This window comes from Zalophus californianus, chromosome 2, assembly GCF_009762305.2.
Source record: "Zalophus californianus isolate mZalCal1 chromosome 2, mZalCal1.pri.v2, whole genome shotgun sequence".
NCBI lineage: Eukaryota > Metazoa > Chordata > Mammalia > Carnivora > Otariidae > Zalophus > Zalophus californianus.
This window is the reverse complement of record NC_045596.1, coordinates 554,132-623,946: the sequence shown is the minus strand read 5'-3', so window position 1 is coordinate 623,946 and position 69,815 is coordinate 554,132. Positions and strand designations below refer to the sequence as shown.

The 69,815-nt window shown below is 56.2% G+C and overlaps 1 protein-coding gene across 4 annotated transcripts; it reads left to right on the top strand.

Moving 5' to 3' along the window:
- The first annotated feature begins 38,258 nt into the window (after positions 1-38,258).
- Positions 38,259-66,688, top strand: CTBP1 (C-terminal binding protein 1). Of its 4 annotated transcripts, none has more exons than XM_027599673.2 (10): positions 38,301-38,454; positions 49,021-49,216; positions 50,827-50,981; positions 59,046-59,190; positions 60,678-60,884; positions 62,719-62,933; positions 63,955-64,085; positions 64,674-64,801; positions 65,316-65,433; positions 65,738-66,688. In XM_027599673.2, exons 2-10 carry the CDS (start codon positions 49,210-49,212, stop codon positions 65,922-65,924), a joined length of 1,293 nt encoding a protein of 430 aa, XP_027455474.1. In that variant the 5' UTR covers positions 38,301-38,454; positions 49,021-49,209; the 3' UTR covers positions 65,925-66,688. The 4 variants fall into 4 exon arrangements, with proteins under 4 accessions (XP_027455473.1, XP_027455472.1, XP_027455474.1 ...); XM_027599674.2 differs by lacking the exon at positions 38,301-38,454 and adding an exon at positions 38,693-38,709; XM_027599672.2 differs by lacking the exon at positions 49,021-49,216 and having other exon boundaries at positions 38,259-38,454; positions 65,741-66,688.
- The last annotated feature ends 3,127 nt before the right edge of the window (positions 66,689-69,815 follow it).

The following is a 69,815-nucleotide window of genomic DNA, read 5'->3' as shown; positions in this document are numbered from 1 at the left end:
ATGCATTGGCCATAATAGCTGGCAAAAAGCAGGGCAAACCGGGGTGTATAAGAAAACTCTGAAATGCTATTCGAGGTTCCCAATTCCTAATAGAAGTGTACCAAGTTAATGCTCTTGCAGTAATAGGGAACTCTTTGGTTTGTTTTCTAGACAGTTACACACAGAAAAACTACTCAATAGGAAGTTTGAATAATTTATAATTTTGGTCTGGTTCCTGAAAGGTCCAGAGAAAAAGTGAGTGACATTTCTTCTGTTTTGGATTTTCTCTGATCTAAGAGTTTAAACTAGTGTCTGCTTTGGTAGAGAAACAAGCAGTTAAATCAGTTTCATGTCTTAGGACAGTGCAAGAAGCTACAGAATACTGAAACTCAAAGCATTAAAGTTCAGATGCACTCCATCTACCTTTTGTCTTAAAGATATAGATTATGTTGTATGTTAACTGTGTGACTAAAACATGTAATTAAAGTTATTGTATTTTTTTTATTTGAGAGAGAGCACCAGTGAGAGGGGCAGGGGGAGAGGGAGAAGCAAAATCCCTGCTGAGCGCAGAGACTGACTTGGGGCTCCATCCCAGGACCCATGAGATCAAGACCTGAGCCAAAACCAAGAGTCAGATGCTTAACTGCCTGTGCCACCAGGTGCCCTTAAAGTTCTTGTATTTTTAAGAGTATTTCAGTAATCACTTTTAGGTCAAAAGTCTGTGAACATTAATAAAGGCAAACAACTAAAACTGGAGTCAGGAGGCCAGAGACAACTCTCCTGCCTGCCACTCCACATCAATCACAGGAAAAACCATCAGTTACAGGCCTCACAGAAGAACCTTCACCAGGAAAGACTCACCAGCTACAGGCCCTCCTACAAGAAACCCATCACCCCTGCAGCTCAGCCAGTGAGAACCCTCATCACCCTGAACCCCTACTTTTCTCCAGTGGACCTTCCTTCAAACAGCACTTCCCAACATCCTCCGTCTCCAAGAAATAATGTTCCTCTCCTTTGTTTCTCGGACTTGCCTATGGTTTTGTTGCCACTTGCTTGTCCCAGATTGCAATTATCTCCTATTCCCAAATAAACCCATTTTGCTGGTAAAATAACTGTATGTTTTATTATTAATGTTAACATAACCAAATTGTCCACTCTAAGTGCATGTCAATTGTGAATAAAACATAGCAAAAGGAGACATTGGCTATTTATAGATATTAATGTCAAGTTAAACATTTCCAAGTCCAACCTAGGATAGACAATTGATGCTTCCTAGTACTTCATGGGGCCACTATTTGCTATTTTTGTGGAAGTACCACAGAAAGATCACAATGAGACTACTTTAGACTGTATGTGTTGCAGGTCATGATTTACCTTTGTAGAGTATCTGTTAGGGGAAGTAATTTTCTGTACTGGGGGAAAAGCAGTATTACCGCATATGATCTCTCGACCCCCAGCTTCCCATCAGCTACTCTTCTTGCTGCATGCACCTGTCCACACGGTTAACTTTTAACAGGTACATTTTTTACACTATGTGAATTCTTAATCAGCCTGTCTTGTTCAGATTGTGTATGTCATTATATCTGACATTCTTGTAACTCCTGTGTGATATTTCTATAAGAAATACTGCTTTAAAAGAAAAGGATTTTGTGTATTTATTTAGAGAGAGAGCATGTGTGAGTGGGGGGAGGGCCAGAGGGAGAGGGAGAGAGAGAGACTCCCAAGCAGACTCCCCGCTGAGCAGGGAGCCCAACACAGGGCCAATCCCACGACCCTGAGATCATGACCTGAGCCAGAATCAAGAGTCAGACGCTCAACTGACTAAGCCACCCAGGCACCCCAGAAATACTGCTTTAAAAAAAAATACCACACTGAAAGGGGTAACATATCCCACATTTTAGTGGGTGATCAGTTTATATACAGGATCTTTAGGAGTGCTTTTTTAGGAGAGAATTCTGGAAAGATGGCAGAGTAGGAAGCACCTGTAAGTAAGAAACTGCCTCCCCACCTGGACCACATTTGCAGGGGCAGAAACCGTCTGATGCAATAGCCGTTTTGAACTCAGGAGTCTGTTGAAGGCTTTCAGATTCCAAACTTGGAAGGTAAACTGTGGCTACTTTTGGTCGATTTCAGCTCTTAGCACAGTAGCAGTGGCCCATCCCCATCTTGCACCCCCAGCCACACAGCAGGCAATTGTCCACCTGTTTCTGGAACACTGTGCAAAAGCCAGGGTGGGCAAAAAGACCCTGTCCTCCAAATGGTAGGGATCTGGGCTCTGACTACTGCTTCTAATAACACAGGTGCAGACAAATAGGCAGGCAGTCATCGTTGTGGCCCCTCTCCCCAGTGTTGTAAGACCCTCTCCCTCCAGCTGAAAAGACTTCCAGGGGAATTAAAGGGCCAGCTCCCTTCCCACTACTTCACTTTTTCTTTTTTTTTTTCAGAGCCAGATATTAAAAACAACTGCATATGGGGGGGAAATTAGAAAGTGACCATGCACGTCCAGGAAAGGGCTCAAAAAAGACCTGAGAAGACCTTAAGTTACACCTCTGTCTGGTCCTCAGCACAACAATCAAAGCAAAATAAAAACAATAACAAAAAAGAGCACACCTTAGGGTAGGGGAGAATTTGTTTTCCAGAGAAATCACATTATTAAATCCAAATGTTCAGTCTTCAACGTTCAACAGAAAATCACAAGGCGTACAAAGAAATTGGAAAGTATGGCCCATTCAGAGGAAAGAATATATCAACAGAAACTTTATGAAGAAGACCACTAGAACCTAAGGGACCTGTGGGACGCTATCGAGCAGATCAGCACACCCCTTGTGGGCATTGCAGACAAAGACAAAGAGAATCTCAAAAACAGCAAGAGACAAGCAACTCATCACATACAATGGCTCTTGAATAAGATTATCAACAGATTTTTTCATTAGAAATTTTGGAGGTCAGAAGATAGTGGGTCAACATATTCAAAGTGCTAAGAGGGAAAAAAAAACCTGTCAACCAAGAATCCTATATCCAACAAAACATTCCCAGATAAACAAAAGCTAAAGGTTTTCATGACCACCTAGACCTGCCCTGGAGGAAATGCTAAAGGGAGTCCTGCAGGGTGAAATGGAAGGACACTAGACAGTAACTTGAAGCTGTATGGAGAAATAAATATCTCAATAAAAGTAAATACATGAATAGTTATAAAGTATCATAACATTGGTTTGTAACTGCACTTTTTGTTTCCTACGTGATTTAAGAGACTAATTCATTTTTTAAAAATTATTAGTTTAAAAGCTAGTACTGTAACTTTGTTTTATAATTCTAAATCTTCTTTTCTGCATAATTTAAGAGAATGATGCATTTAAAAGTATGTTTAATTTATGTTTCTGTGCACACAATATACAAAGGTGTAATTTTGTGACATTGACAATTGAAAGGGGAGGGAATAGAGCTATAAAGGAGCAGAGGTTTTATTGTTTTTTGAGTTAATCTGATATAAATTATATAAATTCAAATTAGACTATTATAACTTTGGTATTTTAAATATGATCCCCATGGTAACCACAAATAAAACAGCTATGGAATCTGCAGAAGAGGAAAAGAGAAAGGAATTTAAATATTTCACTACAAAAAATCAACTAAGCACAAAAAAAGACAGCAATGCAGGAAATGAGGGACAAAAAATTTTAACACACATAGAAAATAGTACAATGACAGAACTAAATCCTTCCTTTTCAGCAAGATCGTAAATGTAAATGAACCAAACTCTCCAATAAAAAAACAGAGATTGGCAGAATGGGAAAAATACATAACCCAACCATAGGTTGTCTATAAGAGACTCACTTGAGATCCAAAGACACAAATAGATTGAAAGTGAAGGGATGGAAAAACATACTCCATGCAAATAGTGACCAGAGGAGAGCAGGGGTGGCCATACTAATATCAGACAAAATAGACTTTAAATTAATAAGGACATTATATAGTAATAACAAGTTCAATACAGTAAATTCAATGCAATAAGAAATACAAACATTTACATACCTGACAACTGACCATCAAAATATGAGGCAAAAACAACAAAATTGAAGGGAGAAATAGCCAGTTTTACAATAACAGTTGGAAATTTGATTATCCCACCCACAATAATAGGTAAAGAACCAAAAAAAAAAAAAGATAAATAAGGAAACAGAGGACTTAACACAATAAACCAACCAGATCCAACAGACATATAGAACACTGTCCACCAACAACCACGCACCCATTCTTCACAAGCACACACCGGGTATCTTCCAGGTTGGACCATATGTGAGGCTACCAGTTTAAGTCTCAGTGGATTTCAAAAGATAGATATTGGGGCGCCTGGGTGGCTCAGTCAGTTGGGTGTCCAACTCTTGATCTTGGCTTGTCTTGGTGTCAGGGTCGTGAGTTCAAGCCCCATATCGGGCTCCACACTGGGAGTGGAGCCTAGTTTAAAAAAAAGATAGATATCATACAAAGTATCTTCTCTGATCACAATGGGATGAGGCTAGAAATCAATAATGGAAGAAAAAGTAGAAAATTCACAAAATTGTGGAAATCAAAAAAAGCCCTTTTATTTTTTATTGTTATATATATACATATTTAATTTTAATACAAACTCAGATTTTAGAAGTTGTATAAAGCAAGCTGAAAACACTTCACATATTCATGTAGCTTTAATACTTAATCTTTCATTTTACTGTACTGACTTAAAATGTTTACATTTACTGAGGAGGACCAAGCATGACCACCACCATCTGAGCAGCTTGCAGGGGATTGTGACTTCTTCCATGTTCTCTCTTCTCAAAAATCAACTGTTTTAAGTCTTGAAGCTATTCTACTTCTCACAGGTATTTCTGGAATAAAAGGAATGCTTATCAAAGAATTCTTCTGTTTATATTTTCAACATTCATTTTATGTTTAGAAGCTGTAAGTTTGTAGAGACTATAACTATGGTCAACAACTTTGGACCTACTTTGAACATCAGAGGCTCAATCTGTTGTCCAAACAGCACACTCTTAAACAACCAATGAATCAAAGAATAAATTGTGAAGAAAATTAGAAAATAATTAGAGATGAATGAAAAAGAAAACACAACTTACCAAAAACTAATGAATTCATTGACAGTGGTGCTTAGGAGAAATTTATAGTTATAAACACATTTAAAAACAAGAGTGATTTCAAGTCAATGACCTAACTTTACAACTTCAGGAATTAGAGAAAGAAGAACAGACTAAACCCAAAGCTTGCAGTAGGAAGAAAATAATAAAGATGAGAGCAGAGAAAAACAGTGGAGAATAGAAAAACAACAGAGAAAATCAATGAAACCAAAAGTTGGTTCTTTGAAAAGATCAACGTAATTGACAAAAGTGTAGCTGGATGGGCTGAGAAAAAAAGACAAGTCACTAAAATCAGAAATCAAAGTGGAAATGTTCAAACAAATGTGACAGAAATAAAAAGGATTATAAGACAGTACTATGAATAAATGTATACCAAAAAAATTGGATAACCTAGATGAAATGTACAGATTCTTAGAAACACAAAACCCACCAAGACTAAATCATGAAAAAATAGAAAATCTTTAATAGACTTGTAACTAGTAAATCGAATGAATAATAAAAAAAATATCTTGACAAAGAAAAGCCCCAGAATTGATGGTTTCACCTAGAACTGTAGGAAACGACAAAAATGTTCTACCAAACATCTGAAGAACTAATGCTAATTATTTTCAAAGTTTCAATTTCAAAAAATTGAAAATGAGGGAACACTTAACTAACTCATTCTATGAGGTCAGCATTACCTGAGCAAAGCCAGGCAAAGGTTACAAGAAAAGAAACTACAGAGTAGTATCACTTAGGAACATTGATGCAAAAATCCTCAAGGAAATGCTAGCAAACAATTCAGCAGCACGTTACAAGGATTACACACCACGACCAAGTGGGATTTATCTCTGGCGTGCAAGGATGGTTCAACGTAGGAAAAATTAATGTAATACACCACATTAACAGCATGAAGGGGGAAAAAAAACCCACACGGTCATTTCAATTGATACAGAAAAAAGTATTTGAAAGAATTCAACACTCTTCCATGAAAAAAAAAACTTTAAAAAGAGTAGAAGTACCGCAACATAATAAAAGCCTTATATGATAAAAGCCCTGGTGCCCATCAAACTCAACGGTCAAAGACTTAAAGCTTTTCTCCTACAATCAAGAATAAGGTAAGGATGCCCACGTTTACCACTTCTATTAAACGTAGGACTGGAAATTCTAGCCAGAACAACTAGGCAAGATAGGGCCGCCTGGCTGGGTTAGTCGGTAGAGCATGTGACTCTTGACCTTAGGGTCGTGAGTTCAAGCCCCATGGAAGCCTACTTAAAAAGAATAATAATTGGGACACCTGGGTGGCTCAGTTGTTGAGCGTCTGCCTTTGGCTCAGGTCATGGTCCCAGGGTCCTGGGATCCAGCCCCGCATCGGGCTCCCTGCTCGGCAGGGAGCCTGCTTCTCCCTCTCCCTCTGCTGCTCCCCCTGCTTTGCGCTCTCTGTGTCAAAATCTTTTTAAAAATGGTTAAGATGGTAAGTTTCATGTGATTTGTAATACATATTACAACTTAAAAATTGGGGGAGGAGAAGAGGCAGGCACAATGGGTGAAGGGGAGTGGGAGGTCCGGGCCTCCAGCTATGGGGTCGGTCAAAGGGATGAAGGGTACAACACACAGAACACAGTGGCAGGAAGCGGTCACCCTTGTGCGCATAGTGTAACAGAGAGTCGTCCAACCACCACGCTATACACCTGGAACTCACCACGTCACATCGTGTGTCAGGTACACTTCAGTTTTAACTAAATGAGAGAAGAAAAGGGAGTCTCTGTCTTCCTGGGATCTGAGCTCTGGTGAGACTTTGCAGGTCCCTGGGCTCTACAGCTGACCACCTGTGGGATCTCTTTCTCTGCCTGGCAGCCCCACTGCCCACTGTCTGGGCAGCACTCCCTGCTCTCCATGTCAGGATGTCCCTCTCTGCCCTTTATGCTGTCCCCAACATCAGAAGCTGCTGCCGGCACGCAGCAAAGGTCCCTGTCTGGGAGGGTGTCCCCCAGGCCTCCGCTCTGCCCACCTGCTCAGCAAGCCCTGCGGGGGAGCAGGGAGGGGTTCAGACCCCACTTGGGGGGCAGGTTCCCTCCGTGCTGATCACCACGCCAGCCACATGCTGTCCTGACCGGCCCACTGGAGGCTCTGCCAGGGTCTTCCTGCCCCCGACCATGCATGGCGTTCTCCCCACCCAGCACTCTGCAGAAGAGAAAGCAGCAGTACCCTCTCCTCTCCCAGGACGGGCATGCTACTCTGGAATTTACCTTATCCTGACATTCCGAGCTTTCTCATGAAGTTCCAAACAAGCACACAGCGAACTCTCAAAGGCAGAGACAGGGTGATGGCCTGGCAACCATGTATACACCTTGTGTGGGGGTAGACGTCCTCTCGGAAGGTCGGGGTGGGTGCCCAGAGAGAGACAGGGAGACGTGGTCAAAACCGTGATCTCATCTGCCGAGTACGGTGATGGCATATCTGGTCCCTGCCCAACACATTAAGAATATTCTGCTGATTCATCCAGCTCATTAGGATTTACTAACTTCTACTACAATAAAAGTAGACTTGTCATCATCGCCAGCCAAGAGCCCCTTTGCTTTCTAAGGGTAATTCTAGATTTTCCACATTTTACATGGTTGCTCTCTGAATTCTTTTTTCTTTTTCTTTTAGAGGAGGAGGAGATGGGAGAGAGAAAATCTTGAGCAGACTCCATGCCTGGTGCAGAACCTGAAGCCGGGCTCGACCCCACGACCCTGAGACCATGACCTGAGCCAAAATCAAGAGTCAGATGCTTAACTGACTGAGCCACCCCGGCACCCCCCGCTCTTTGAATTCTGATTTTATTTTCATGCTAAATTGCTGATGCACCTTGACAGGTTTATTTTATTCACTTAAGCTCATAGGCAGAATTTTGATTAGGCAACCCTTTTAGAGCACTAATAGTAATTTTAAATTCTTTTGTAGAAAATACATTGAAACAAAGAAAGAGTCAGGTTGACAAGATCACTTCCCAGGATCCTCTCCCCTGTGGAGGTGTGAACGCTCATACATTTGTGGTTAACATTTTCATGTATGGAGTGTCCATCTGCAGTGCCAAAAGGAGGTATGCCAGAGGCAGGACCTCCCTGGGTGTCCATCCCAGGTTATGCTTGTCCCCATGGACAGGAGTCTTTAGGGCCAAGGGGACATGCCCATCCATGCACCCTCTCCCTTTCTAGAACCTGCTCCATATGCTTGCAGCCTCAGAGTTCCCACTAACCAGTCTGGAGCCTGCTCCTGGGGCCCCTGAGGGCTGACTCTGACCTGCTTACCTGGGTTGGACAGCACAGTGAGTGTGCATACTCAAGTTTGAGAGGTGGCTAAGGGTCAGGAGTTGGAGAAGTGCTGTGGCCAAGGTAAGCAGAACTGAGGGAAAGGATGCACAGGTCCTGGACATCAGTGTGGACACCGCCACATGGGCAGAGCACATAGAGACCAAGGTGCAGCATCAGACAAGTGACAAGTGAGGACAGAGAGGCCAGGGCAAAACGGCACTCCAGGGATCTAAGCCTCAGTTTGGTAACAGATTCCTAGATGTGACACCAAAATCACTAGTAACAGAAGAAGAATCATATTTCATCAAAATTAAAAACTTTTGTGCATCAAAGGGCATTATCAAGAAAATGAAAAGACAACCTACAGAACGGGAAAGAATATTTGCAAACCATTTATCTGATACGGATATAGAAAGAACTCTTACAACTCAATGACAAAAGGACAGCCCCATTTAGAAGTGGACAAAGCATGTGCACAGACATTTCTCCAAAGAAGACATACAAATGGCTGCTAAGTACATGGAAAGATGCTCAAGATCACTAGTGAAGCAGCTCGGGATGCACCGCTCCAAAATACGTCGTGTTGGCATATCGGTTGTTTGCTTGAAAGAGAGCAGGTGCAAGAAAGGCTCTGACCTCCCAACACCAACTTTTCTCCCTGAAATCAAAAGCTGGAACTCCCACATGGAAGAGAGTCCCCTGTACTGAAGGAAAGAAACATTCTGGTCACCAGAGACAAGGAGTCGGGCCGAGGGGATTCTGTGCAGGCAGACCTTGGTAAAATAGCTTCCCTCTGCCTTCACCCTCCCTGTGCGTTTTAGTTATGGTTCCTGGTTATCTCTCCTTGTTCACCTGCTTTATAAACACCTAGACCTCATCACTCCTTTGGGTCTTTGTTTTCCTGTGAGGACTCCCACATATATACTTATGCCAGTCCTAGCCAGAAACCCTAAGAGGGTCAAGGGAAAGTTTTACCTCCCCGTACCTTAGACAACCGGGGGGGGGGGGGAATGCAAATCAAAACCACAATAAGATACCACCTCACACCCACTAGGACAGCCATAATCCCCAAACAGCAAATAAGAAAATAACTCAAAACCAGAAAACAAGTGTTAGTGAGGGAGTGGAAAGTGGGACTCTCCTACTTTGCTGGTAGGAATGAAAAATGGTGCAGCTATTGTGGAAAAGAGTCTGGACGACCCTCAAAATTTCAAACATGGAATTACCATATGATCCAGCGGTTCCACACTTAAGTATAAACCCAAGAGAATTGAAAAAGAGATGTTCATACCAAAAAATGTACCCACCTGTTCAGAACAGCACTACAGACAATAGCCGAAAAGTGGAAACAACCCAAATGTCATCAACTGATGGGTAAGCAAAATGTGGTCCATCCCTACAACGGGAAATTTTTCAGCCACGAGAAGGAACTAAGGACTGACACGCAGCATGGATGAACCTTGAAAACATGCTGAGTGGAAGAGACCAGACTCAAAAGGTTACATATTATATGGTTCCATTTATATGAAATGTCAGGAATAGGCAAATCCATAGAGACAGAAAATAGATTACTGGAAAGCACAAGTTTAGGTTACTGATGTAGACATTTATAGAACACTCCACCCAACAACAGCAAAGTTCAAGTTGCTTTCACATGCCCACAGAGCAAATGACAAGATGGGCCATATCTTTGGTCACAAGACAAATCTCAACAAATTTAAAATAACTGAAATCATACAGAGTATGTTTCTCCAACCACAATAGAATCATACTAAGAAATAATAGAAAGATTACAAGAAAATCTCCAAGTTGGAAACTGAACAACACACTTCTGATAATCCATGGGTCAAAAAGAAAGTCTCTGGAGAAATTAAATTTAATGAATTAAATTATAATAAAATACAAGATATTAAGATTTGTGGGACACAGTTAAAGCGGTGCCATTTACAACATTAAATGCTTACATTAAAAAAGAGGAAGTCTTAAACCAATCATCCAAACTTGCACCTTAAGAAACTAGGAAAAAGAAGAGCAAAATAAACCCAAGACAAGCAGAAGGAAGCAATAAAAATACGCAGAAATCAATAAAATTGAAAAAAGAAACAGAGAAAATCAATTAAACAGCAGGCCATAAAATTGACAAACCTCTAGCAAAATTGATAAAGTAAAAGAGAAGACACATATGATCAATATCAGGGAGGAACCACGGGCGTCAGCTCAGACTCTGCAGACAGAAAAGAATGAGGAGGAAATACTCTCCTACACAAATTTGACACCTTAGGTGAAATGGACCAAGTTCTCAAAAGAGCACAAACTAACACAGGTCCTCCATTTGGAATAAATATTTTGAATACCCCTATAACTACCAAAGAAATTCAATATATAACTTTTATCCTCCAAAAAACATATCTCCAGGCCTAGGTTGTTTCACTGGAGAATTCTTCCAAACATTTAAAGAAGAATTAACATCAATTTTACATAATATTTTCCAGGAAATAGAAAACAAGGGAGCACTTCCTGATTTATTTGATGAAGCCAGTATCACCCTTATACTCAACTTGAGAAAGATAGTATAGAAAACTGCAGACTAATATCCCTTATTAACAGAGGTGCCAAAATCCACATCAGGACATTATCAAATAGAACTCATCACTGTATAAAAACAATCGTACATCATGACCACACGGGGTTTATTCCAGAGATCTGAGACAGGTTTGATGCTTGAAAATCAATCAATATTAATCCATTCTATCAACAGTCACCCAAGCACACATCAGTTGATGCAGAAAGAGCATTTCTTTTGATTCAAAATTCAATGCCCACTTACGGTAAAAACTCAGAAAACATCAAAATAGAGGGAATTCTCTAACTTGATGAAGAACCTCATAAAAAGCCTCCAGCTACAGAATACAGAATAGTGGAAGACTGATGCTTTCCTCCTAAGATCAGGAACAAGGCAAGGAAGTCTTCCCTCACCACTCTTACTCAACATAGAGCTCCAAGTGCAGTGATGCAAGGCAAGGGGTCGGGGAGGCATGCGGTTTGGAAAGGGAAAATTAAACTGTCTCTCTTTGTAGATAGCATGACTGTCTATGCAGAAGATTCCAGTGAATCTAAAAAGTGCACAAACAAACAAAAAAATCCCAAACCAAAAACAGCTTTAGAACTAATACACGAGTTTGGGATACAAGATGAACATACAAACATCAACTTTATTCTTTGTGTAGCAATAAACACATGGAAACCAAAATTAAAAAAATACATAATCACAATTTTTAATCACCTGGGTACAAATCTAAAAAACATGTCCAAGACTTGTGTGCTGAAATTTACACAGCAGTGATGAAAAAAAATCAAACACCCAAATGAATGCCAGACACAGGGGCATGGATTGGAAGATGCAACAGAGTTAATGATGTCCAGTCTCCCCAGACTGATATCCTGGCTTCACAAGTTTCCTAAAGAAATTCCATCAGTCTTTATTTTGTAGATATAGGCAAGATTATTCTAAAGTTTATGCAGAAATGCAAGGAACTAGGAGAGCTAAAACACTTTTAAAAAGGAATAAAATGAGGGAATCAGTCTGCTCCATCTCAAGACTATGGTGTCCGTGGAAGGAAAGACATGGGTTTAGCAGAGGAGAGGACCCAGGAGTAGACCTACATCAGCATGACTCACTGAGCTTTTTTTCAGGGAGAGAGTGTGGGAGTGAGCAGGGGGTGGGGGGAGAGAGGGAGAGAGAGAATCTTAAGCAGACTCCAGGCCCCGCTTGGAGCCCAACGTGGGGTTTGATCTCACAGCCTTGAGATCGTGACCTGAGCTGAAATCAAGAGTCAGATGTTCAACCAACTGAGCCACCCAGGCGCCCCTGACTCACTGATTTTTGACAAAAGTGAAGAATCCACTTTATGAGAAGGATAGGCTTTTCAACAAATGGTGCCAGAACCACTGGATGTCCATCAGCAAAGAAACAAAAACAAAACGAATAAAAATACCTCGACCTAAACTTCACTCCTTATACAAATGTGAGCTCAAACTGATCAAAGTAAAGTGTGAAACCATAATGCTTTCAGAAGGAAGCACAGGAGACAATCTTTAGGATCGGTGGGTTCTAAACATGGCACCAGAAGCATGATCCATAAAAGAAAACACTTGATAAACTGGACTTTACCAAAATGTAAAACTTTGCTCTAGTAAAGATCCTGCTAGGAGGGTGGAAAGACAAGCTACAGACTAGGAGAACATTGTTTGCAAACCACTATCTGACAAAGAACTTGTATCTAGAATGTATACAGAACGCTCAAAAGTCAGCAGGAAAAAAAACCCCAAACTAGCCAAATAGAAAATGGACAAAAGACACAGACATTTCACCAAAGAGAATGTACAGATGGCAACTAAACACACAGGAAACATTCAACATCACCAGCCATTAGGGAAACACACACAAAATCCTGAATGAGGTATCACTGCCCACCTGCTAAAGAGGTGGGTAAAATAAGTGAAAACCTCAAACGTTGGGAAGATGTGGCTCTCTCCTACATTGCTGGTGGGAACGTAAATGCACAGTCACTCTGGGAAGACAGTTTGAGCTAAACAGAAACCCTACACCCAGCAATCACGCTCATGGACCTTTATCCCAGAGCGCTGTGCACAAATGTTCACTGTGGGTTTGTTTGGAATAGCCAAGACGGGAAACTCGAAAGGTGACCGGATGCACAAACTGTGGTCCATCCACACTACAGAGCCCTACTCAGTGATAGAGAAGCCAAAAAGTCGTGGCATGTACAATTTGGACGGATCTCAGGGGCATTGAGTGGAAACAAAAACCACCAGCCAACCTCAAAGGGTCCCAGCTATAGGGATACCCCCATGTAACACTCTCCAAATGGCAAGCTCCCAAGTTGGAGAACACACTGGTGACTGCCGGGGGTGAGACACCGGGGCAGGTGTGGAGCAGGAAGGGGCACGGCGTGCCCATGGAGCAGTCCCACACCTGCACTGTGCTGTGGTTTCCTGACTGTACGTGATAAACCTGCAGAACCAGATCTGCCCGTCGCGCCATGTTGGTTTCCAGCACCAGCACTGTCTGCAGGGATGGAAGATGCTATGCTGGGGCGAAATGGGTAAAGGGTGCCTTTCTGAATTACCTGCAGCTTCCTGTGGATCTATAAATGTATCAAATTATGTAATGAGTGGCACACCTGTCGACACATCCCAGAACAGTTCCTGAGGCTAGCAGCCCCATCCCTGCTCCTGGAGCCCCAAACATCCCCGTGGGCCCCTGGGGCCCTGACCTGTGGGTGCCCAGCAATGTGGAGGAAGCAGGGGTAGTCTGGGGCGGGACTGTGGCCTGCGACCAAGAGGGCGGAGCAGGCAGGTGTGGGATAGAGGCGGCACCCAGGGTGCTCCCCTCCCAGAGCTGATGCTCTGCCTGAAGGAAGGAAGGGCGAGGACCCTCCCTCCGTCCCTCCTGCCTGGGGTCTCCCTCTGTGCCCTGCCCCTGCCAATCTCCTCCCCAGCCCTGCCCTCTCCTGCCTTCCTGCCCCCCATCCTGAGTTGTCTGCATTTTACAGACGAGGGAACTGGGTACTCCAGGGGTGAACTGCTCTGGATCACACCCCCAAAGTGAGGTGCCAGCCCTCCAGGAGCCTGCTGTGTCCACGACCTGGGCTACGGTGAGTGGGGTCTGAGCAGCTGAGCACAGGAAGTCCCCAGCCTTGGGATCACAGCAAGGACCCACTTTCCTCTCAGGTCCAAGTGACCTGGACTCCACCGGCCTCCCCACTGGCTCCAGAAACCAGCAGCTCCCAAATCAGCTCAGACACCATCCATCCTAGAGACGCAAGCCTCTCTCTTCCCATGTACCCCTGGAGTTCACCTTACCCCAGACAACTGGCTTCCTTATGGCTCCCATCAGTTTATGCCCAGGTACCATGAGCACACACCCCGAGCTCTGTCCAGGGGCCACAGAGCTAGGCTCTCCTCCACCTTGGCTGGGGTCCCAGGCAGGCCCCAGCCCACGGGGATCTGCACCTCACCTGAGCTCCCACCCCACATCCCTGGAGCTAAGAGGGACCATCTCCCAGGAGGGGCCGAGCCTGGACCATTACCTACCCCCTTCCTTCTGTCCAATTCATCACAGGTTCTTAGCTCTGGCTTTTGGAAGCGACCGCCCATCTTCCATGTCCACAGACACCCCACAGTCTCCAAGATGCACCTGCTCCCACCCGTCACCTGCTTTGCCTGACTCTGTCCACGCAGCCCTGCACCTAAAGCAGCCAGCGTGACCCCCACGGTGCCCCCCAAACCCTGCAGTGCTTCTCTGGTCAGAGCAGAGCCCACACTCTGGCACCTCACTCCAGTCTCTGCCCGCTGCCTCGACCCCGCACCACTCTGGGGCTGGTGCCAGGTCTTTGGTCTCTTTCCATGTGGTCTTCCCACATCCCGTTTGCTCTTCCAAGGCCTGCATCAGGCAAGATCCTGCAGTTGAGAAGCACCTGCTGTTGTGGCCAGTTTGCAGCCGTTAACGTCTGGGTCCAAACCCAAGCTTTGCCACAGTCCAGCTGGGAGGTGTTGGGCCAGAAATGGTTTACACAGAAATACCTGCTTTGCTTTGCTTTTCTATCAGAATGGTGCCGACCTCAGTGGCTGGCCTTGTGTGAAGCCAACGTGGGAAATGTTGATGGGACAGAAGGGTGGGCTCAGGTCAGCCACCCGCACACTTTCTCAGGGCCGCAGAGGCCCCTGTCCAACATCTGGAGAGGGTCGCACGAGGTGTGGCGGTGACTGCTACTAGGCCATGCCTCACACTCACCCTGGGAATGTTTAACTTATTTTGAAGTGATCACTTATTCAAAACATATAAACCCTGAAACTCTTGCCACCCCCACTCCCACAGGCGGCCCCCACCCAGCCCCAGCTCCCACTCAATCCTTCCTGGATGGGTGTATGCAGGGACAGTGCCCCTCTGCAAAGGTTGCCTGGAAGGCAGATGCTTCCAGCCGAAGCAGCTCTCCAGCTCAGGGACCGGGGCCTGCCTCTGAGCCCGCTGCCTGGCCTGGCCGCGAAGACCCCCTCCCGGCCCCAGGAGGGAGCACCTCTGCTCCGCTGAGCAGCTCAGCCAGGGCCTGGGGCTCTCCACAGCTTGCTCCCAGCCCCCTCCTCATCTCGTGCCGTGTCTGTGGAGGCCTGGAGCTCTGGAAAGGTCTTTAAATTGTGTCCTCCTTGTGACACCGAGTGACAAAGCAGATTTCTCAACCTTTGATCTTCACACATGGGAGAGCAAAACCTCTAGCTTAGACACTTTCTTAAAGAGATGTATTCCTTTCCCCGCTCGTGTTAAAAGCTGCTTTCATAAATTCCAACTTTCTGCCGGACTCGGTCCAAGATTTACCCACGAGCTCATTCCCGGTCCATCTCTCAGTTTAAGGCCCGGCGCTCTTTGCCCCCTCTGAAGACAACTCCCTGAAAGATAAAGGTTCCCAAATGGCATGCCACCAGGTTGAAGTTGGTCCCAAGCCAGGGGACTGCAGGCCATGTGCCCACCAGCATGTCCGCACGGGGACCCAGCATGGGGAGGAACCCCTGCCTTCACCTCTGCCCTCACCCCTCCACTGGAAGACACATGTCCGGGGGACTCCTGCGCCCTGCACTAAGCCGTGTCAAAGGGCTCCCGGTTGGCCAGGTGTCCAGGGAAATCTCTGCTGAGCTGGGCTGAATTCCCGGTCCGTGGGGCGTCTGGGGGACGCAGGTGCCCCGTGCTGAGCTGGGTCAGAGGGCTCTCAGCCAGCCAGGTGTCCTGCGGATGCATTCGCCCCGCGCCGGGCTGGGCCTGCCCGTGGGCTGAGCTTCCAGGGACTCGGCTGCCCCGTGCTGGCGGGAGGGCCCGGGCCACAGGGCTCCCCGTCAGCCTTGTTGCCGCGGCACTTGCTCGAGCTGAGCCGCGCTGGGTCAGAGCGCGCCTGGCCACAGCCGGAGACTTGCGCGCCTCGGGCGCGGGGGCTCTCCCGCTCCGGGCTGACCTGCGCAGGGGGGCTCCCGGTCAGCGGCGCGTCTGGGGGAGTCCCTTCCCGGCTGAGCCCGGCTGTGGCCCTGCAAGTCCGGGAGGGGCTCTCCCCGGCTGGGCGAGGCTCCCTATCCCGCCTGCGGAGGCCGGCCAGCCCCACGTCGGGCTCGGGTCCGGGAGGCGCCAGGCGCAGGCATGCGGGACGGCAAGGGGGCGCGGAGGCGGGCGCCAACCTCGGGGTGCAGCGCGGGGCGCTGGGGAGAGGCCCAGGCCAGGAGGAGTGGGAGGGGGCCTCGCCGTCTGCGGGCACAGGGACGGAGAACGGGAGGAGCGAGGGAGCTGCGGCGAAGGGGCCACCTCCCCTCTCGGCGCGGCCTCGCCGGCCACTGCCTTCAGAACAGTCGGGGCATCACGCCGCCTCCGCCTGACGTCACCGCCGCACCCCTCCCCCAGTCACCAGGAGTCCCGCTCCCAGGCCCTCCTGACGTCATCCTGACGTCATCCTGGACGCCCTAGCAGCCGGACCAGCGCCCGCTCCGGCCCCTCCGCCCGGGAACCGCCCCCCACCTCCCGGCGCAGAGCCTCCACGCCACAGGGGAGCAACTGGGGGTGGGGCAGGGACTTGCCCCTGCGAAAATTAACAAGAAGCTTCGTTTAGGACAGAGTCTGGAGGCAGGTAGGGGGAGCTCCGGCCACTCCCGGTCAACTGCAGACCCAACTGGAAAAGAGGCACCTCGCTCCCGGATGCTGCCATAGCTACACTCAGCTATCCCAGCAAGAAGAAAGAAGATTTCCTCCTCCCCCAGCAACAGCCCAGCCAATGAGAGACGGCCACAGCCCGGCCAATGAGAGACAGTCACAGCCCGGCCAATGAGAGACGGCCACAGCCCGGCCAATGAGAGACTGCCACAGCCCGGCCAATGAGAAGCTACTGCGGTTCCCGCGCTCAGTTTCCCCGAGCGGACTTTGTGCCGCGGGCGCCCTCCCCGCCCCCCTTCCTCCCCTGCTTAGCTCGGCCGGCAGCCCTGCGCGTTGGTTCCGGTTTGTCCGCAGCGGCGCGCAGTTTGGCCGAAGTCGCTGGAGCTGTGCTGTTAGGTTCCCAGCACGCGGGGCAGCGGGGGCCGAGCGGGCCGGGCGATGGGTCCGTACCGCGGGGCCGGTGTGTCCGGGAGAGTCCGGCGTCAGATGGCGGGACGCGGTGGTCGCTGCCTGTGCCCTGGCAGCGTGACGCCCGGCGCAGAGCCTGCGCTTCCCGGCTGGAGGGACCCCTCGTCGGGGCGACCGCGGGCGCCGGCCCCGAACAGAGATTCTGTTACCCGGAGTTGGAATCACCGCAGCGGATCCTTTCCATGCTTGGAGAAGGGCTCGGGAAGCCCCCTCACCCTCTCCCCTGCTGCACAGGTGGCGTGCGCGCGCGCCGGCCGGAGCCCCGCAGGTGCACCTCCGGGGCGGAAGCCTCCGGAAGGCGATGAGCAGAACGACGGAGACAAAGCCCTAATCTGGGCATATGGGCAACGCAGACCCGTTTACACGGGCGGGAATGTCGTTTTCTCTTGACATTTTGTTCTCTGCAGATTCCCTGATTCCCCGCTGATCCAGGGTCCCTGCCGCACTGCACAGCCCCCAGGGGAAGGGACCTCCCCATCAGCTGTTGCCAACCCAGGACTGCGCTCCTGCCTCCCGGCCGAATACCTACACAGCTCCCTTGTCTTCGGCTGCGCTGACTTTTCCCCGGTTCCCGAACTGCCGTTTCCTGAGGGTGCCCTCCTGGCCCCCGCTGGCCTGGACCCCCTGACTTCTCAGTCGCCTTCCCGTGTCCGCGCTCCCCTGTGTCCGCACGGCCGTGCCAGGCGGAGGCGCTGACCTCAGCCGGAGCGCCCAACCCCTTTCCGCTGCGTAGCTTCAGGCAGGTGCCCGGTGCAGCCGGAAAGCAGGTATGATGGGAGACACGGCTCCCGGAGCGGCGGGGAGGACCCCGCTAAGAGCGCATGAAATGCTGTGCGCCCTGCCTGGCACGGGCCACCTCCTCAGCCATCACGGCCCCAGGTGGGTACACAAGGAAGCCCCGACTCTCTCTGGCCTCGTCCTGGCTGGCGTGAGGACGTTCTTCCACGTCATTCTTGGAGGTGGCTGAGGAAAGTTTGCAGGGCCGTCCGCCAGTGTCCAGTGTCCAGCAGGGGCTCGGGGGCGCACACAGGACCGCCCACCTTCCTGTGTGCTGGCTGGAGAAGCTTATCCCCCTCGAGAAGACGCAGGTGGAGATCTGTGGGGCTGGAGCCCGCTGGGTGAGGTTGTCGGGGAGGCTGGGGGGGGCGGTGACGGAAGGGCGGAGGGACAGAGGGCCAGTGGGGAGGGTGGCGAGGTGAGGAGTAAGTTCGGGGGGGGGGACAGACTGTGGGCACAGTCTGAGGAGGTGCAGACCCGCACACCAGGAGGGGTCTGAGCTCGGCCCCAGTGGGGGTTGGTCGGTGGTTCCTAGATGCTCCTGGGTAGACCCTGGGGGGGGGCGCCCTGGGGCCTGATGGGTGAGGGTGTGGGCTGGGTTCTCCGTGGTATCCCAGGCTCTCTGTGTCTGGCCCCAAGGACTCTTGCTGACCTTGGACGCTTCCGTGCTGACAGCCCTCCGGGCCCTGCACTCTCCCAGCGCGTCAGCTGGTCCTGTTCAGCCTGTCGGCCTCGCAGGCTCAAGTCACCACGTTTTCTCCACCACTGCCCCACTCCCTGGCCACACGGAAAGAGGCGTGGTCACAAGGCCCGTTTCCCTCGACCCCTCACCCTCCCAGCCCAGGGAGAGAAGTCCAAACCTCCAGCGGGTCGCTGTTACAACCTACGCTTCTCACCCTCCCACGGGCTCTGGGAAGGGCTGTCAGGGAGCTCACTACCTTCCCTGCCAACCGGCCACGAAGAAGGCGCTGACACGTGTCCGTGTCCTCTGGGTTCTCTTCCGCCTGACAACCCCCGGAGGTAATCTGCGCTTTCCATCCGTGAGCTCCCAGGGGATGGCAAGGTGCACACCCACCTAGTCCAGCCGGCCGGCCCCATGCGGGGTCTTGGGATCGCAAAGTCCCAGGACCCGGCACACCCCTGTCTCCTCCCCGTCAGTCTGCTATGCTCTGCCAATAATTTGGGGGGAAGAGGTTGTCATAATCTCCACTTCCCATCAACTGATTTCAGCCCCCCAATCACCCAAGGGAAACGCATGTCAGTACCACCCCCCCCCCGCAGAAGGCATGGGGGACGCGGAGCATAGTCCACGCTTCACATCAGTTCTCTTGGTCTCCAGCGACCGGTGCAGAAGGTGCCGTGTACCCTCCCAGGCTCCATCCCCAGGTGAGGAGGAGCAGGTGCAGAGTCAGGCCCCCGGCCTCCAGCACCGGGCTCTGGGGTCTGTGCTCCGCAGCCTCCTGGGAGCTCTGCATAGGACCCTCAAGGAGGGTACACGTGTGCTGCCGGAAATGCCTAATAATCACCTGGAAAAAAGTGGGAAATTATCTGAGCAAATCCTGGAGCTGGGGGTGGGAGCGGAAATGGGAGGTAACCATTTTAAGGACCTCCTGGTGGCATGAGGACATGCGGAGGACAGAGCGCTCCGAGGATGTCATCCGGACAGGATATGAGGCCATGGGCGCCACGGTGGACACCAGGGCTGGCTGCAGCCCTCCCCCCCACCGTTGTCATGGTGAAGAAAGGACCCCCTGACTATGCAGGACGAATGGAACTAGAGCAAAGGGAACAGGGACAGATCCCACCGACAACGGGGTGCCGGGAGCCCCCCCCCGGGCTCCAACCACTTGTGCACGGCCCTGTGCTCATGCCATTCAGGGCTCCCCTTGGAGGATCCCTCCTGTATCGCTAGGTGTCCTGGCACCTCCCCTGCATCTTTCTCCATGGTGCTGTCACTGCACGCAGCTGGTTTGGCTCCCCTGTGCCGACGCAGGTCACGTCCGTGAGCAGGGCTTTGCCTGTCCTGTTCATGGCCACATGTGCAGCGCCTGGACACATCCATACGGCAGGTGCCAAAAATACATACGTTTTAAGTAGGCGCTGGGGCCCAACGCAGGGCTTGAATGCACGACCGTGAGGTCATGACCTGAACTGGGTTCAAGAGTCAGACGCTTAACCGACTCAGCCACCCAGGCACCCAAAAATATTTTTTAATGAGTGAATTGTTGATACATATTCAACCTAAAAACCTGGACATCAAAGTTCCGTGGCCCACAAGTGAGCAGTAATGGCGCTGACGGCAGACTTCTCCCCAGCAGCGCTGCGCACCGGGGAGCAGGGTTCCTGCGCAGAGGGAAGAGCGTTGCTGGGGCTCTGTGCCCACCAAAGGACCCTTCAAGACCGGAGACAAACAGTTCCCCACGTGCACAGATTCTAGGAGCTTAAACTCACGCTATGAAAAGATCGTGAAATCGTGCACATGGGAAGGAGAAAACGGAATCCACACAAAGCAGTGGGGAGCAATCACTCATTGGAAGGTTTTAAAAATAAGCTTTTTAAAACAATCATCTGAAACTTTAATGGTAATGATTTTGATTTTCATAATAATGATTTTAAATGATAACAATATAGAACAGGCCTGTGAGCAAAGGTCTTTGGGGGCACCCTCTCTGCAGCACACAAGGAGCCTCACAGTGGCAGAGACATATCCCCTTTCGTGACCCTTGCTGTGGCAGGGTGACCCGAAGGGCCCAGTCAGTGCCCACCTGCTAGGGGCCTCCTGCCCTCCCCACCAGCTCTGCCAGAGAGCTCTGGAGGGAGATTGGTGAGCTTTGGGGACTGGATTGTGTCCCACAGAAAGTAAGACATGTCGACATTATGACTCCCAGGATCTCAATGACCTTAATTGGAGATAGGGTCGTGGCAGGTGTAATTAGTTAAGATGAGGCCACGCTGGTACAGGGCGGGCCCTTAGTCCATCATGACTCGTGTCCTTATAAGATGAGCCACAGGAGGAGAGGAGGCCGCATGGGGACGGACGCAGAGGCTGGAGGCCGACGCACCCGGGAGCACCTGGTCCCCAGAGGGAGCGCCGCCCTGTGGACAGCTGGTCTCAGGCTCCAGTCCTCGTAACTGTGAGACAATCCATTTCTGCTGTCTGAAGACCCCTGGCTTGTCACGGAAAACCTAGGAAACCAATACACCGGGTAAAGGTGGTTTTCTGTCAAGATTCTTGACTCAAAGAAATGTGACAAAATAACACCTACCCGCGAATGCTCGACCACCCTCTGCCGGTCCCTGCTCCACGCGGCAGCCCCCCAGGGTCCCACTCAAGTTCTTTAAATCTGCTAAAACGGCACTGTTTTTATAAAAATGTGCAATATTACGATAACCCAAGACATATAGAGAAGTACAAACAACTGTAAAAGCAGGAAAGCATTCACTGTCCCACATCTGTCGCAGGCCAAGCTGGTGACCGTCTGTGGGACACACTCAAGGCACACACTCAGGGACCGGTGATGAGGGAAGCAGAGGAGCGGTGGGCACGTTACGTTAACAGAAGAAGCAGAAACGGGTGAACTGCGAAGGACGGAGGACAGGCATTCGGGGGTTTGTACTGCAGGAGATGCTTGTTCCCGAGAAGTCCCTCCACATGAAGGAAGGAGGTTATGACCGCCAGTAAGAGGTCCCGGTCCACGTTCGCCTCCCGTGGCGACCAGAGCCACGTACCAGCCCCGGGCTGGCTTCAAACCACAGAAACTTACCTCTCCGTCCTGGAGGCCAGAAGTCTGAGGTCCAGGGGTCCCGCGCGCTGCCCCACCAAGTCTCTCGGGGATGGTCCCCCCGGCCCCTTCCAGCTGCTGGAGTTGCAGAAGGTGCCTGGCTGGCCTGGGCTTGACCTGTCACTCCTCTCTCTGCCTCCCCAATCGCGTGGCCGACCCCCTGTGTCTGTGCCCAAATGTCCCTCCTCCCTGTTGGGTTCGGGCTCATCCTAACAACCCGAACAAGGTTGCATTCTGGGAGCTAGGACCTGAACAAGTCCTCCCCGGGGACATGGTTGAACCTACTGCAGAGTCATTCTGGGCTTTTCTGAGACAAGTTTCTGTTATGGACGGCTGTGAGGGAGCACCTTCCCACACCCTTGTGGGGTGTGCTCCTTCTAATCTGTCAACTTCCGTGGCAGCCGGGACTTCGCGGCTCTGTGGCTCGGGTTCCAATCTGCGGACTTGGTTGTACCACTCTGTTCTCCGTGACTCCTGGGCCGCGGAGACCCTGAGCCGGCTGGGGCCTCGGATCCAGGCCTGGGGGGCACGCTGCTTTTTGCGGGTCTGAGGGATTCCTGGGTGCGTGCGGTCGGGAGAGGACTTTTGGGGGGTGTGCCACGAGAGGCTGAGCGCCCAAGCACCCGGACTCTGCTGGCTCTGAGAAGGGGAACCTTCCGTCCTCTGAGGTGGCCACAGCCCGATTTCCTTTCATAGATTGCCCAAAATATCTCTGCTGAGCTGTTTTGTCCTCCGGTGGAGGCAGTAAATTGTTGCCGTGGTGATGGTTCTCTTTCCCCGTTCCTGGTTCGTCTGCCCCCCAGGGGTTTGCTGCTCTTTGACCTCCACCCTGCAGGCAGAGCCCATTGGGGAGTTGGTTAGATTGTTTCCAGAGACAGATGCCGGGGAGCTCTTACACCCCAAACACCCGCCACAGGGGGAGTGGGGAGGAGGCAGGAGCGGGGGAGCAAGTGACCGTTAGGGTTTTCAGCCCTTGGGACTTGGCTCCAGCTTCCATCTGTTTTCTTTCTGGTGCCAGGCTATTTGTCCTGGACTTGAGTGACCCTTTGGGGGTCAAGACCTGACATCAAATGATTGAGGAGGGGCACCAGATGCCCCCCTCTCTGTCCTCCCTGACCTGCCCGTGGCCCCGGAGCACCTCTGGCTGAGCTGGACCCATAGGACCCTCTCAGGCATGAGGTGAGGTAGTCCTGCTGTGTTCTCTTGGGCCGGCAGGTCCTCATACTCCGACGAGGACCCGAGCCTCCGCTCTGTCCCGGCAGCTCCCCTCCAGTTGTGGGAACGGCTCCCTGCTTCCCCCACTCCCTCACAGGCCCCATATGTTGCTCATGTGGTGAAGGTCATTTTCCAGTGATAAATGGTAATCGTTAGGCCAGGTTCTGCTGTGGTCACCAAAGCCCCAAACAGGAATGGCCCCAAACCAAAGCACAGTCCTGCTCCTGCTCTTGCAGACCCACAGTACACGCTGTGGGGCACCGTGGCCAGTACCCCCATCTGTCACCACAGCACGTGGCCACAGACTCAGTGGCTTAACACAACACATATTTTGGCACGTGATTCCGACCATTTCCGTGGGTTGGGAATCGACCTGGCTGGGTTGTCCTCTGAGGCCAGCCCAGAAAGGATCCATTTCCAAGCTTAGTGGCCATGGCAGTGTTCCGCTCTTTGCAGGTGGCAGGACTGAGAGTCTCAGTTTCTTGCTGGCTATCGGCTGGAAGCCATCCTCAGCAACTTGCCACACGGATCCTCCCCAAGCCAGCAAGGGGGAGAGTCGTTTGGCTCGGTGGGCATTAAAATCTCATCAAAATGATGATCGTGGAAGTGACATCCCATTATGGTTGCATGTTCTACTGGTTAAAACATATTGCAAGGTCCCACTTGTGCTCAGAGGGGACCCCACGGGGCATGAGCACGGAGACAGGAGGGGGTACCTGGAGTCTGGTGGCCACAAGAGAGTGGCCCCATGACTAACTCAGTGGAAGAGAGCACTGGAGGGCTTTGCCCCAGCAGTTCTGTGTTTCGCTTCAGGACTGACAAGTGCCTCCTGCCCAATTCTCTGTTCTGGACTGATCTCTTGGGCTGACCCCAGTGCAAGAGGCCTGTAGAACTGTACTCCTCCATGTGATGGAAAGAGGAGCAGAACCAGACATAGGTCATTACAGAGGTCCTGCCTGCTGTATCTCTAGTCAAAAGATTACTTTTCTGGGGCGCCTGGGTGGCTCAGATGGTTAAGCATCTGCCTTCGGCTCAGGTCACGGTCCCAGGGTCCCGGGATCGAGTCGTGCATCGGACTCCCTGCTCAGTGGGAAGGCTGCTTCTCCCTCTGCCTCTCTCTCTCTCTGACTCTCATGAATAAATAAATAAAACATTAAAAAAAGATTACTCGGGGTGCCTGGGTGGCTCAGTCGGTTAAGCGACTGCCTTCGGCTCAGGTCATGATCCCAGGGTCCTGGGATGGAGCCCCGCATCGGGCTCCCCGCTCTGCGGGGAGCCTGCTTCTCCCTCTCCTACTCCCCCTGCTTGGGTTCCCTCTCTTGCTGTCTCTCTCTCTGTCAAATAAAATCTTTAAAATAAAATAAAATAAAATAAAATAAAGATTGCTCTTCCTATATGTTTCTATCGTCTTATATTTTTATTTTTTTATTTTTTAAAGATTTATTTATTTGACAGAGAGGGAGATAGCAAGAGAGGGGACACAAGCAGGGAGAGTTGGAGAGGGAGAAGCAGACTCCCTGCCGAGCAGGGAGCCCGATGCGGGGCTCGATCCCAGGACCCTGGGACCATGACCTGAGCCGAAGGCAGATGCTTAATGACTGAGCCACCCAGGTACCCCTATATTTTGACTTTTAAAGATATTTTATTGGTGCTAATATTTAGTCTGCAGACCCCTAATTTTCTGTGTAGGTTTCCATACGACCTATGGTCAGTCATAAGGGTACCTTGGGCTGCTTTGGCACAAAAACCCAGCACAAGGTTGCGGCAAAGGCAGGAGCATCGTTGCAGTTCCTGACAGTATGTGCTTATGATGCTTTCCTTTTTTTTAATGGCTACTGGATTCAGATTGTTATATGTGTAGTAAAATGCATACAACATAAGATTACCATTTAGCCATTGTAAGTGTACAGTGTTGTGTGACCATCACCACACCGATATTTATGATGCTTACTGCCCACTTTTGACTGATATTCTTTATCAAGTTAAGGAATTTTCCTCCTACTTACAGTTTTCTGACAGGGTTTCATCAAAAATGTTTTTTTTAAAGATTTTACTTATTTATTCATGAGAGACACACAGAGAGAGAGAGAGAGAGAGGCAGAGGGAGAAGCAGGTTCCCAAGGAGCAGGGAGCCTGATGCGGGACTCGATCCCACAACCCCGGGATCATGACCTGAGCCGAAGGCAGATGCTTAACCATCTGAGCCACCCAGGCGCCCTCATCAAAAATGTTTTTTAGGCAGTGATGTCAGTGAAAATGGTGGAATAAGGATCTTCAAAAACCAGCAAGTAAACTGGCGAAAAAAAAATATATTAGAATCAACTTTATTGAAACTCTGGAAAATGATCAAAGGCTTATAGCAACAGGTTAATGCTTGACTGAGAAAAAGCAGCTCAGTTGTGGTCTGAGGGCTCTGGGCATTTGTGCTTTGCCCTTGGCCTGCCCCTCGTGCCTTGCTTGGTTGGCAGTCACAAAAACCAGGTGTGGGTGCTTGGGGCCAGAGGGGGCAGAGTGGACGCTGTGTCCAAAGCACTGTCCTTCTTTGCTCCGATCTTCTGGGCACTCCCTGAAGGACTGTTGCAAAAAAGGCTTGCCTCTGTTTCACCCAACCAGGAACTCTCCAGGATGGAGAAGTAGCTATGGGGGGGAGGGGGCAATTCCTGTTAAAACTTTTAAAGCAAATGTATTAGCCACTGCTGCCTGGGGCGCAAACGACAGACATACTGAAAAGCTTGGGAGGAAAGGCTGGGGTGGGAGCTCCTGTGGGTCTAGGGCTGCACACGCATTCCCTGGGCGTATCCTCAGAACAGCCCGAGCGGCCTCATCTCTCAGCCCTGGGCGACCTTCAGGCTCCATGCAAATGGCAGTGAGGGCAAAGGCAGGGTATTAAACTGCTTGGATGAGTGTTGAAAGTGTGCCCCAATCCACACACATTGCCCATCTGCAAAGATTGGGAGCTTTTATGGTTCAGGAGGGTATTGCTGTTCTAGACTTTTAAAGAAGTCTTTGTCAAATCACTAACTGACCACTACGCCAGCTCAACAGAGACATCAGTGGCCATGTGACCAACAGTGCAGACTTTGCAAAATTAGTTCGGAAAAGTCTCTAAACAAACAACAGGGGCACCTGGGTGGCTCAGTCGGTTAAGTGTCTGCCTTCGGCTCAGGTCATGATCCCAGGGTCCTGGGATCGAGTCCTGCATCGGGCTCCCTGCTTGGCAAGGAAACTGCTTCTCCCTCTGCCTGCCGCTCCCCCTGCTTGTGCTCTCTCTCTCTCTCTCTAATAAGTAAAATCTTAAAAAAAAAAAAAAAAGACTGGGTGAACTGGAATATAGGTCAATAGGCATTAGACAATCTGAGAAGAAAAAAAGAAGAAAGAAAAATGAACAGAGCCCAAGAGACTTATGGAATACCACCAATACCAACAGAGGCATATTGGGAGGAGGGAACAGGGTTGAAAGGATATTTGAAGAAGCAATGACCAAAAACTTTCCAGATTCGATGACAATTATGAATGTACCCATCCAAGAAGCTTAACAAACTCCAAGTATGAAAACTCCTTAAAGGGAATCACACCAAGACGTGTAATCAAACTGCTGAAAACCAAATACAACGTGAGAATCTATAAGGGGGCTTCTCTAAGAATGACAGCTGATTTCTCATCAGAGATCATGGGCACCGGAAAGCGTTGGGGTGATGCACGAAAAATGCTGAACAAAGAACTGCCAATCAATAATTCAACGTCCAGCAAAACTATCCTTCCAAATTTAAGTAGAAATTAAGACATCCTGGGATGCCTGGGTGGCAGATTAAGCGTCTGCCTTCGGCTCAGGTCATGATCCCAGGGTCCTAGGATTGAGCCCCGCATCGGGCTCCCTGCTCAGTGGGGAGCCTCTCCCTCTCCCTCTGCCTGCCTCTCTCCCTGCCTGTGCTCTGTCTCTCTGTATGTCAAATAAATAAATAAAATCTTAAAAAAAAAGAAATTAAGACATCCTTGGATAAACAAAAATTGAGAGAATCTCACTAGGGGACCTGCCTTGCAAGAATGCTAAAGAGAATCCTTCAGGTTGAAATGAAAGGACACGAGACGGTAACTCAAAGACAGTAATTAAAAGAAAGAACAACAATACACATAAAAGCTAGTATTATCGTGCTTTTGGTTTCTAAATCCTCTTTCATTTCCTGTTGCTTTAAAAAACAGCTACATGAAACAATAATTATTAACCCTGTTGATGGTCATGCAATGTATAAAAATGTGATTTGTAACAAAAGTAACATGGGGAAATGAAGCTATGTGTTTGTATACTCTTGAAACTAAGTTTGTGTTTATTCCGACTAGATTATCATAAACTAAGATGTTACTTGTAAGCCACATGGCAGGCACTAATAACAAATATATACATAGTTAAAGAAATGGGAAGGAAATAAAAATGTTACACGGGAAGATACCTACCTAAGCAGAGGAGGCAGAAATGGGGGGATCCAGGGGGAAAAGATGTAAGACAAATAGAAAACAAGTAGCAAAATGGCAGAAATAAGTCCTTCTCAATAATTACACTAAATATAAGTAGATTGGACTCTCCAATCAACGGGCAACCAGAAGAGTGTCTGCATGATGATCAACTGATGAATGGACTAACAAAATGTATATCTATATAATGGCATTTTATTCAGCCATAAAAAGGGGTGCTATAAGGTGGATGAACCCTGAAAACATTGTATCAAGTGAAAGAAAGCAGACACAAAAGCCACAAATTATGTGATTCAATTTATATGAAATGTCCAGTATAGGCAAGTTCATGGAGACAGAAAACAAATTAATGGTCGTCAGGGTCTGAGGGGAGGGGAAATGGGGAGTGGCAGCTAAATGGGTATGGGGGTTCTTTTTGGGGTGATGAAATTGTCTAGAATTATCTAGTGGTGATGGTTGCACAACACTGTGAATATATACTGGAAGCCACTGAATTGTACACTTTAAAATGGTTAAATTTTACGTTATGTCAATTTTATCTCAATGAAAGAATAGTGTGCACTAGATTTTATCAAATAGTTTTTCTTGTATGTGTTGTGATGATTCAGTGGGAAGGTTCCGTTGATTTGCTAGTGTGTTAAATGTTCATACATTTTCTAATGGTAAGTCATTCTTACATTCCTGGAATAAACCTGATTTAGCATAATTATTATTTTTGTGCATGTTTATAGATTTGATTTGCTCATATTTTATTTTATAATCTTGTATTTCTGTTTCTAAATACAATTACACATTTTTAAAATTCATTTTAACACTATCTGGATTCGATCTGTCAAGATTACTTGGGTAGCTTTCCTACTTCTTAATCATCTAAAACACTTTTTATAAGATTTGGATGACCTATTCTTTAAACACTTGATAGGATTTTTCTTTGAACCATCTGCATCTGTTTCTTTAGGTGGGGTACTTCTATAAACTACCGAATCATTTTCTTTGTGGTTGTCCAGCTGTTTGGGTATTGTATTTTTTCCCTGAGTGATTTTGTTAAGTTTAGTTTTTTAATAGAATATTGTTTATCTTATTTAAGCTTTGAATTTATTGACAAAAATTGGGTATAATCTTTTCTTTTGACTTTCAGGTCTCTGTTCTCCCCGGGGCTGTGTGTGTCCTTGTTCATTCCTAATACTGTTCAGGGATGTGTTCTTTCCTCATTTCTTCTTCTGTCTTTTGCCACATTATGACCCTTCTAACTTATGTTGACTACCTGTCCCCACACAACACGTGATGTCAGAATTTAGTGGCTCTTTCTCAGGGTCTTGCAGGCTGCAAAGCGTTGGCTGGGGCTGCAGCCACGGTCGGGCTCAGCCTGGAGGACCCCCTTCCGAGCTCACTCACGTGGCCGTTGACTGGAGACATCAGATCTTCCCGCGGCAGCTGCTTTCCCCGAAGCGGGGGACCTGGGGGGCACAGAAGTCACAACCTTCTTGTAGCCTGGTCTCGGCGGGGACATCCCGTCACTTCTGCTGTACCCTCCTCACGGGAAAGGTCGGCCAGCCTCGCCCTGGCTCGGGAAGGGGCTTCACTGCGAGTGAACCAGGAGCTGGGGCCACTGGAGCCCGTCTTAAAGGCTTCCTACCGCACAGTCTTTTCAAAGAGCCAGTTTGGAGTTTTGTTCATCCTGCCTAATGTTTGCTTTTCTTTCTAGTTTTCGATCCCACAAATCACCTCTTTAGTCTTAATTGTTTTTCTTTGCATCTCCAGTGAGACAGCTGCTTTTCCACCTTTCCTGCTCTCTTGTGCACGAACTTTCAGGATAGAAACTCCCTTCCCAAGGTCCAGTGTGGCTGCATCCTAAAAAGTTTTGCACGTGGTGTTTGTTTGTTGTTGGGTTCTACCTGTTTTCCGGTCTCATTTTGATTCATTCCTTGAACCATTAGTCAAATACTATGTTACAGTTTTACATTTCCAAATGTTTGGTGATTGTTTCTTCATCCTATTGTCATTGCATGTGGTCAGAGAACATGATCAGTGTGATACGGATTCTCGGATATTTTGTTGAGATTTAGTTTGGTGGCTTTGCAGTGTGTCCCTTGCTGGTAAACATCCCACGTGTGCTTGGAAATGAGGAATTCTTCAATTTGGTGTGCAGGGTTTTTTGTCTACTGGATCTCGCTTGTAATTGTGTTCTTTGAGTTTTTGTGACCTTATTAATCCTAGGCCTGCCTTGTCTGTCATGAGAGATGTACATCTCGGCTTCCTTCCGGCTGCAGAGCTGATCATTTGTTCTTGGACTTTGGCCAATGTCCGCGTTATAGATTTTCAAGCTGCGTGTTTGGTACATTCAAGTTCAGCGTTATCAAGTTCCCCTGGCAAACTGTCTCCCCGATCTGCGGCGGTCTCTCCCCTCCGGCCCATGCTGTTCACCCTACAGCACCTTCCATCTGCCTCAAGAACACCATCACAGGTCTCTGCTGGTGGCCAGTTACCTCACACATCTCTTCCTTTATTCCCTCAACTGCATCCTTGAAATGAGGACACAGCTACATTTCGTGTTCTCCATCCCATTCAATAAGTGATTTTTAAAAAACACTGGCTAGTTTAATCCATTGAACTTTATGGTGATTGGGGTCCTGTTTGAGTTTTTCCCCATGTTATGTTTTCCCTTGACCAGACTTCATCTTTGCCTTTTTATCCCCTTTCCTGACTCCTGCAAGATCCACTGCAGACTCGGAGGCTCTCTGTGTCAGGTTACTGGCTGACTTCCCTTTTAAAACCCAGGACTTGACTTAAGAGCAGGATGGACCCCAAACGCCAGCCTCCTCCTGGCTATCATGAGGGGCTGGCACTGCTTGGCTTTCCTGGCATCTTAACCTTCACCACCTCAGCTGCACCGTTTGTTCCTCACTCGGTTGGGGCACTGTCCATAGTCTCAGTTGCGTCTTCCCACACACCTTCTCCCTCTGTCCCACTCACCTCCCCCTGAAGCTCTAGGAGAGACTTCCGTGCAGACGTGGAGCCATAAACTCTGAGTCGTGTGTGTTTGAAGGTGGCTTTGTTTCAGCCCTCACTGGATGGTAGTCTGACTGTGTGCTTGGGCCCACTGCCCGCCCTGCCCTCCTTGTGTGGGTCCCCCACCCCACCTGCATGGGACCAACACCTGCCCCATGGCCAGTAGGACATGCAAAGGGGTTTCACGTCCATGATCAGGTTACATATGATTGCGCCTTCCATCTTGCTAGCAGACTGCCTGCTGCCTTCCTGGCCATCTGCCGTCCAGGAGAGGCGCACGAGGCCAGGAAGGGAGGTGCCTCCTCCTGACAGCCAGGGGGACTGAGAACCACTGGGCGAGCCTGGAAATGGGAGTCCCCAGCCATGCCTTCAGATGAGGCCACAGCCCCCGGCCAGCGCTGGGACTGCAGCCGTGTGAGAGCCTGTCAGGCAGAGGACCCGGCTAAGCCATGCCTGAGTTCTGAACCGCAGAAGCTATGAGGTACCGGACGTGTTTTGTTCTGAACTGCACAGTTTTGCTGTAAATTTTTGCACTGCAATAGATGATAATGCTATGTGTAAAATCCTAAGTTAATAGTTCTTTCATCTTGAGACTTTGAAAAAACAGATATACAATTATTGTTAGATTTGTATCATCATCATTGATATGTCTGCTGTCATCATAACTACTTTTGAGGCAATCTGAGGGTTATTTCCTCTTAAAGTTTATGTGTCTTGTATTCTGTGGTTTCATTTTCACATGTGGAAAGTAGAGTTGGGTTTTTTTCTGGCTTAAGACTCATAGTATTCCTGGATGTAAGGATTCGAATCTTGCAAGTGTGGGAAGCCCTCAGTCATCATCTCTCGTGATCTTTCCGAAGGGAGTCCCTACAGATGCTCTGCACCTTCTATTCTGTCCCCTCGCGCGCCCTCTGCACTGAGCCCTGGGCATCGCGGGCACCTCTGGCAAGCGCGCTGATGGGCTGTGTCCAAGCCATGTTTGAACCTGCGTATTGAGTCATCTTAGTGACTACCACTCCTCTCTCCAAATGCTCCAGATCTGCCCCTTCTTCCCTCCCTTGGATTCCTGTCCCTGTCCATTCACCTCCCCTCTCATCACTCCAGTGCTTTCACCGTGTTAACTGTGGGAATTCACGCTCTCTTGTCCCGTGTTCTTTGCTGGGGGTCCTGCTGTTTGTGCTGCCCCCCGTGGTGGCTCTTTCTTGGTGAGTTTTGTACTTTCTGATTGTGAGCTCATCTTTTACTGGCAGGAATCATACGGGGCTGGACCAACAGCTTCTCCCCCACAGCGATCATACATTTCTTTCTCCTGGGCCCAGGTTTGTATGCTAGTTTATCTGCAGCAGGGGTGATGGGGCCTGGACTGTGGCAGCTCTAGAATTCAGGACCTACACTCTGTGAGGCTGAAGGCCCTGGTTACAGGTTCTCCACAGAGATGTGTCCGAGCAGGCCAGGCACACAGCCTCCTATCGCCTTGCAGGCAAGGTCTCCTGTTCGTGCTCCTCCGGAGGTGTTGCCTGTCCAGCCCTTGCCTTGTGTGGGCCCCACAGGCCTCTCCCCTCCCTCACGAGGGTGCTGGGAGTCTCCAGGGCCTCCGCCCTCCATGGTCCCCACAATAGTCCCCACTTCCTTGGGAGCTCAGCTGCAGCGTGAAAGGTTGCTGTTTCCACCCTGTACTTGCAAGTTCTTCAGGGACGGGGTCTGGAGTTACCCGTCACAGGGGACACCACACGTGGGAGGCTGCATCTGCTTTCCTTCCGGGGTCGTGTTCTGGTCTTGTTTCCAGAGTGTGTGCCATTCCCCTCCGTGTCAGTCTTCTGTGGCTACCATAACCCGCATACCACAAACCGGGGGGCATATTAGAGCAGGAACTTACTGTCTTTCAGTTCTTGAGGCCAGAAGTCCAAGATCAAGCTGTTGGCAAGGTGTTTCTGTCTGGGGCACCGTGAAGAGTGTTCCCTGCCTCTCCCCTCACATCTGGGGCTCTGCTGGCTATCTCTGGTGCCTTTAGCTTGTCGATATGTCTACATACACATGACATTTTCTGTGTCTCTGTCCCAGTCATGGAAGTAGGGCCCACCCAAATGACCTCATTTTAACCTGATCCTGTGCAAAGACCCTATTTCTAAATAAGGTCACATTCTAAGATACTGGGGCTCCAACATGTGAATTTGAGGGGGATGCAATTCAACCCATAACACTCTCTCTTACCTAAAGCTCAGTGAATGGCTCATAAGCTCCATGTCTTTGCTAAACTCAGCAATGTGACCTGTCTTGGGAGCAGCTCCAAAGTGACTGGGACACTTCTTCTCTGAATCTCCAAGGTCATTATTGTGCAAACCAGGGGAGGAGCTGGGTGCAGGGGGCTTGTTGTGGGCAGGACCTCCATGCCTTCCTCAGCCCAACATGCTGGGGAAGGAGACTGCCTTCAGCTGCTGGGACTTGTCTCATCGAGCCTAGCCAGCCTGCCAGGCAGGTGACCTTGGTTCTCGCTTGATGATGGAGGAAGCCCGGACTTGGAGTGGTGAAGCAGCAAGGCAGGTCTGCCTCTGGCACCTGCAGCCCTCCCCAACCCTGTGCAGGTGCGGGCTCATATCCTCCCCATCTCGTGGCGGAAAACCCAAGGCTTACAGGACTTATGTGTGCGTGGAACAGTTTCAGTCTCTGTGGGACAAATGCTGCAGGGATTTGTCCACTTTTTTTTTTTTAGGATTTTATTTATTTATTTGTGAGAGAGAGAGTGCAGAGTGCACGCACAAGCAGGGGAGGGGCAGAGGCAGAGGCAGAAGCAGGCTCTGATCCCAGGACCCTGGGATTATGACCTGAGCAGAAGGCAGATGCTTCCCTGATGGAGCCCCCAGACCACGCAGGATTTGCCCACTTCTGTTTCCGGTGGGGACTCTGTTATTCCAGTGTTTCTTCCTGTGTGCTGCTTTGTCGCATCAGAATTTCCAGGTACACAGGATCTAATGCTTCAGCTTTATGGGCCAAGGAACACAAAGCCTTGGGTTGCACTCCAGGCCCTGGGTGAGACGTGGCTGCCCCCCAGTCTCCGTGCCAGAATGAGAAGTGCCAGTGAGAGTAGATGTCCCCATCTTCCCGGTTACAACCAGTGTGAATGCCTTGAATGGGGTTCTGCTTCCACACGGGGCCATAAGAGACTCAAATACTTATGTGGAATTCAAGGCCACAAACATGGAGCTCCATGAAGAATCATCCACATGTTAGTGGCTCTTGGTGGACGTGGTTTCCCCCAATGCCACGTTGTCCCACCGGGGCTGAGGCTGGTGCTACCAGACCAGAGCCCTGGGCCCCAGCTTCCCACCGAGGGGACTCCTCAGCAGCTCCGGGGACAGTCACGTCCTTTGAAGGGCAACAGGCACTGGGTACCTGCCATGTGCAGGCCCAGGACAGATTTGGGCCCAGGAGCAGGCCAGCAGGCTCAAACGCTCGTGCCCAGAAGGGGCGGGTGCGGAGGTGGAGGGAAGAGAGGCAGAGCCTGCACAAAGCTGGGCTGCCTCTCTTCTGGGTGGGAATCATTGCAGATCTAGTAACAGTAACAGAAGGCAGCACTTGGGGACAGTGGGTTGGGGGCTGGGGCCACATAGGAGCCATGACAAGACAGTGGCAAGGCCTGTGCAGGGATGCTGCGGAGAGTGGCGCTAGGGGAGGTAACAAAACTCTAAGCCACTTTCCTCTCTCTCACTTTCAGATGCACCTGTGAACTCCCCGGCATTCTGCTCCAGCTACAGAATGAAATTGTGGGTGACCTGGACCGGAAAAACCTTTAATTCTCACCCGGGATTGCCTGCTTCTAGGTAGCCCCACCTGCGGGAGTCCAAAGTCCCACTCAGTTTGTTGGACAGCCCCATCGCACTCAGCCAGTCCAGGCGGGAGCTGCAGATGTCTCCCCGGCTGACCCATCTGCCCTCACGGTCCCCGTCGAGACTGCAGCCCGACTCCAGCTGCGGAGGCTGTGTGGTGATCAGGACCGCCTGTGCCCCACACCCACATCGCCCCTTCCACGGTCAGGAATAGAACCCAAGCCTCCGACCCTCTACCCACAGCAGGACTTTGAGTGTGCTTCTCCCTTGCTGGAATGTTCTCCCAGATCTCTGCAGGGCTGCCCTTCCCCCCACAGGGCTCCACCCCTCCCCCGTCCACCACCCCACTCACATGATGCCTTCAGGGTCTCCTCTCTTGCAGCCCCAAGACACAGAGTGGCCAGAGAGCACGTCTTCATGTCTCAAGAACCATCAGAGTCACCAGAAGCTGGGTCCTAAGGCCTCCTCTCAATGCCTGCAGGAGAAGCAGGGCTCCGGGGGGCCCACGACATGCCCTCATGAACCACTAGTGAACCCCGAGTGGGTGTCCCCCACCAGCTGATGGGATTTGGAGGCTTTGCTTCATGTCCATGCTGACTATTGTGGTATAAATTATGCAGGTATCTGCGCAATGTTTCAGAGTACTCAGAGTAACTAAAAGACAAAGGACCTTATATTGTTTGTGGAGAGAAAAGTAAAATATTAAGTTCTGGCATTAGAAATATTCTGAACTCCTTAAGGAAGGGAGCCCAACTACAAGGCAACATCCCCAGTGGCCTGGAGGGGTGGGCCTGGCCTCTTTCCCAAAGGAGAAACATATACTGGTCTTCTTGGGCTCAGGGCTGTCTTCTGCAGTTAGCAAAGTTTGGGTTTGCTTCAAGAGAAGGCAGAACTGAGTTACCAGGCTGTACTTTGGGTGCAAAACCAGGTCTTGCTGAGGAGCAAAGGGGTGGGGCTCCTCCCATCCTGTCATTCCGGGTGGCGAGTTCTCCCAGGAGGGGGCAGCTTCACCTGGAGGGGACAGTTTCCTGGGCCAGGCAGGTGGGCAGCATACTGCCTTAAGTGTCAGGGTCCACCCTGTGGGCTGTGGTGGAGACACCTGGGGCAGGAATGAGCTTCCCTTGGGCTTTCTCATCTGCCCAACTCAGGCCCTTGTGTGCAGGCCAGTTCTCTGAAGGTAATTCAGGGTCTTCTTTGGGGTCATGTGCAAAGGTGGGGACAGAGTGGTGACAGGGAGTGGAGGGCATCCGGGTGGCAGGCTTCCGGAGGCAGAAGCCTGTGGCCTTGGTGCCTTTGGCCGGTCCTGAGGACTGGGGAGGCATGCATGGCATGGGCATGTTCAGAAGAGTACACCAATTCTTCTCACATCTCCATTGAGCAGGTTCCCACCTCAAATACATGGGGGTAGGGGGGCAGAAACCCCTGCCTCCAGGGAGTTGGCAGTATAGCAGAGAGAAAGTCCAGACAGAAAGGTAATTTCCATACCAGGCATGAGGGTAAGGAGGGAGGAGCAGGGGAAGGCAGCAGAAATAGCATGTGCAAAGGTCCAGTGGCTGGTGGGAAGAAGGGCCATGTGGCTGGAACAAGGTAGGCAGGGAGGGACTCCTGGCTGGAGGATGGAAGGGAGGTTAGAGGAAGGTTAGGTGTCCCAGACCTGGGGCTCTCTGTGATAAGAAGCTTGGATTTCCTCTCTGATTCATGAGAAGCCACAAAGGGATGACAGCATCTGATTTACATTCTAGGGCCCCTGGTGACCCTGGTCTGGGTGAGAGTGAGGTGGAGGGGGTAGGCATCAAGGGCACCATGGGTCTTAGTACAGGACAGGAGGAGCCAAAGGAGTGCATTGGGGGCTCTGGTCCTAGACACTGCTAAATGAGTAACTGCTGCCTGAGAAAGTGAAGGGTGTGGGGGTGAGACATGCACCCAGGTCTGGAGTTTTGATCTTTTCCTTGTGACTCATTTTGTGCCTGCGTTTAGGAAAGTTCTTGGAGACATTTGCTAAATGTGCACTTATACCCTGTTTTCTCATTTCCCCCCTATGTTCTAATTAATCCAATTTGGGAGGTATTTTCATAGGTGAGTACTAAGTAAGGATTTAAAATCATTTGTTTTGCAAATAGATACCCAGTTTCCTGTTACCCTTGATTGAATCCACCCACGCTTTCTCATCAATTTTTGAATTCTAAAAACAATAGCAGGATAACAGGATTTCAGATTTGTCCCCCGTGTCCCAGTGGGCTGTACCGATAGTTCAGTGCTAGGTACACGGCCGTTGTGTGTTACTGTTGTTTTTTCACCCAAGAGGACAGTTATGTTGCCTATCTTCACTGCCACCTTAGCACATTCCAGCTCCCAGGATTAGGGTCTCCCAGGGCTGGCTTCAGTCCCTTTTCCATCACCCCATCATCTCACCCTTGGGGCCTGGCTAGCTCCCACCCTAGGGAAATCTCCCACAGGTGCCTCTCTGGAACTAAGCATAGGTTGCTTACGGGGGCGGGGGGTACTGGGGACCCTGCTTCAGCCACATCTGGTCACCTCCGAGGGACCACGGGGCTCAGGGAAATCCCTGCGGAGGCTTCTTGATGCTGACTTCTGGCCGCTGTGCTCTCTGCAGGATCAGGAGGCTATCCCTGGGGCCTCCCATTCAGGCGTGCACCTCCTCCTGGGTCCCAGGAACCCAAGCATAAGGCCAGGTTTGCCCAGAGAAACTCTGGGATCCCAGCTGCGGCCTCCTGCGACCCAAGGCCGACTGTTGTGCACCCGCAGTGTCTCCTTGCACTGGCCCATTGAACATTTAAATGATCCCTGCCTGGGAGCGCTGGGAGGTGTGGGGCAGGTGCCGCCTGGCAGTTAAGGCCTAGTGGGTGTGGAGCAGATGGGGCCTGGTGAATGTGTGTGCATGTTGTGTAGATGGGTGCTTGTGTGGGTGTGCCGGTGTGAGGCAGGTACGTGTGTAGGACAGGTGAGTGCGCCCGCACGGGGCAGGTGGGGCCTGGTGGTTGCAGGGCAGGTGCATGGCAGGTGCATGTGCGGGTGCAGGACAAGTGCGTTTATGTGTATGTGTGTGCGGGACAGGTGGGGCCTGGTGGTTGCACGCAGGTGCGTGTGCGTGGCAGGTGCATATGCGGGTGCAGGGCAGGTGTGTGTGTGTATCTATGTGGGGGGGGCAGGTGGGGCCTGGTGGTTGCAGGGCAGGTGCATGGCAGGTGCATGTGCGGGTGCAGGACAAGTGCGTTTATGTGTATGTGTGTGCGGGACAGGTGGGGCCTGGTGGTTGCACGCAGGTGCGTGTGCGTGGCAGGTGCATATGCGGGTGCAGGGCAGGTGTGTGTGTGTATCTATGTGGGGGGGGGCAGGTGGGGCCTGGTGGTTGCAGGGCAGGTGCTTGTGAATGTGTGTGTGCGCGCGGGTGCGGGGCAGGGGGCGCCTGGCGGGGCAGGATCGTGTGCGGATGCAGGCAGGTGTGGGCAGGCGCGGCCGGCGGCAGAGCCTCGCTGCCCAGGCGGGGCGGGCGGGCGCGGCCTGCAGCCGCCCGCGTCGTGCTGCGCGGCGCTCGCGCCTGGAAACAGGAGACTGCTGGGCCGGAAGCCCCGCCCGCGCGCGCGCCGCCTGTCCCCGCCCGGTGGAGCGGCTGCTGGCGCGGCGCGGCGCGGCTCGGCACGGCGGCGCCCGGGCGCAGGCGAGCGGGCGGAGCAGCGGACGGCGCCCAGGCCGCCCCACGCGCCGGGCTCGCGGCGGAGCGCGCCGGACTCGTCGGGGCCCGCGGCCGCCCGCGCCTTTCAATGGGCAGCTCGCACTTGCTCAACAAGGGCCTGCCGCTCGGTAAGGCCGCGCGCGCGCATTTCCGGCCGCGGGGGCGGGGCGGCGGGCGGGGCGGGCGGGCGCGCGCGGGCCCCGGCTTTGTGTGCGAGTGCGCGTGCGCGCCGGCTTCCGCGCGCCGCCCGGGGCGGGGCTGGGGGCGGGGCCTCGGAGCGCCGTGCGCGTGCGCGAGCCGCAGCGTGCGAGTGCGCGTGCGCCGGCGCCGCCGTCACGCCCGCTCGCCCGCCGCCGCCGCCGCCGCCGCCGCCGCCCGCGCAGGTGACACAAAGGGGCGCCGCACTCGGCCCCCTGACCCCCAGTCCAGGCCGCGCCACACCCGCGGCGCGCCCCGGCGTCCGGACCCGGCGGACCCACGGCCCCCTCCCGGGCCCGGCCCCCTGCCTCCCGCCTCGCGTGCACCCTGCGGGGCCCGGGCCGGCCTCCTGGCGGTCGCGTGGGCTCGCCTCGCCGGGGCCTCGGGGACCTTTGCTGGCGTCCCCGCACCCCGGGCCTCGGCGCTGGCGTGCGGAGCCGCCTTGGGGTCCGGCGTGGGCCGGGAGGAGGCGGGCTGCGTGCGGGCTCCGAGCCCCGCGTGCACGCCGGGCGCCTCCCGCACCTCTGCGCGTTCGGGCGGCCTCGCGCCGCGGTCTGCATTTCCCATGTTTGCAGCATGTTTACAGTTAGCACAGCCCCGCCGGTGGGGAGGGCAGCCCCGGCCAGCAGCCTGGGACACACGCATCCCCAGCTTGGCCACCTGCACGCTGCGCTCTCGCTGAGCTCGTCTGTCGCCCCCTCCATAAGCCAGGCGCCCTGGCCCCCGTCCTGCTGCGCCCAAGGCAGCTGCGCCCCCCTCGTGTTCGGAAGGGTGTCGGAAACCAGGCCCTTGGCGGCTGCTGTAGACCACACAGGGCAGCGTGCGGCCGTGGGCGGCAGGCCAGCGGGGCACACTCCGGGGGGCTGCTGGCCTGCTCGCCGGCCAGTGCCTGGTGCCCCAGTCGAGCCCAGGTGTCGGGGGCCATGTTGCAGTTCCTGGTCCACTTGCAGTGGCCTCGGCTGGGGCCTCTTCCACGGGGGCCCTCCAAGGGTGCGGCAGGGGAGGGGCCAGCCTGGGGTGGGCCCGGGCCGCTGCCCCTCCTCCTTCCCTCTGCTGTACCATGGAGCCTGGGGCCAGGGGCTCCCTGAGGCCCGCGCCGGGAGAAGCTGCAACCACACCTGAGCCTACGAGTTGGAGGCTAGATCTTTCTCTGGCTGGGTGCCCTGCCCAGCCCTCTGCCTGCCTGCTGAGAAATGAGGGCACCACCTCTGGGCATGCCCGGGAGGACAGCCTTTCAGCTGGCAGCATCTTGGAGAAGCCCGGAACCTGGCCAGGAGCCAGACTCCTTTGTAGTGATCATTTTCCCCATGATTGTTTAGGACAGATTAACCTTCTGGAGGGGAGAGAGGGGGACCATGTACCATCCAGAAGTGGAACAGGATTGGCTTTCCTCCGGTTACTCTGAATCGAGTACCCACAGACGTGAAACCCTCACCCAGCTCCCACTTCTCGGAGTGACTGGAGAATCGGTTTGCAAATGGGGAGATGTCCATATCCCCTTTCCCCACCTTTATTCCCCTTTTCCAGGATCACCCCCCACTTCAAGAGCAGCGACTTCGTTTGTATAACAGCAGAGTGCTCAGCAGGGCTGGCCTCCACCACTGTGGGCATTTGAGGCTCCTGGAGCCATGCACACCCTCCCTGGGGTCATTGCAGGCTGTCCACTCTTGTATGGGATGGCATCCCCAAGGTTCTTGGAGGAGCAATCAAAGAGGGCCAAAGCACAGACCCAAGCCCATCCCTGGGGTGTCCCGGCCAAGCCCCTGACCAGTACCTGTAAAGGTGGAGATGGCAGTGTGAGACCATTTGGGATCATGAGTGAGCCTCTGCCAAGTGTTGGGGACTGGGGCCAGGGCCAGGCTGGGGACAGGGCTGGGGGACAGGGCCAGGGTGGGGGCCATTGCTTTCCATAGCTGCTGTGTGTGCTCACCATCATTGTCCTGCTGCCCCTGGATGTCAGCCTGGCCATGCGTGCCCTCTGGAGTTCACCTTCTCTCTGTCTTTCAGGGCTTGGCCAAAGCTGGCCATGGGGGTCCTCTCTGGACCCGTGCTTTGGTCTTTCCCCCCTCTTTGTGGCCCCCAGCGATGCCTGCCGTGTGCTCTGCTCCATTGGCTTTCCAGGTTTCTTCTAACTTGGGTTTTATTACCATCTTTGAGCACGTGGTTTGGTTTGGGCGTCTCTACAAGGGCATGTGAAGGATGCACACTTGGGGCTTCATCTGTGTCTGCCATGTGCAGGTGTGTCCCGTCCAGCCTCCCTGGGGTGTTTGTGCAGTTCTGGCCTGATCTCCTGGACAGGTTGCTGTCTCCTCTGTCAGAGATGGGCTCATGGCTGGAGTCACCTGTCTCAGCCCTGGATCCTCCTGGCTGCATTTGGGGTTTCCCTTCTAGCCTCTTCAGCTTGAGGACACAGTGGGTGGGGGACGGGGCACAGAACTGCTGAGGTCCTGCTAACTGTTCTGAAAGTCCTATGTCCTGGGAGGCTGGAGCCACCCCTTGTCTGTACATCTGTACATGAGGTTTGGCCGTGGGGTGAGCTGTCAGATGTTCCCTGGGGGAACCCCAGGGCAGAGATGAGCACCGTTCTGCGGGTGAAGGGCCCTTGGGGTTCAGAGGTGGGTCTGGCCTCGGTGCCCCCCCCGGCCTGGTGGAAGCTGAGATTGGCAGGGGCTTCCTTTGGGCCAGCAGGCCATGAGCAGAGGGCTGGGCCCATGACATGGCCTTTGTCTGCCACCAGTCTCTCACCTGCCCCCAGAGCGTCCTGTGCCAGTGCCCTTGGGGCGTTGCCCAGCCCAAGTAGCTGGAGCGCCCGTGGCTACTGGGTGTGGAGGACCCAGTCAAAGGCTTGCACATCATGAGGCTTTTTATCCTGTGGCAGCTGTCATTCTGGAAGACTCTTGGTTTCCCTGCCCTTGTGGCGTGAAGGAGGATCTGGGGGAAGGGGAGCTGTGTATGGCCCTGGCACCGCCATCTGCAGGGGTGGGGGGCCTTCCACGACGCACTTGCCTCCAGTTCCCAAACTGGACCGCACTACCATCTGCAGAAGCTCAGCTGTGCAGCAGCCTATGGGCCGCACTGGCGTGGGGCCCTCGCTTGTCTGCCCAGACAAGCCCCAAGATGTCCCAAGGGGTGCACCCATGTTCTACCAAGCCAGCCAGAGATCTCATGGACTTCCCGTCACGTGCCAGTGCCAAGGGGCTGCTCTTCGTGCTGAGTTGTTTCTGCCTGTGTCACCCTCGGGGGTGGGGGGTCCCTATGTCCCTGCCAGCCCTGTAGCCTGGCCCTAGACCGTGGCTGGGAGGATGGTGACCCCCTGGTAGGACTGGAACTTGGGACTGTTGAGAAGACATCCTACTGTGGGTGGGGGCAGGGGCCGCTTTCTGGACCCTCCCAGGTGTGGACTCTGGCCTGTTGGGAGGCCCGCTCGGTGCCTGGCACCCTCATCAGGCCGCCTGTCTTCGGCTGTGGTTAACTCTGGTCGTCCTGAGTCCGTGACATCCATGTGGTGCAGTGAGGCCTGACCTTGGAGGACATGTCCCCACCTGGGGTCTCCCCACAGCAGCTGTTGAATGTCACACGCAGAAGGGCAGGAAGGTGACGTTCTTCAGCCCCAGGTTTTTGTGCGTGGGATTCTGAAGCATCACAAACAGGACACGTGTGCACACATGTAATAGCACGAGAGAGGAGCATGTGGGAGTCTTGGTGACGGGAACATGCCTTTGCAGCAGTCTTATCCACGTGTGGATGAAAGAGCGCCTTTCTGGTTTACGATGAGTTAAGGGGACAGCGCAGTGCGAGCCGCTGACAGGGGACGTGCCCCCTGTGCCCAGCAGCTCTGTATCGCCCAACAGAGCGCCTGTCCTGCTCTGTGCAGGCTCAGCTCCCGCCAGGCCGAAGCCCTCACCCAGCACACCCTGCCCCGGGCAGCCAGTCCTGGCGCCTCCAGACCATAGCAGAGTGATGCCTCCCTGCCCCCAGCTGGCCGTGCTGGGGGCTGAGCCAGAGGAGGATGTGGTGGGCAGGTGCGGGCGGTGAGGAGCCCCTTCTTGGGAGGTGGTGTTTGGGAGGGTGTGACCAGTGGTAAGCCTGAAGCACCAGAAGGGGCCGGGTGTGCCGAGCCTGTGGGGAGCCTGCTGTGGCTGAGGGTCTGGCTTCATGGAGGTGGAGGGGAAGCCTGGTAGGGGCCGTGCTAAGGACTTTGCATTTGTGCTGAGGGTCTTAGGGCTGTGACAGTCTCTGGGTCTTGTTTCTGAAGCCTCTGACAGTGGTGGGGAGGGGCGTGCTGTCCTGGTGGGAGCACGTAGGACAGGGGGGCTGCTCTGGTTGGGAGACCCGGGCCATGGCTTCGGAGTTTGGGGCCAAGCAGCGGGGAGCACTTTGGGGCGAATTCTCAGCGTTGAGTGTGGGATGCTTGTCAGAGTTGCAGGGGGAGGCGTGGACTGGCCAGGGACACGGGATCCCGAGGTTAGGCTTGGCTGGGTTCTCGGGCACCGGCCCCCGGGGTTCCTGCTGGTGCAGGTGCCAGGGAGCTGCTGTGGTTGGTCTGGGGAGGGCTGAGCGCCCCGGGTGTCCCCAGGGTGTCCTGGAGTGTGCCACCTGCACCCTGATCCCTCCTGGGGCTGGGGGTGTGGTAGAGCAGGAGGGACGGCCTTGTGGTCAGCTGGGTGGGGCTGGGCGGAGGAGAGCTCCACCCAGGCACCCGTGGGTGGGGCCCTGGGGGCCGCGTCCCTTCCCTTTCCCCATTGCCTTTAAAGTGAACTTTCTGGCCAGCTTTAGGCTCACAGGAAGATGATGAAGGCAGCCTAGTGTGTGTCTGTGTCCCCTGCTGGCAGCTCCCCGTGCGGGCCCCCTCCTGCTGCTGCCTGACCAGCACCCACCTGTCCGACCTGGAATTCTGTGCGCACGTTTGGGACAGTGGCCTGTGCTGGTGTGTGGGGGGGTGGCGGCTGGCAGAGGCGTCTCCTGCAGCCCAGTGGCTCCTGCCGCCTCCCGCACCCCCAGCTCCTGGTGGGGGCCTCCTGCGTCACTAGCCGTGCTGACCGCCGCCCCCCCCCCCCCCCCCCCCCGCTGAGTTGCGGGGATGCAGGTGTGTGCGCTTGGTCACCTCCCGCTGTGGGCCCCCAGCCCCCCAGGGCCACAGCCGCTGCATGCCTGGCGCCTGCCAGGTGCAGGGAGGTGCCCACAAGCCCCTCTTCTGGTGAGGCTGTAAACAGCCCACGTGTCTGTCTGGAGCGGGACATCAGAGTAGGGCGGGAGGTGGCCAGGGAGGAAACCAAGGGAGCCTGGGAGTGTTGAGTCGTGGGAAGGACAGGGGCAGGGGCAGCCTGCAGCCCGCGTGTGGCACCCAGCCCGTGTCCCACCCTCCCAGACCCCCGGCCAGCTTCTGAGCCCCACCCCTAACACTCAGGCCCCGTCCCTGGCCGAGGGGCTCTCGTACCTGCTGTTTTGGAGCAGGTGGCTCCCAGGAGCCTTGTGCCGGTCACTGTGGGACGGGCACTGGGGGGCGTGGGGCGGAGGGACACGGGCTCACGGGGTGTGTAGGAGAGGGTCCTGCACCTCCCCGGGGTCCGCCCTTCAGCTGTCCCTTTGTAAATGTGGGGCCACTCCCCTGAGGGGGGAAGGTGAGCAGAAGCCCCGGCCTCCCGTAGGCGCCTGGCCCACATGTTTGGGGAGCTTGAGGCAGTCGGGTGATTTCGCCAGAAGCATCTGTACCATATCACAAAGTGTCTGCGAGGCGTTTGCTCTAAAAGAGCAGAAAATGACTGGAGACAGCACATCGGTTTCCTTGGCTGGGTGACAGTTCGGGTTGGTTTCTCTGAGGAGGCAGAGTGCCCCTTGGACATTACGTAACGCATAGCCCTGACGGTCTCCCCGCGTGCAGTCTGAGCCGCCGCGGCCGTGCTCCCGGCAGGACCTGGGACAGCAGTGTGGGGGCTCAGCTCGCGGCCCAGCGCCTGGGGGGGTGGGCAGAAGGCAGCCTGCCGTGTGCCGGGACCACCCGAACCTGCCTCCGCCGTTTAAATGCGTTCAAATAGTGTATGTTTTGCAGTAACGTCTTTTCGATTTTGCTGTCCATTTTTTTGTGTTTTGTCACGTTCTTTTTAACAAATGCCATTAGTTTTTGTGATTTTTTTTATGGCAGAGCTGCTTTACAGATAATTAGGCACACAGTGCAAATGCTTGAGAAAAGATGCTTTCAGTGAAAATATCAGACACAGTTGGGCAGCAGTGACCAGAGGATGCGCAGTGGTACACGTGGCCTGGTGGCCCTATGGCCCCCGACCCCCAGCCCTGTCCTCACCACCTCGGTTTCCACGTCTGTGTAGCGGCCGCCCTGTGTGTTCTCATCGTCCTTTGCCTGTGTCCGTGGGGCTCTCCGTGGTCGTTCTGGGCAGTGAGATCACCTGGCGGGGCTTCCGTGGGGCCCTTTCCAGGAACGAGGCCGAGTTTGGTGGGTTTTCGCACCGGGACGTCCCCCAGCACTAGCCTAGAAGCTCCTTGCAGTCACTTGGTCTCATTCTCCCAGGCACAGTCTGGCAGTGGAGTCCCGTGGCACTCACTGCTGCTGGGCTTGGCTCAGCCTCCCCGGCCCCGGTAGGTGCCGTTGTGCTGTCTGTGGGGCCCTGGGGCCAGGACGGGCAAGGGCCAGGCTCACCTTTGCTTGTGTGCAGCTTGGGCCTGAAGTCACCAGGAATCTGCCTGCCAGTCCCAGGGACCCTCAGCCTGACCCAGTCTGGCCTTTGAGCCCCACGCCTGCCAGCGCTTCCCTGGGTGGGACACGCCTCACTGTCCCTAGTAAGGGAGCTGCGATGCACCCTGGCCCCTTTAGGCTGCTCACGGGCTTCTGAACCTAGGTCAGCTGTTGGCAAAGCAAAGCTTCCTTTCGAAATCATTCTCACAAAAAAGGGTGAGCCAGGGGCACGGTAGAGCACAGGGTGAGATGCTCCGTGTGCCCGAGGGGGGTCTGGTTCTTACTGGGGCTGCACACAGCCCCGGGCCCTTGGCGTGGAGTGAGTGTGCAGATAAAAAGGCCGCCACCCGCACACACACCACCAGCCTGTGCCGTCTGCCGAGGGCCACACTGAGCACGGAGGACCCAGCTAGGGACTCTGGTTGCTTTCAGGCACACCTGGTGCTTCCTTCTCTGGGATTTAGGAAGAACACTGAAGAAAGCCTTGTGACCGCTGGTTGGTGTGACCCCTTACTAACTCCCTGTGCCCTGCACACGCTGAGTGTGATCCTGTGGGGCCCTCCAGGCGGGAGGGCAGACGGGCTGACCACCCTTGGCTCCGTGGAGGTGACCGCTGTGGTCTTGCCCGGTGTGATGCCGCTGCTCTTCTACGGCTGTGGTTGGAGTAAGTGTGGGCCACCGGTGGAAAGTAGAGGGGCAGGGAGACATGGAGGAATTAATTAGATTTGGGTTGCAGGTCTTGGGGTTCTATGGCGCTCCATCCCGCCTCTGCCTCGCCACAGCCAGGGGGTGCATGTCCACCTGCAGCTGGGGCCCACCCTCCCTCCCTCGCCGTCTGCGGGTGCCCAGCCGCACAGGGTTCCCATAAGGCCCGCCCTCCAGTGCTGCCACTGGGCAGGTGCAGGAAGCCCCAAGGATGCCGGGCCAGCCAGCCCCGAGGGCTTTATTCAGCTGCTGCTGGTTGACACCTGACCTGAGGCCTGCGTCCTTGGGAAGGCCTGCGTCCTTGGGGAGGCCTGCGTCCTTGGGGAGGCCTGCGTCCTTGCGATGGCTTGCGTCCTTGGGGAGGCCTGCGTCCTTGGGGAGGCCTGCGTCCTTTGGGAGGTCTGCGTCCATAGGGTGGCCTGCGTCCGTGGGGTGGCCTGCGTCCGTGGGGTGGCCTGCGTCCGTGGGGAGGCCTGTGTCCTTGGGGAGGCCTGCGTCCTTGGGGAGGCCTGCGTCCTTGGGGTGGCCTGCGTCCTTGGGGAGGCCTGTGTCTTTGGGGTGGTCTGTGTCCTTGGGGAGGCCTGCGTCCTTGGGGTGGCCTGCGTCCGTGGGGTGGCCTGCGTCCGTGGGGTGGCCTGCGTCTGTGGGGAGGCCTGCGTCCTTGGGGAGGCCTGCGTCTGTGGGCTGGCCTGCGTCCGTGGGGAGGCCTGCGTCCGTGGGGTGGCCTGCGTCCGTGGGGTGGCCTGCGTCCGTGGGGTGGCCTGCGTCCTTTGGGAGGCCTGCGTCTGTGGGGTGGCCTGCGCCCTTGGGGAGGCCTGCGTCCGTGGGGTGGCCTGCGTCCGTGGGGTGGCCTGCGTCCTTTGGGAGGCCTGCGTCTGTGGGGTGGCCTGCGTCCTTGGGGTGGCCTGCGTCCGTGGGGAGGCCTGCGTCCGTGGGGAGGCCTGCATCCTTGGCGGCCAGCTTGCTGCCCCGGCCCAGACACCTTACGCCCGTTGCTGGCTCCATGCTCACTTTGGGAAGGTGGAGGTAGAGGGTGAGGCTTGCCTCCAGGCGGGGAGAGCGTAGGCCGGCACAGCTGGGCCTCTGACTGTCTGGGGCCTCGCGCACCACTGCCTGCTGCTCCTGTAGAGGCCGGACAGCCACCGAGGGTCCCTGCAGGTTCTCTAGGGCCTCACCCTGTCACAGAGCAGCCCCCTCCCGCTTTATGAGGTATGAGCGACATCTCTTATTTCATGACTCGTCGAGTGTGTTCTTGATGGAACAAAATTAAATCAGAGGTGGGTCCATCATTTGCAATTTCCCACATTTTGTATTTTCTTGAGCGGTGTGTCAGGAGAGTTCAGGCCCGCTGGGCCTCGAGCCCCTTCCTGCTGCTGTGCTTGACCTCAGAGCAGCACACAGGTGGGCCTGGGGGGGGGGACGGGTGGGCCTGGCCTGGGCGGAGCGTGTCATGGTCCCCTGCCTGGGGCCAGCAGCCACCGCCCACCTGCCCCGTGAAGGACTCTCACCTATGACTGGAGCAACAGGGAGAGGGGGCTCTGGTGCCCTCCGCTGAGAGAGGGTCCCACTGCCCACAGAAGGGGCAGCTCAGCCCCCAGCAGCACAGGATGGTGCCAGTTTGGCCCAAGGTGGCTACAGCGAGCTACGGCAGGGGTGAGAGCAGGGTCCTAGCATGGGCAGTCTGGCCCGGCCGGGGGAAGGGCCTCAGGGCACGCAGCTTCACAGAACTGAGGAGGAGCCACAGCTCTCTGCGGACCCTGGGCCACCTGCTGGGCCTCTGGTCTTTGGGACCCCTTCCTCCCATGGTGTGGCTTCAGTGTCCTCTGACCAGGGGGCCTGGTGTGGAGCCCATCATGGGGACAAAGGCCTGGGAGCCATCCTCTTCCTGGCAGAGAGTTGGTGTTCTCAGCTGGAAGCTGGTCCTGAGGGGTCAGTGCGGGTGCTTGAAACCCACAGAGGGAATCGAGGGGAGAAGCAGACTGTCCCCAGCATGGGCCTGAGACTCGCAGCATGCACAGCTGCCCTCGTGCCACTGCACGTCCTAGGGTTGCTGCAGGCTGCACGTGGCTGGCCTGGCCGTGGCTTCTCCATGGGCCAGTCTGGTTCCTTCGTGGTTGAGCCCAATCAGCAAAGGACTGCGCAGCCCGAAGTTTGGGTTATAAAGCACATCCACACTTGGGCAGGAACAGAGGAGATCAGTCAGAAATCACGCCTGCAGAAGCCAAAGGTGAGCGTGGCTGTCCGACCCGGCCCAGGCTCGCAGGTCAGGACAGTGGATCGCCCGCCCTTGGTGTGGACGGGGTGGTTGCCACAGGGGTCTGCACGGGTTCCATGGGCTGCAGGGGGTGGGGGGCGGGGACATCCAGCCCCCACATCCGTGCAGCCTCCCACCCTCGTGGCACTCCTGCTCCGTGTGGGGCCTCCGGAGGTGCACGCCAACGGCAATGTGGGTCTCAGTCGGTGTGATGCCTGGCTACACCTCAGGGGCCAGCCCGGGTGCCGTGTCCTCATGCTGAGAGCAGGGGTCAGGTGCTCGGGTGGGTCTGGAGTCCTGAAACCTCCTCAGCCTGTCCCTGACGGGTGTGTGACCCACTGTGTGCTGTCCTCCGTGTCTCGTCAGGGGAGCTGTGCCTGAGTCGAGTGCCTGTCCCTGGGGGGGCCTGTGTCCCAGGCTGCATCCCCCGGTCCCCCTCCTGGTGGCCTCATCCGAAGTCACCTCTCCCAGCGCACTCACAGGCCCGGAAGGCTGTCGGCAGTGTGAGCTAGAGCTTGCAGAGCAAGCTGGCCACAGACCAGAGCCCCGTACCCGCCGTGCATGGACACTGGTGGCACCTGGGGTGGGGTTCCCGAGAACCTGGAGGAGACACTGGGGCCGGACCTTCAGAGGAAGCCTCTCGCTGCACCTGCATCCCGGCCAGTGCCCCGCGGTCCGCTCCTACGCCGGGCGCGGCCCCTCCTTGCGGGCAGGTCCCAGCCTGGCAGCTGCAGGCTTGGGTCAGAGATGCACTGAGAAGCTTCACCTTTGTGGACCTTCTGGCATCTTTGAGTTCTAGTTGGCCCCGGATGGTATTTTAACGTGTCTCTTGTGTTTAATTTTTAGTCAGACTTTGACCCCGGCGCAGGCTTCAGTGGTCGCCGAGGATCAGGAGCCTAAGAGCTTTGGTTCGAGACAATTAAAGACGTGGGATGAGGATCCAGTGACAGGACGCGGTTCTGCCTGGAGATTCTGAAGATAAAACGCTTTGAAAAGTCGAATTCATGGTCGTGGAAGCCGAGCCCATATTAAGAAATGTCAGGTTGGTAGGGGCTCCTGGAGTTCTCAGCGGCTCGAAGCCGGTCCCCACGTGACCGAGCACAGGCACGGTGGTCCTGTCCGTTCAGTGCAGGGTGGCCCGAGCGCCGGGAAGGGGCCGGCAGACTCCCTGGTCTTCCCATGGCGTGTGCGGCGGGTCAGAGTGGCGACACTCCCCACGGTGCGCCGGCCTCGGTGAGGCCCCCTGGGCAGCAGAGCATGGGGCTTCCTCGGGGGTCCCATCGGAGGCCTGAAGCCCCAGGTGGGCCAGGCCACAGGTCGATGCTGGGTCTGTTCTGGTCGTCCTCCCGTGAACTCAGTGCGGGGCTGGGGTGTTACCATGGAAACCCAAGGCCTGTTCCGGCGCCAGCCGCGTGGTCAGGAGGCCAGTGCCTCCCTGGGGCACCGGGGTGGGGGGGGGGGGGGTCCTGGCGCTGCATCTTCTCGTGCGCTGCTCACCGGGTCACGCGTGCTCTCGCAGAACGTGCCCTTGCGCCCCGCGGCAGCTCCAGCCCACACTCTGCAGCTTGCCTCAGCCTTGGAAGCTGCCGAGGGCTGAGGGCTCCCCTCACATGCGTTACATCGGTCCGTGTTTTTTAGAAACTAAAGCCGAGGGATGCTGAAAGTAGGCATTTTCCAGTTCATGTGAAAGTAGTGACGATAAGCCCATTCCGTGCAAGTAACAGTTCTACATGAGACATCACCATTCCCCAAGTAAAGCTGGAGAGATGGGTGGTGCTGTCCGCAAGCGGGCGCAGCTCCATGCTCTCTGGAGACAGGTGTGTGTCTGCCCGGCCGAGGGTCACCCACCGCCCCGCCAGGTGGGAAACATGCCACGGAGTGAGGGAAGCGACCGAGAAGGGGTTCTGGCCTCGCAGACCCCGCGCTGAGCCGCCGGCTGGGGCTGCCGGGTCTGTGCCACTCACGTGGCAGTGGGTGAGCCGTGCGCCCATGGGGGTGGCTGCCTCCTGGGCTCTGGGCCACCGGCAGCCAGTTGTCCCTGTCCCCGGTTCTCATCCTGCGCCGTAGTGCTGCCCACGCACTGGTCAGGGCGGGTCTCTGTGGGCCGTGGGTGTGGGCGGCGTGGACGGGGCCACGGGCGGCTCGGCCCCGGATGAGGTGTAGTCACCTCCTGTGTGGAAGGAGCTTTTAACAGATCTTAATCTTCTTGTCCCGGCTGTGTTCAGTGTTTTAACCCTTCCCCACCTCTGCTCCGTTTCTTCTCTTAAACCTACAAATGAGATGATACTGGGCCTGGGGGGATGGTCCTGTCAGGGTTTCTGGGCAGCCACGCTGCAGCCGTAGGCAGAAAAGGAACAGTGGGTGTGTTGTGAAGCCGGTGACGTTACCGTCTGCATGTTCCACGGTCAGAATGGTGAAGACCCTGGCGGGGGCTGCCACAACACCTCCACATGTGTCTGGGGCCCTGAGTCCTGTGGGGGGTGGTGCCGGTTGGCGGGGGTCGGTGGGCTGTGGCAGACACTGGCTCACTCTTCGCAGAGATGTTTTTACTCAGGTTTGACAAAATCCAGACGTGTGGACACTTGGGATATGTAGGGCCGCGGGTGTCGCGAGCTCTCTGCTGGGGCTGAGCATCTGCTCCTCTCTCTGCAGGCGTCCGACCCCCGATCATGAACGGGCCCATGCATCCCCGGCCCCTGGTGGCACTGCTCGATGGCCGGGACTGCACGGTGGAGATGCCCATCCTGAAGGACGTGGCCACGGTGGCCTTCTGTGACGCGCAGTCCACGCAGGAGATCCACGAGAAGGTGACCGTGCGGGGTGCTTGAGGGAGCGGGGAGGGCACGTGGGTCTCAGGTGTGTGTGTCTGCCATTCCCGTGCCACCCAGGCCTGTGGCCACTGTCACCCCCCGCTGGACACACACCTAGGGCTACTTCACGGCTGCTTGAGCCACTGCGTTGTAACCAAGTGTTCCTGGAACGTGGAGCCTGGGGCCATGGATGTGGCCGACCACAGCGGGGCCAGTGAGCTGCGCTGTCCTGATCCCACGTTGGTCGCCCAGGCCGTCCGGGCTGGCGGTCAAGCACCGCAGGCCTGGGCGTCTGCTGCTCTGGAAGCGGAACTCACTGGCCCTGGGTCTGGGTCCTGGCGACAGGATGGCGGACGCAGCCGCGTCCTCACACTGCCCGCCTTCCAGCCTGTTAATGACCGCATCAGGCCTTGAACGGGGATGCCACTGTGCGGCGGGCTCCCTGCGGGAGCGACGGACAGTCCTCTGTAGGGGAAGGTCCTGTCGGCAGAGCCTCAGGTCATCCCAGCACTCATTTCCTGCTGTGCGTCCATCACGGGATCCGAGGAAACGGGCAGAGAGAGAAGACTGAGCTCACAGCCTCGCGAGGAGCTGATGACCATGGGAGCAGCTTTGGGGAAAGTCTGGAAGACCCAGAGGGTCTCCATGCGATGGGACGGGACGGGTCAGGAGGACGGGGGTGAGGGGCTGCAGCCGAGAGTCTGGTGCCACTGACTGAAACCTCAGGACCAGTGGGGTCGGGGGGGAGGGGTGCAGGAGTAAGGACGAGGTGTTGCAAGCTGGCGGACGGCGGTCCCTCTGGAGGAGGAATGCACCGCGACATGCCCACCGCGACATGGCTGGTGTTCATCCCAGAGGGGCGAAGCCTAGTGTACGCCGAGTCCTGCCCTTGAGTGTGGCCGCAGCCGTGCCCCTGCTCCCTGGGAGCAGGAATAACCTGGCGGCCTTTGGCGGTGCAAGGTGCCCAGAGTCTCTTGGGCCATGGAAAGGAGCGTGTGCAGCAGGTGGCCGGCACCTGGGGGCACGGCGCTGTGCGCTTCTGCTCTACTCGGCAGCAAGGTCACAGGATGGAGGCGGGGAAGTAGGTGGTGAGGGGCTGCTCCAACCAACTTGGGCTAGAGCCACCCCCCTGCGCATGCGTGCACGTGCAGGGACGGGAGGGGGCAGACTGCAGAGCTGGGGGGTGGCTCTTGGCAACTTACTGTGCATCTTAAACAGTTTCAAACTAAAAAGATATTTAAAAAAATAAACCATAGAGAATGAAAGAGACCTACAGATAGAAATGTCTAAAAATCGTGAGTGATACTAAAACAAGTTCTGTTAATAAATCTGAAAACTAAGACAAAACGGATGTTTTCCTTTAAGATGGTAACTTATCAAAGTGATCTGAAGTTCGCGTACAACCCAGAGCAGCGAGTCAGACCGCCGGTGAGGGCAGGGACAGCCTCAGCGTGCTGGCGACTCACCCGCGCCAGCGCACAGATGGCGCCCCCCGGGCCTCCACGGGAAGCCGCGGCCTGCATGTCGGGAGAACGGGTGAATGCGTAGAAAACTGCGCTGTGGGCGACACTCTGGAGAGGAGAGAGCGTCAGGGCTGGCCAGTTGGAGCCCTCGCGGGACCCGAAGGAGCCCTTCGTGCAGCCAGCAGCGCGGGAAGGCGCTCTTGGAAATTAAACACGCAAGTGAACATTTAAATCTTAATAGGAAGCTTGGAAGACACAGTCAAGGGGAGCCTGGGAGAAGGATGGGAGTGAGGGGGCCGAAGGAGAGCCGCACAGGCCCAGGAGCCCCACGCCTGGTGTGCCTGTGCAGCCGCAGGCCTCGGGTAGCCCGTGTCCCAGGGGAGACGCACTTCCCTTCCCAAGCCTTGCTGCTGGTGTGGACAAGTGACGGTCCAACCAGGAAGAGCCAACAAGGTTTGTGTGCAGAGAGCCACCTTCTCTCTGCTGCCTGGAAACCAAACGTGATGGCTGGAGCGTGCGCAGCCACCTGGAGCATAAGGGGAACAGTGCTGGGGAATGGCTGAGCAACAGGATGGGAGCCCTGGCCCCTGCTGGCTGTGGTGCTGACCCAGGGCCCCAGACCACCTGTCTGCCCGCTTTGGCTTAGAGGGAAACGACGCATCCCTGTGGGTCAGGGATTTCTGCCTCCTCGTAACTAGCTGTACGGCAGATGCTGAGTGTTACAGAGGAGAGACTGTGCCGTTCTCAGCACAATGTGATGAAACCTTCAGCGCTCAGTGGAGACTCTAGCTCTCCTAGCATGAACCCAGGACAAGTGTCAGAGCCACAGGATGCTCTGCTGCTCAAGGAGCAGATTCTCCCAATGTCACCTACAAAGAGACAAGAATCAGACCAGCCCCAGGCCGGGTGCTTTAAAGCATCTGCGGAAAACAGTTTTCAGCCCAGCACTGCATATCTGACTGAACCGCAGGAACAGGGGCGTTTTCTGTTACTCTCCTGGAAAGCTCTTTGAAGACCAACAGCTGCAAAGGAAGGGGCACTCATGAGAAAGGGCCCCGTGGGGTGGGAGGGTGCTGTCAGCTGGCCTGGAGCAGGGGGTCCCCCAGGCATACGTCTGGGAGAGCGGGACACCTGTAGGGGTGGCACAGTAAGGCAGCGCCTTGGGGGACATGCCAGGGAAGACCGCAGGGGCCCAGTCCCAGGAGGGAGGTGCTCAGGCTGTATGAGAAGTGAGGGGAGCGTCCAGGCAAGTGCAGAAACAGGCTTGGAAGCAAGCATTGGGTGGCAGAGGGCGGCAGGAGGGCCACGGGGACTCTGGGCAGAGAGTTGGGCCATGTCGGTGCCCGTGAGTGGGTGGGACAGGCGCCCTGGGGCAGGGGAGAGGGTGGGGAAGTGAGCCCTGGCATGGCCGCGTGTGTGCCTGCGTCACAGCAGATGACTTGGGGGAGCTTCTGGAGGGGATGTGCTTCCCACCTGAGGCAAGTGGTGCAGAAAACGGGGCATGTATAGGAAAAGTGGTCTGATTAAGAGGCAATCAGAAACAATCGTGGTGAGAGAAGGAACACGTGAGAAGTGGGTGAACGTTGGCGGCACCTACAACAACCAGGGATTTGGCAATGGATGCTCAGATTCCCGGCAGAAGGTGGGTGACGGAGGGGGCATTTGCGCGAAGACAGAACAGCCACCGGAAAGCAGGGGCTCCTGCCACACTGCGGCTGCACCAGGAGGCGTGAGGCGCCACCCCTGCTCCGTGGGGGGCATGGCCGGGCTGGCTTTGTGGGTGCTTCGGCATGTCTGCGCAGACCTGAAGGATGCAGCGTTCTCTGGGCCTGCGCGGGCTGTCTGTCACAGGGAAGTGTCTGGAACCACAGGCAGTGTGTTGGAGGCACTGTGCCAACACTTGTCTGAGCTGAAGCCGCACAGAATGACCCAGAGAGTAAGTAAAATCCACAGAAGTCACAGAACACTTGTGAATCATGTATCTGTGCGTGTGCAGGATGCGAGTGCAGCCCCCACCTCTGGGACAGTGTGGTGGGTCCTGGCTAGGGCCCACCAGCAGGCATCCTTCTGGCCAGCCAGACCCAGCCGCCCTGTACGTGCTGCCCGGTGAGCTGCCACTGAGAGCACCCGGGGCCTGCGCTCTTGAGTTCATTCTGCAAGGTGGGCCCCATGGGACCCCGTTCCGGGGTTAAGGACACGGGTCACAAGCCTGGTCACACAGCTGGTGGAGGGGTATGTGAATGGACATCTGCTGGTTTCCAACTTACGGAGACAGACTGGGCCCTGGGGATTCCTGCCAACTTCGTCCCTGGGAGGTCTGTGTGATACCTGGGGGTATCCCAGCCACTTTGCCATCATGACAGGAATGTGAGGAAGCTGCAAGGAGAGAGGACCTAGGGGCTGGGCAGAGCAGTGTGGTGGCCCCGGCCTGTGTCCCTCTGGACAGAGCTGCCAGTGCAGTGGGCTTCCGGCCTGCAGCTGAGCAGGGCCTCCCTGGCGCAGGGTCAGGGGTGGACAGCCACAGAGCAGGTTGCAATCCCTATTCTGAGAATGCTTCACTGGGTACCACGTAATTAAAAATATGCTCAGCAGAAAAAGGCTAGGACATGAAAAAATAATTTATCAAGACACATATGTGGGCAAGTCACCCTCAGAAACGCAAGTTAAGGTGAAAACAGTGGATGCCAATCTGCGTCCATCACACATCGCGTTTTAAACCCTGGACTGCCCGGCGCTGAGCAGTTGGTGCTGGTGGGTGGTCCCACTGCCGGGGTGCAGCAGGTGGCACTTTCTGGAGCCCCACAGCGGGTTCTCCAGTGGGCCTGCTAGTCTCCACCCTAAGGACTCATTTCAAGGGAGCCGTGGGATTTTACCACGGCTCAGCCAGCCGTGGAGGCTGCCTGAGCGCCCCAGCAGTAGGGAGCGTCCCGACAAGTTATCGGTTGTCCGGGTTGGGATGTAGCGCGGGGCGGTTAAAGTCATGATTTGGAGATTGTTTACTGCCGTGGGTCAGCGCTAAAGATGAAAAGAAGGTTGCCACCTGCACACAGCACCGGCCTTGGCTTTGAGCACCCTCCTCTGCGCCTGTCCACAGCTGAGCCTCCTCTGCATGGGCGTCTCGGGAGGAGGCCTGCATGTGTCCAGCTGCTGAGTCCGGAGACTCAGGCTCAGCTCTGGAGCTTCCCTGAGTCCAGGGCTGCTCCTCCTAATGCTGGCTTAGATGCGTCTTTCTCTCTGTTCCCACTGCATGGCTGTGTCTGCCCACAGTGGGCACCGACGAGTCTGTCCACTCGCCCCCACTGCTGTGGCCACCCTCCTCCAGTCCATGCAGCTCGGCATAGGGTAGCCAGAGGGCTGCTCCTGCAGTATGGTCAGCCAAGGTCTGCTTTCTCCCCTCCATCCCAGGCCCTCACCACATCCACCTCCTGGCCGCCCTCCCCATGCACTCTGCCCTGTGAGCACTCACTGCTACCCAGCTGTCACACGTGGGTCCTCACCCCACCCACACCAGGTGCAGTCAAGGTACCAGGAGTCCATGCCTGTCTGTGCAGCCTTGATGTCCTCCCGCGAGTCCAGGACTGAGATTCCTGGGGTCTTCAGTGCGGGAACAGGAGCCGAGGTTCCTGGGATCTTCAGCGCGGGAACAGGAGCCGAGGTTCCTGGGATCCTCAGCGCGGGAACAGGAGCCGAGGTTCCTGGGGTCCTCAGCGCGGGAACAGGAGCCGAGGTTCCTGGGGTCCTCAGCGCGGGAACAGGAGCCGAGGTTCCTGGGGTCCTCAGCGCGGGAACAGGAGCCGAGGTTCCTGGGGTCCTCAGCGCGGGAACAGGAGCCGAGGTTCCTGGGGTCCTCAGCGCGGGAACAGGAGCCGAGGTTCCTGGGGTCCTCAGCGCGGGAACAGGAGCCGAGGTTCCTGGGGTCCTCAGCGCGGGAACAGGAGCCGAGGTTCCTGGGGTCCTCAGCGCGGGAACAGGAGCCGAGGTTCCTGGGGTCTTCAGCGCGGGAACAGGAGCCGAGGTTCCTGGGGTCTTCAGCGCGGGAACAGGAGCCGAGGTTCCTGGGGTCTTCAGCGCGGGAACGCGAGCCGAGGTTCCTGGGGTCTTCAGCGCGGGAACAGGAGCCGAGGTTCCTGGGATCTTCAGCGCGGGAACCAGAGCAGGGGCCAGTAGCACCTGACATTCCCTTAACGTCCAGGCCCACCACTGCTTCCAGGACCAGGGACCCAGGCCCCCTCTGCCCTGCTAGTCAGCCGTCTCTCCCTTGGGCTATTTTGTGTGGTCCCTGAAGGGCATGTGCTCCTGGCCATGTTGGCCATCAGAAGGGGAAGGGAAGTCACGCCAGCCTCAGAGCCAGCTGTCGGTATTTTGGGTTGCCATCTGTTAGAGGCTCAGCTCTTGTAGAGAACGGGATGAGAGGGCAGTGAGCAGCCTCACTGTAGGCCCTGCACCCCACACGAGACACCTGCTCTAGGCCACTTACCACATCAGCCCAACGTCCAGGCTGGTGGCGGCACAGTCCGTGTGTCAGGTCACCCATGGTGCCTGTGAGCCAGCAACCTGCGCCCATCAGCAGCCTCCCTGGCCATCCATGAGACCCAGAGTCGAAACAGGAGGCTCAGTGGGGGAGGGGGGCAGACGTGGTGGCCAGAGCATTTCACTGAATGTGACGTGCCCTTGATTGTAAGGCCCACTGTTGTATCCTGCTAGGGAAGAATAAAGCCCGTCCCTGAACTATGACAGGTCATGGATTACATCCTGGGCCCCCTGCCCTTGGGCGGGAAATTGGACACCGCAGGCCCTCGGCCAGTGTCTGGCGTTGTCAGAGCGTGTCTTGTGCGGATCACGACAGCCCTTTAATGAGCGCTTGCGGCCCTGGGGCACGGGCCCGCCGCCCTCCTGGACCTGAGACAAGCCCCCTCCAGGAGCCAGGCGCACCCTCTTGCAGAGCCAGGTGTTTCTCCCCCCCAACCCCAGCCTAGCCGTGGGGCATACCTGGGGGCCTCGGCTGTTTAGGAGACGCTAAGGTGGGGGCGCTGTGCACGCTGGGAACAATGCAGCAGCAGCGTGGGGCGTGGTCTGTACCCACCTGGCCCACCGTGGGGCGTGGTCTGTACCCACCTGGCCCACCGTGGGGCGTGGTCTGCACGCGCCTGGCCTTACGTGGGGCGTGGGGTGTGGTCTGCACGCGCCTGGCCCGGCGTGGGGCGTGGGGCGTGGGGCATGGCCTGCACGCGCCTGGCCCTGCGTGGGGCGTGCTCTGCGCCTACCTGGCCCGGCGTGGGGCGTGGTCTGCACGCGCCTGGCCCTACGTGGGGCGTGGGGTGTGGTCTGCACCCGCCTGGCCCGGCTTGGGGCGTGGGGCGTGGGGCGTGGGGCATGCGCTGCGCCCGCCTGGCCCGGCATGGGGTGTGGGGCATGGCCTGCACGCGCCTGGCCCTGCGTGGGGCATGCTCTGCGCCTACCTGGCTCGGCGTGGGGCGTGGGGCGTGGCCTGCATGCTCCTGGCCCGGCGTGGGGCGTGGTCTGCACGTGCCTGGCCCAGCGTGGGGCGTGGTCTGCACGCGCCCGACCCTACGTAGGGCATGGGGTGCACCCGCCTGGCCCTGCGTGGGGCATGGGCGTGATCTGCACCTCCCTGGCTAGGTGGGGGGGGCGTCGCCTGCATACTCCTGGCGCGGCGTGGGGCGTGAGCGTGGTCTGCGTGGGTTCCGCCTGTGCCTTCCTCTTCAGGGCTTGTCCCCACCCGTGGAGAGCGCCAGCTGAGGGGTCTTGTGGGGCGGGGCCCTGTGGGGCAGGGCCGTGGGTGGAGCCCCAACTTTGGGGAGGGTCCTCCCCATTGGGCAGTTTTGCAAACAAGAGTAGCGTGTCAGCACGTCTCATCCAAACTCTGGGGAGACAGGACAGTGACCTGCTCATGGGGCTTCACGCAAGGCAACCCAGGCCACACAGAGACCTGTGAACACCGTCAGGGCAGGTGTCCAGGGCTGTCGTGCAGACCACGTCTGCATGTGGGAGCCAGGCAGTGGGCAGTGCACAGGGGCCAGTGACCCGGAGGCCGGCCCTTTCCCAGTGGCGGGTCGCCGTCACGGGACCCCGTGTGCGTTTGTGCCGGGACTATTTGTCGCTCTCCCCCCGTAACAGTGTGTCAGTGTGGCCCTTGAGGGGTCTGGGGGTTTCGGATGCTCTGCGTTCTCCTCAGCATCCTGTTTTACTGTCTGGTGCCCACAGGGAAGGTGAGTCCAGGCCCCCGCATACACACACAGAGTGCGTTTTTTCGGGGGGTGGGGCCCCTCGGCTGCTGGGAAGTCGGAGCCCAGAGCCAGCAGGGTCACCCTGCAGTCACCCCCGATGTCACAGCAGGGGCTCCTGCCCAGGGGAGGCCGAAGTGCGGTGCACACGGAGACAGAGACCCGAGGGAACTGCGGGCCTCTGGGGACCGTCCCAGCCTGCAGCCGGGCTGGAGGGGAGAGCATTAGCAGCCCCCCCTGCCCCTGGGTTGGGGTGTCTGGGCTGGTTTGGGGTGGCAGGCGGCCAGTAGCAGCCAGACTCAGGGCCCCCGCCGGCCGGCCTCTGACTGGGTGGCCACCCTCCCTCCCGGCAGGTGCTGAACGAGGCGGTGGGGGCGCTGATGTACCACACCATCACGCTGACCAGGGAGGACCTGGAGAAGTTCAAAGCTCTGCGCATCATTGTCAGAATTGGGAGCGGTTTTGACAACATCGACATCAAGTCTGCTGGGGATTTAGGTAGGGTGTTCGCAGTTCTTCCCTTTGCAACTCTTCATCTTCTTTCCTTGGCCTCGTAGGCTGGTTTTGCTTTACACCGAGAATTCCCTTGCAGCTCCTTGTTTGGTTGGAGGTGGCTTGTGAGCCGGCTTTCGGGGTGCGGGGCCCCACGCCAGTTCCCTGGTCAACGCGGCTCCCTCAGAAAGCCTTGCAGGGGGCAGGTGCACTCTGATCTCCATGTGCCCGACCAGCTCGCAGCTTCAGTTTGCACCCCCGCTGCCTGGTTTGGCCCATCCTTTTGCCCAGGTTGCAGCTGAAGGAACTGGACTTGGGATGGCCCGGCATTTGTGTCTTCTGCAGACTCAGTTTACTCTGCTTCTGTGCGGACTTTCCTGCCCACCACCAGGTCACGTGGCAGAGCCCTCTGGTCCTACTGTCACCTGTCCCTAGGTGGCATCCCCAGTAAGACGCCTGCAGCAGCGGGGGACCATGGCCTGTGTGCTTTCTGCCCCGGGGGTCCCTGGGGGCCTTTGTCCCGGAGCACAAGTCTGCCCTGTTTTGTGATGTCACAGGCTGGGGCTCTGTTCCTCCACCAGGGACAGTCAGGGACATGTCCTTTGGGAACAAGCGGGGACTCAGGTGGGGGCTCAGGTAGGGACTCAGAAGTCCCAGGACCTGGTCTGCCCTCTCCGCCAGCAGTTTTGTCCCCAGATCTAGGGGATGGTGTAGTCTGGTGCTCCTGCTTCCCGCCTGCTCTCGCATTTCCTGGTGGGCTGAGTTTTTTCTGGAAAGGAGTACAGGAGCCACCCTGGACCCTCTCATAGAGCCCTGTGGCTGTGTTGGGCACTGTCCTGCCATTTGGAGTAGCTTCAGGAGCCTCAGAGCCCCGTCTGGTCAGCAGGTGCCTCCCCTCAGTGGGGAGGTGACCACTCTGCAGGCAGAGCGAGGAGATAGCAGGGCAGGGCAGAATGAGGGTGGAAGGGGTCAGGCTCGGGAGAGGCGTGTAGAAATGCGGAGGGGCTGGGTCCACTTCTGGGCCATGAGGCCCAGTGGTACCTGGCCCGTGCATGCACAGGACTGGCCACCGAAGTTCAGCATAGAGGAAGAGCCTGAACCAGCTCACTCTCCACGGCTGCTAAGGGGCTGTTGGGGCTGTGTGGGAATTGGGAGGACAGGGGCCTCTCTGCCCAAAGCCAGGTCTCAGTTGGCCTGGGAGCCAAGGAAGGCAGAAGGGGTGGGGCTGTGTGGGTGTGAGCGGCTCCGGGTGCTGACCTGCCTGTGACCCCTTCCTGGAAGGTCAGGTGGCCCGCGGTCCAGGCAGGGCAGACCCAGGTGTTGGCATTTGCCCAGGCAGTCTCTGCTCTGTCCTGTCTACTCGCTGGATCTACAGGCGGTTTCTCCACACGGCTGGGGTGTGTCATCTGCACTTGTGTCAGGGTCTGGCCTTTCTTTGGGGAAGCGCCAGGACTGGCTTTGGTGACCACCTCCGTGTGTCTTGTGTTTCCCAGGCATCGCTGTCTGCAACGTGCCGGCGGCGTCTGTCGAGGAGACCGCTGACTCCACCATGTGCCACATCCTCAACCTGTACCGCAGGACCACGTGGCTGCACCAGGCGCTACGGGAAGGCACTCGGGTCCAGAGCGTCGAGCAGATCCGGGAAGTAGCTTCCGGAGCCGCCAGGATCCGCGGGGAGACCTTGGGCATCATAGGACTGGGTGAGTTAAGCTCCGTCCTCTCCCTCTACAGGGGCTCAGCAGACCTCGAGCCAGGGCTTGGCTGTGCTGCCGGACGGTTCCCCCCACCCAGGGCCCGCCTGGGGCTGACTCCTTCTGCCTCAGGAACATTGGGTGTGGGTCACACACAGGCAGACGTGAGACACTTGCCGCGGGTGCCATGCCTCTGCGTACAGCCATGCACGCTCATGCACGCCACCCACACATTGACACATGCTCACCACACTCAGACATGCTCACCCTGCCCCCCCGCCCCCACCCCATGGCCTTCTGGTGAGGACCTGGTGGCTCTTAGCCCTGCTCTGGGTGGAGGGAGCTGGTTCACCCGCTGTGTGGGCCACTGTCCTGGGTCGGTGACATCCGTCTTCTCTGCCTTGTTTGTGGCCCATCTCTGTGTGTGAACTCGGCTCCATCCACCTGGGAGGCCCGGGATGGACGGGGCCATCGCTCACTGCCGGCCCCCTCGTCCTGCTGCCTCCCAAACTTGCTCTGGGTAGGCCCCCGTGCCCACCCCTGCCCCACTGGCTCCACAGCAGAGGCACCGCTCTGTGCAGCGTGAGAGAGGCCTGACGGACCCGCCTGCCTTAGTGTAAGACGTCAGGGTGTCCACGAGACGCAGGCCTCTCGTCCAGTATGGTCTTGCTGTAGATGGGCACACGGACGCCGGCACTGGCCCCCATGGGCACCCTGCACCTCAGGGCCTGGGTGGGCAGTGGGCAGCTGGGTTTGCCTGGCTGGGTGGATTTGGGGGCCACCTGACCTCCTGAAGCAGTGTTGTCAAGAGATTCAACAGGCCTGATTTAAACGCGGCTCAGACCTGGTGGGGCTGAGTCTGCGTCTTAACCAGAGCCAGGTGATGTGGCAGAGGCGACCAGAGCAGCCCCTCACCCTGGCTCCTCTAGGGACTGTTTGTTCGCTTGTTTTTTTGTTTTAAAGATTTTATTTGTTTAGAGAGTGCGCGAGCAGGGGAGGAGCAGAGGGAGAGAGAGAATCTTAGACAGATTCTGAGTGTGCAGCCCGATGTGGGGCTCGATCTCACCACCCTGAGATCATGACCTGAGCCACAATCAAGAGTCGGACACTCAGTCGGGTGCACCATCTGGGCACCCTTTTGTGACTGTTTACACGGTGCTCCTGGTCTGGGTACGTGTCAGGTACCATCTACCAGGTCGCGGACACTCTCTGACGGAGTGTTGGGAGACAACCAGTTACTTGATCTCATGATGCTGTGGATTCGTATTTTGGGTAGAATTGGCAGGATGGCTCTGCCCCAGCCTCACCTGGGGTCACTCATGGCACAGTGATCGCCTGGGGCCCTGGTGACTCTGCTCCCCTGGCGGATGCCCTCCGGCAGGCAGGTGCACACGGCCCCCATGGCGGCCTCAGGGTGCGTGGGATGTTTCCATCCCCTGCTTGCTTGCTTTGTTAGCGTTCTCTTGCTCAGAGCAAGCCCTGGGGGCTCCAGGAGGGGTGGGGCCCCCTGAAATGTGGGGACCTTGGCCACCCCTGCCCAGCACCCAGCTGCCCAGTGGCCCCACTGTGTCCAGGTCAGCACTTACCTCCTGGGGTACGGGGCTGTGAGCCCCTCGGCCCTGCACCCTCAGATGCTGCAGCCCCCACCCCGTGCACTCCCTGGGGCGCACCTCCATCCTCCCGCCCTCCCCCCTGAATCCCCTGTCTGTGCATGGCCGGGCAGGGGTCCTGGGGTGGATGGGGCTTCGCTCCCCTCAGCGTCAGCCCCAGGCACAAGGGGACGCGGGCCGTGTGGGGGCCCCTCGGTCCATGGCTGTCGTGACGCCGTGTCCCGCCCTGCCAGGTCGTGTGGGGCAGGCAGTGGCGCTCCGGGCCAAGGCCTTCGGTTTCAACGTGCTCTTCTATGACCCGTACCTGTCGGACGGCACCGAGCGGGCCCTGGGCCTGCAGCGGGTGAGCACTCTGCAGGACCTGCTCTTCCACAGTGACTGCGTCACCCTGCACTGCGGCCTCAACGAGCACAACCACCACCTCATCAACGACTTCACCGTTAAGCAGGTGGGCGCAGGGTCATGGCCTGGGGGTCCAGGGCTGGGGCCTCTTCCCGCCCCACGGGCTCAAGTGCTGGGGAGCCAACTGCAGACGGGCCTGTGTCCCGAGTTGTGCGGAGGGCCCCGGCGTCCCCACGGCTACAGCACACACTGCGCCCGGGGACTCAGCCTTTGTCGCATGTCTGCCTGCACCAGGGTGAGCGCTGACTATGGCCAGGAGTGTCCCACGGCCACTATGGGGCGCTGCCCTGGGTGCACACACACGGGTGTGGGGACGTGCGTGTGCGCACAGGTCTACGGGTTGGTGTGTGCGCACAGGTCTACGGGTTGGCGTGTGCTTGATCCTCTCCGCCTCCCATGCAGGACGAGGCCAGGCACCCGGGGCTCCTCTCTGTCTACTATGGGTGGGTGTGGGCTGGGGAGCGGGGTGGGCACGGGCATGGCCCTGGGGTGCCATCCCCAAAAACTGGGTGTGAATGGGAGAGCCAACCGAGGAGCTGAGCTGAGAGCGGGCTTCGTGAGCCCCGCGGCGGGGCAGGCTTAGTTGGTCTCAAGGGACCTGTCACCTCAGAGCACGGGGAGCCCCCCTTATCATGAAGCCTGGAGGGGAGTGCCTTCCGGGCAGCTCTGAGGGCTTTTAGCAAAAGGAAATGAAGCTGTCGCCCAGTTTCGGGCACGGGGCTCTCTGGCAGGGCCACTGCACTGAAGACCTCATCTCAGGGGCCTGTGCCCATCACTCCTGGGCCAGGCCGTGTCCCAGACATGCCAGGTCCTTTCCAGGCACCCCAAGCATCCTGGGGGCTGGGCCAGGAGACCCCACGACACAGCCCGCACCTCACTGCCAGGAATGGGAGGAGACCGGCTGTGTGTTGGTGCATTTGCTCCAGCCAGAGGTCCTCAGGTTGGAGGAGGGTCCGCACAGACTCCTGAGCTCTCGTCCCACTGCCGGCCCGTCCCCTGGGGGTGGGGGGCAAGCGAAGAGACCCCTGTGTTGATTCACTCTCGGTGCTGTTTTTGTGTCTTCCCAGATGCGACAAGGCGCCTTCCTGGTGAACACGGCGCGGGGCGGCCTGGTGGACGAGAAGGCCCTGGCCCAGGCTCTGAAGGAAGGGCGGATCCGGGGCGCTGCCCTGGACGTGCACGAGTCCGAGCCCTTCAGGTGCCTCCTGGCAGCGCCCTGGGTGATTCCTGGATGCCAGCTCTCCCACACCAGGCCCTTGCCCCAGCTCGTGGCCCGCATTGACCCCTGTCAGGCATGGGGCCCGGGGCTGATGCCCACTGGCAGTCTCCAGGCTCCGTCCTTGGGCTACATGTCCAGCCTGAGGTCCTGCTGCAGGCGGGCTTGCCCCCAGGGCCCAGCCAGGTCTCCGTGGGCAGGGATGGAGGGGCTCAGACCTGTGCTTCATGCGGAGTGCCTGGGGGCACCCAGGTGAAGGAGGCCACTGACCCCCGTGTGGCCTGTCTGTAGAGACCCCACGCCTGAGAAGCCCGTCTGGAGCAGCAGCTGGCACCTGACGGTGCGTCAGCCCTGTTGTCTGGCAGCCTGTCACTGCAGGGCCTCGTGCCCTCACCTGCAGGGCGGGCTGGGGCGTGTACCCTGAGCTGGGACTCCTCCCTGCTGCTGTCGGGAGTCTGTGGCAGGTTTGACCACCCTAGGGTCCCCTGGTCTGACACCGGCTGCAGTGTGGTTCCAGGCAGGGCCAGGCACCCTCCACCCTACCCCTGACTTGCTTTGTGCCTTCTGCAGTTTCAGCCAGGGCCCCCTAAAGGATGCACCCAACCTGATCTGCACCCCCCACGCGGCCTGGTACAGCGAGCAGGCGTCCATCGAGATGCGGGAGGAGGCAGCCCGGGAAATCCGGAGAGCCATCACAGGTGAGGGTGGCCGGCAGGACCGGAGCGTCCTTCCGAGGCCTGCACCGCTGGGCGGCCGTGCTAGCGGGGACCACACTGTGCCAACCCCCCGAGTGCAGAGGTCAGCACCTGGCTTCCACAGTGGTGCTCCCCATGCAGCCCTCTGTCCCTCTTGTGCATCACACTTAGGACACTTGCCCACGGTCACCCTGTGGGAATTCAGCACGTGTGCCCTTCCTCAGCGCACATTTAAAAAATCTGGCTACGCTTGTACACCTGGGCTGAGCTTGTCTGCCGCTCCCCAAAATCCCTAGGCCTGGCAGCCGCGGGGCCGCTGCGGGACTGAGGGCACCGCTCGGGCCCAGGGGCATCTCTGAGCTGTGAGGTGACCGTGTCCGGACATGGGGAGGAGAGTGAGAGGGAGGGAGGTCCAGCTGTGGGGGGCCCTGCAGCCCGTGCCCGCCGCCGCTGAGCCGCCACGCTCCTGGACACAGTCGCGTAACACGGCTCTTCCTCTCCCCGCTGCATCTGCCAGGCCGCATCCCCGACAGCCTGAAAAACTGCGTCAACAAGGACCATCTGACCGCCGCCACCCACTGGGCTAGCATGGACCCAGCCGTCGTGCACCCTGAGCTCAACGGGGCCGCCTACAGGTGAGCGGGTTAGCGGTGGGCTCGGGAGCACAGAGCACGTCCGTGATGACTGCAGGCAGGGCCCCGGGGTCGGGGGGCTCCTAGGCCTGGATGTGCATGCTCCTGTGGGCCCCAGTGGACCAGAAGGTCTGGGGGTGAGAGCCCAACACATCAGACCTGAGGGTGAAGGGGGGTGAGGGAGACGTCAGGGCCAGGGTGGGGTCCCGCCAGGCAGGGCCTTTGGGAGTAGCCCCCAGCCATCCTGGGCCCGCGCTGTGGCCCCGGGAGGGACCCCGCCAGCCTCACACGCCGTCCCTCCTCCCAGCAGGTACCCGCCGGGCGTGGTGGGCGTGGCCCCCAGCGGCATCCCGACTGCCGTCGAAGGCATTGTCCCCAGCGCCATGTCCCTGTCCCACGGCCTGCCCCCCGTGTCCCACCCGCCCCACGCCCCTTCTCCCGGCCAAACCGTCAAGCCCGAGGCAGATAGAGACCACGCGAGTGACCAGTTGTAGCCCGGGCGGAGCTCGACAGCCTCGGCGCGGGCAGGGCGGCGCCCCCGGACGGGCGTGTGCAGAGGCGGCCTGCGGGTGGCCACAGCGCTCCAGAGACTGTCCAGGCGCCGGCGGGGGCCAGGTGGCGCCGGCTTCCCCCGCCCAGCTGTAGGTGCCCTGTCCCGGGGCCAGCCGCTGTCCTGTGTCCTTTGCGTCCTCGTTAAGCAGAAGAAGTTAGTAGTTAATTCTATCATGAATGTTCTTGTCTGTGTACAGTCTTTAGAACATTTCAGAGGATTTGTTTGCTTAGCTGTCAACAGAGAACCCTGAGGGAGCATTCGGCAGGTCGGTCTCAGACTGCGTCCCGTGTGTGTTGGAACACGCCCCGAAACGAGGCAGTTGGCAAACTTCTCAGGACAACGAATCCTTCCCGTTTTTCTTTCTACGCCACACAGTGCATTGTTTTTTCTACCTGCTTGTCTTATTTTTAGAATAATTTAGAAAAACAAAACAAAGGCTGTTTTTCCTAATTTTGGCATGAATCCCCTTGTTCCAAACGAAGACGGCACCGCAGAGTGGCTGCAAGAGAACAGTGCACCTAGCCCTCTGTGCACGGCGGCCGTCGGCATCTGTCCTGGGGATGTGAGGGCGCAGCGTCCCGGCCTGCGCGGGTGCCGTCCTGCTGATGTGGTAGGCTAGCAATATTTTGGTTAAAATCATGTTTGTGACTGTAACCATTTGTATGAATTATTTTAAAGAAATAAAAATCCCAGAAAGAACCAGCAGGCCCAGCGTCTGTTTGAGTGGCTTTGCCTCGTGGGGACTCTGGCTGAAGGGGGTGGCCCTGGGGAGTCCCGGGGGGCCGTGGTCCTTTGGGGGGGGGTCCAGGCTTGGAAGCTGCTGCCATGGCGCAGCGGGCAGTGTGGGTGCAGGCGCAAGCGATGGCGTTTGCCGGGACACGGCCCCCCTCTCTCCCAAGTGCGCCTCCCTCGGGCCGGCCTGGGGCCTGGGACAAGAGCAGATGTTACGGCCTCGGCAGATGAGAGTTCCAGAAGATCCGGAAGGCTGCAGGGACCTCTGGTTCCACAGCTCGCAGAAACACGCCAAGCAGAGTGCTCCTTTCCTCACAGTAGCTCGGGGTAAACAGGGTCATCCTCGTCACAGCCAGCGGTTTTCACAGGTTCCCCTGGAAGGCTCGTCAGCACCCTCAGGCCCTGCACCCCCACCCTGCGCTGGCCCACGGTCCAGGGTGCCCCTGCGAGGCCTGGGCTCGCTCCTCAGTCTCTGGCTAGACGGGACCCGGGGGGGCAGGGACGGGGCCTCCCCGAGCTGGGTGTCCCCCCGCCCCTGTTCCCCCACCCCACCCCCGGCCAGAGCCACCGCTGTGCCTCCTGGAGCTCACCCTTCAGTGGTGTTTCCTGCACAGTTGTTTGGGGGGAAACACGGTGGACAAGCACCCGTTTGAGGGGGGCTTTTGGGGAAATGCCATGGTTTTGCCCACACTTGACTAGGTGTTTGGCTGGGACAGGATTCTGGGCTGGGCGCTGCCGTCCATGTGCACGCATGCCCTTCCGTCGTCCTCGGCCTCCCTCGTCCCGAGTGGGTGTCCTGGCTGGGTCTCCGGACCCTCTGCTCCTCTGTGGCAGCACGTGCACCCTCCACGGCTGTCCTCCCAGAACTCATCATCCTTCCTGAGCTGGGGGCTTTGTGTCTCCACTCGGTTCTGGGACGTTCTCAGCCTTTCTGTCTTCAGTTGTTCGCCTTTGTTCCGTTTCTCCCTGAGGGATCCCGCAGGGATGTGGTGGAGCGGCCAACCGAGAAGAAAGCGCAGCCTGAGCACGAGCGTGTCCTAAGCAGCTGGACGAAGAATATGACGAGATAAACTCAGGTCGTCAATGGGCAGAAGTAACAAACAAGACGGGAATTAACCAAGTGGGAAAGGACCAACAAATTCAACAGTTGGTTCTTTGAAAAAGTTAATAGAATCGATCAAAGTCTACCAAACAAAGACAGGAGGCCGCCCCCAAGGTCACTGATGCCGGAAGTCTTGGAGAAATGAAAAACCACTTGCCAAAACCGACAGGAAACATGCAGGGTCTGAGTAGCTCTATAACCTTAAAGAAATTGAACTTAGAAACATTTCCTCAAAGAAATTACAAATAGATGGCTTCCACCATTAATCTCAACAAATACTTAAGGAAGAAACAACTCATTTCACACACACTTCAGAGCATAGGAAGGAAGACGCTCTCCCAACACAGTTTATGAAATTGACTCAGACTCTGAATTCCTGGAAGAAAAGCACCATCTAGAATCGCCTTGAAGAGTGTTCCCAAGTGGGGTGAACTTGCCCTGCAAAGTGAATCCAGTTGGTGCAAGGGGCAGGCTGCCCGGGCACCTCGGTGCCACATCTGCTCTGGGACCCAGGCGTCATTCCCCAGCTGCTAGGAGTGTTGTCTGCTCATGGCTCACAGCTGGGTCCACTCTGGGCGCTGTCCTCCGCGGGAGAGAGCCACCTCTCCCCTGGAGAGCCCACCTGCTGACATTGTGGTACAAAGATCTGCCGTTTGGGCTCAGTTGAGGACAGTTCTGAAGGTCTGCCATCTCTGCTCACTGTGGACCCAGCTTCTCCCTCTGCAGCCATGCTCCCAGCTTCTCCCTCTGCAGTGATGCTCCCTCTGCAGCCATGCTCCTGGTGCCCCCTGGGGGCTGCTTGAGACAGTCCGTGGACCCACTGTGTGCAGATGCCTGATGCGCCTTTCCTGGGCAGGCAGACTCAGACACAGCCACAGTCCCCCCCAGGGACCCCCCAGCACAGATGTAGACCCACAGTGAAGGACAGAGCAGGCTTGTCGGCAGCAGCTTTCCTGACGATGATCAGAGACTAGAAACGGTTTTGTGAATGCTCAGGGAGATGAGCCAGTGTGTTTTTCACAACGAAATACCCTGCAGCAACGGAAACGAACAGAGGGCAAACCCACCAACAGCAGAGAGGAAAGGGGTCTAGTCACCGGTCTCCAAAGTGAACCTCCCACCCCGTCCCCTTGCCTCCAGCCCTGCCCTTGCTGACCTGGGGCCCTGGTCACAGGAGGGTGCAGCTCCCAGCCCAGGTGCCAGCCCCTGGGGTCCCCAACCGGGCTTGCAGGTCACTGGAGGCATGGCCTGTGGTCTCAGGGCCCGGAGCCTCACTGTGCTTGAGACTCCTGCCCTTGGCCTTGCCCAGCAGATGGGTTCCCTGCTGGATGCTGCCCAGCCCATCTCTGGCCCGAGGGCTATCCGTGAGGCCAGCTGCCTCCTGGAGCCCCCTTGGAAGCCTACAGGGCCCAAACCAGGAGCCCGAGGCCCCCACTCCCCTCACCAAGTCCTGTGGAATCCTTCCATGAGCCCACCCGGCATCTGCTCAGGGCCCCCACCCCGGCAGCCAGAGGAGCCCCGGCCCACCTGGGCCCCGTGGGCACGCGGGCTGCTGAGACCGCAGCAGGAAGGGGGTGGGATGCATCGGGAGGAGAGAGTTGCGAGCTTTGCTGATGCTGGGGTGTGGGTGTGGCCCAAGGAGCCGGAAAGGTGGCTCCCAGGGTCTGGGGGCTGTGGGGCAGAGCCATGGGAGATGCTGCACTCTGCTCTGGCCTTGGGCCCACCCAGCAGCCCTCAGAGCAGGGCCCCAGCATGGGGGCGGGAGGCAGAGCGCGCAGGTCCGCACCCTTCATGGCCCTGTGCCTGTTTCCCCGGCTGTGCAATGGAGGCCACGGCAACAGCGTGGGCCAAGAGCATGAGGGGAGGTTGGAAGGGAAGGAGGCAAGCTGCCAACACTCGCCAGCAGACGTTGGTGTGGAAAACGCAACATCAAACAACCGCTGGACCACGTGGGCTGATTGGCGCCAGCCACTCTCACGGAGCCGCGAGAGAAGCAGA

Coding starts and splice junctions, on each gene's coding strand:
- CTBP1 (XM_027599671.2), top strand. CDS start 38,415: ATGGGCAGCTCGCACTTGCTCAACAAGGGCCTGCCGCTCG. Junction 62,934..63,954: donor ACGACTTCACCGTTAAGCAG/GTGGGCGCAGGG, acceptor GTGTCTTCCCAG/ATGCGACAAGGCGCCTTCCT. Junction 65,434..65,737: donor CTCAACGGGGCCGCCTACAG/GTGAGCGGGTTA, acceptor CCCTCCTCCCAG/CAGGTACCCGCCGGGCGTGG.